Source organism: Camellia sinensis, chromosome 6, assembly GCF_055761805.1.
Source record: "Camellia sinensis isolate YWXY chromosome 6, ASM5576180v1, whole genome shotgun sequence".
Classification (NCBI taxonomy): domain Eukaryota; kingdom Viridiplantae; phylum Streptophyta; class Magnoliopsida; order Ericales; family Theaceae; genus Camellia; species Camellia sinensis.
In genome coordinates this window covers 199,779,831-199,851,919 of record NC_138966.1, presented here as the reverse complement: position 1 = coordinate 199,851,919, position 72,089 = coordinate 199,779,831, and the positions used below count along the sequence as shown (strand labels likewise).

Below are 72,089 nucleotides of genomic sequence, written 5' to 3'. Positions count from 1 at the left end.
ATTGAGACGTCAGGTCCTCAACTCTGAGCCTGGTCACGTGCCTGATCACCTACATACATAATATAAATAATGAGCGGGAGCCCAGTGAATAATAACAAAGTAAAGGGTTAAATGAATGATGTCTCATGACTAAACTTGTACATAGAATAGATTCATATTCGTATTCTTATTCAATTCATATGCAAAAATCAAAATTCATGCTTGATCATATATAGTTTATCCGTTAGCGCTAACAGATCATTTACAGAGCATTATAGATCATACTTGTCAGTTCCATGGAGGAACCTCCGGCCGAATACGGATAACTTGTCAATTCCATAAAGGAACCTTCGGACTGGGACCGAATAACTTGTCAGTTCCATAAAGGAACCTCCAGCTGGGTACAGATAGCTTGTCAGTTCCATAAGGAACCTCCGGTCCGAGTACAGATAACATACTTGAATCATAGCATAAAAACCATAAACATTTGTCAGAGTTGAACAATCATTCATAGTATAAAACATGACATTTCATAGTACAAATCTTATTCCATATACAGAAAATAATTTAACTTGAACATAGCTTTACTAAATTATTACTTACAGATAACAGATAGCTCCAAGTAAACGGACAGAGTAGGCAATTCAGATATCTTGTGGCACGTGACCTACACAAATACAGAACAAATACGTACTGGATTACACACCTGGAATCATTAACTTGGTTCTTTCTTGTTTGGGTGTGTTTCTACTTCTTTATCTTCATTATGATGTTTTAAACTTGGCCTAGGTATGCCTAGGATGGAATGAAGATAAAAAAATATACTTGAAAACACTTAACAAAAATTGCTGAAAACAGGGTTCTCGCTCGAGCGGACATGCAAAATGTGAGTGGTCGCTTGAGCATGAGATTTGTCGCTTGAGCGGTCTGCTAACTTTTGTAAAAGTGCTGGTTGCTTGCTTTTTCCGCTCGATACTCGCTCGAGCATAAGAGACATGCCCTCGCTCAAGCGCAACTTTTGTCGCTCGAGCGTTCTGTAAAACATAAGAACTTCTAGGAGTATGCATTTCACGCTCGAGCAGACTTCTGGTCGCTCAAGCGGAAGTGCACGCACTCAGAGTGGTCGCTCGAGCGTGGATTCCTTCACTTAAGCGTAGGAGCAGAATTATGGAATTTTCAGATTTGCTCCCAAGCTCAAAACTCAAATTCAAAGCCATAAAACTCAACCTTGGGGCCCCAAAACTTGAGAAAACATACCCAACCTTGGAAAACACAAAGAATTGAAGATCATTTCATGAAATCAAGGCCCAAAAGCATGTCAATTGTGTAAAATTACAACTTGAAATGTAAGAACATGATGTGAACATGTCATGCATGTGTTTATTTGAGTTCATAGCTTCCAAAACATGATCAATTAAGGTCAAATGGTAAGGAATGTGATGAATTCTCAAAACAAAGCCAAGATAGACACATACATGGGGAATTTGTTTGAAATTCAACTCAAAATGCTGTGATATATGCATGCATGTATGATTTAATACAAATTTCCTTCTTTTTTAGCTTTTAAGCTCAATTCCCAAGTTAAACACTTAAACCTCTTATATTCATAAACTCATCAACTCAAAAGCAAGACTAAAGGCTTCATTTCTTACCTTAAACCTTGAATTCACAAGTGTAGAGGCTTAAACTTCAAATTGTTCTTCAATTCTCTAACAATTCCTAGCAATCTCCTTGTTTTTCGTCTAGCTTTTTGTCCCAATTTCTCTCATCTTCTCTCTCTCACACGTTTTGGAGCTTGAATATGAGGAAACGAGGGTGCAAAAATGAACTAGTGGGGTCATATTAGCCTTATATAGGCTTAGTTAAGAGTTAGTTAATTAATAGACATTAATTATTCTAATTTAATCGTTCTTAATCAAATTTTAATTAAACCTACCATAAAATTCTAAAAATTTCAATTAACACATAAATCAAGTCAGTTTTTGAATCGGATGCCGATAAGGCCTTCAATTAGCAAACCAAAATGGAAACATGAACAGATCTTTCTACATTAAACGGATATAAACACATATAAGGCAACATATGATTCAACATTTCACTTTAATTATTTATTAGGCACAATTAAGCATGGATTAACGTTAATTATGGGTCGCGGTTGTTATATCGGCGGGTTTGTTGCAACTCTTGCCTATAGTTGAGTGGAAGTGAGAGCATGTTACGATGAATTTTGTTGTGGGCCTTTCGAGGACTCAATGGGGTAGTGATGCAATTTGGGTAGTAGTTGACAGGTTGACCAAGTCTGTGTATTTTATACCTATGCATGTGAGTGATTCGGTAGATTATCTTGTCGACCTGTATATTAGAGACATAGTAAGGTTGCACGGAGTCCTTATGACGATTGTTTCAGATAGAGATCTACGTTTCACAACTCGGTTGTGGCAGAGCTTGCAGTGTGCTTTGGGCACTAGATTGGCATTTAGCACAGCGTATCATCTCCAGACTGACGGCCAGTTCGAGCGTACTATTCAGATCCTTGAAGATATGCTTCGATGTTGTGTCCTTGATTTTGAGGGATCGCAGAAGAGGCACTTGCCCTTAGTGGAGTTTGCCTATAATAACAACTTCTAATCGAGTATTGGTATGGCACTGTTGTCACGACCCAAACCCGCCCCTATAGGTTTAGCATCGTAACCGGTCAATAATCCTTGGATTACCGAAGGCCTCTGAACAGATTAACAAAATTAAGGGACTAGCGGAAGCTAATACATAAATATAGTTGTCCAATGAGCTGTGCTGACTTATATGAAACGGAATATTTAAAAACTTTATATACATAATCAAAAGTCATTCATACATTATACCCACACACATTAAAGTATCTTAAGTACTGCCAACAGAACAATCGAGTCTTATATATACAGAAACAACAGAACTTAAACACTTGAAACACTCCAGGAACCTCCACGTGAGGCATAATGGTTGGCTGACAACAAAACACAGATCCAGACAAAAGCCTTCAGGCTCGATCTCCCGAATGCCCACCTATACATATATATACACACAGTGAGCTAAAACCCAGTGAATAACATCAATGTAAAGAGGTTAGTGAACGAAATTCGAACATATCATAAGTGTAAAACAGATCATAGCATAATCATTCTCGTATCAGAACACAATAATGATACATCCCATAGAACACATTACATAATGTTTTCCGACTAGAGTAATCGGTTCCGCATACCGATTAAACACATATCACCACAATAAAGTGGCTAACGAGATCTCGTAATCACATGAATGTCATGGACCCGCATTAACATGCCGTCCCCATGACTTGGGACTATCTATGGATGTCATAATAGATTTCAAACATGGAACATTCGTTCACGAAAACAGATATCATTTCAGAAATGGTAACTTATCATAGTTCAGTTGAAACATAATTCATATGAACGTATCTTTACAATAACGTTACTCACAGTGGTTCTCACAAACGGTCAATCAATCTCCAGACGTTGACCTATAGACACAAAAGCACATAACACAAACATATCTTATCATTACACATTCAGGTGGCCATTACGGCTTAGCTTTCATTACAATAGCTCATATTCTTTCTTATCACATTGCTTAAAACACACTCTTATAAACTCTTAACTTAGTACATTCTTTCTCTTAGTGTGTTTCTAATCCATAACCTCATTACCATGGCTTAATTAAGGCTTAGGAATGCCTAAGATGCAATGAGGATGCCAAAATAGTTTGGAAAACACTTAGTCAAATTTCTGAAAATGAGGTCCCCGCTCGAGCGTAGCTTTCCTCGCTCGAGCGGACATGCAAAATGTGGGTGGTCGCTCGAGCGCGGATTCCTTCGCTCGAGCGATCTGCAAAGATATGAAACTTCTGGGAGCTTACAATTCACGCTCGAGCGGACTTTAGGTCGCTCGAGCGGAAGTGTACGCACAAAGAGTGGTCGATCGAGCGTGAACTCCCACGCTCGAGCATGGATGCAGATTCTGGAATTTCTAGATTACACCTCCAAGCTCAAAATTCGAATCTCAATCTTCAAAACACATCTCTTAGGCCCCAAAGCTTGAGATAACATAGAAAACTTGTAAAACATGATGCATTAAGGATTATTTCATAAAATCATGGCCCAAGAGTTTGCCAAAAGCTCACAATTTCAACTTAAACTTTAAGAATGTTCATGAACACAACATGCATGGATTTTCTTGATCTTGAGCTTCTCAAAACATGATCAAATACCACAAAACAACTTGAAACTTGAAGATTTTCCTTAATTAAGATGAATATCAAACATATATGAGAAAATTCTCGGGAATCATGCTCAATTTGTAAAGAAATAGACATGCATGCAAAACTTTCAAACTCTTCTCTTCCATACTCATGAAACTAGCAAATTGAGTTCATAAGCTCCATGCATGAGGGAAATCCTTTTCAAAACATGAATTTAAGTGAAGGAACATGATATTTCAAACATGGATGATATGAATCATGTTCAAAATGATGAAATTAAACTAAACTAAGCATGCATGTATGAATTAACTCTAAATTCATCATCTTTGGTCCAATTCTTGTACACAATCACAAATTCTTCTTGAAATGATCTACTTGATGGTTAAAACTCATAATTAAGTCTTAAATCCTTACCTAGAGTCTTGAATTACTCTTGTTCTAGCACAATCTTGGTGAATTCAATACAAAACCTTCAATTCTTCTTCAATCTCTTCCTTTCTCTTTCTAGAATTGTGCTCCCTCTCTCTCTAAAATGTCTCACCAGATTTTTCCACTCAAGGGATAAAAGAAATGAGCTCAAAATGAGCTTATATCTCACATATATAGCTATGATGCTAAAATACATTAATTAGAATATAAGGCTAACCAAACACAACTTAATTAATCAAACTGAATCAGTTTTTAATAAAATTTGCCATATGGTTCTAAAAATTCCAAATAACATATTGACGTAATCAATTTCGATTTCGGATGCCGATAAGGCTTTCAATTTTCATATTAAAGTGGAATTCCAGACAGACATTTCTACAAGTAATCGATAGAAAGCCAAAATCATGCAAAACACAAAATAAACACATAATTTATTTTAATTCTCTCATTAGCATCATTAATCACGAATTAGCAACTAATTACGGATCGGGGTTGTTACAACTGTTTGAGGCCTTGTATGACCAACCATGTAGATCCCCGGTGTGTTGGACCGAGGTAGATGATGTACCTTTGTTGGGCCCAGAGTTGGTTCAGGAAACGACGGAAAAAGTTACACTTATCCGTAAGAGGTTAGTTATGGCCCAAAGTCGCCAAAAGAATTACGCCGACCGTAGGAGGAGACCCTTATCTTTTGAGGTGGGGGATCATGTGTTCTTGAAAATATCACCTATAAGGGGTTTGATAAGGTTTGGAAAGAGTGAGAAATTATCCCCTCGATTCGTTGGGCCCTTTAAGATCCTTGAGCGGGTCAGAAAGGTTGCTTGCCGTTTGGCGTTACCGCCACAGCTTTCTGGGGTTCATGACGTGTTTCACATTAGTATGCTCTGGAAGTGTGAGCTGGATCCATCTCACGTGTTGGATTGGACCGACTTAGAAGTGGATGAAGATGCCTCGTATGAGGAGAGACTGGTGAGAGTCTTGGATAGACGAGACCAAGTCTTACGAGGTAAGACAATTCCCTTAGTAAAGGTATTGTGGAAACATCACAGGGTTGAAGAAACAACTTGGAAACGTGAATTGGAAGTCCGAGAGAAATATTCGAACTTGTTTGTTGGTGCCTGAACATATATTGAGATTTTGATTATGTTAATGAAAAGTATAAACACTATATATGTTTTAAATTATGAGAACATTGTATATGTTATGGGTGTTTTGAAGTCATGGATTCAATATAAGCATTGTGTATGTTTTGAGGATATGAAATATTTTGTATGTTATATCATTTTTGGAGCATTGTATATGTCGTGTAAATTTCAGAAAAAGAACTTGGATTTTGAGTAAACATTGCATATGACTTGAGAAAATATGAATTGTATATTCAGTGTTGAGACATTATTTACCTTGTTGTTAGGAATGGATGACTGGTGAATGGGTTATGGTGATGGAATTGAATGGTTATCGTTGTCACAAATAGTTTTAAGTGTATTTTAAAACTTGATTTGAAATTTCGAGGACGAAATTCTTTAAGGGGGGAAGGTTATAGCGATCCCGGTTTTGACCCGACACTAGTGGTAGTCTAGACTCGGGTTTATGGCTTCTGAATGTTGGTCATTATTGTTTTTCCCTTAATTTCCTTAAATTTGGTTATTGGATTGTAGTTGTGCGTTTGGAACAGGTTGGTTGCTTGTTTTTCCAAACCTTTGTTGCCTAATGGTCATTCTTGTGCTCGAGCGGGTTTTGCAATTTTTGTTCCTCTGCTTGAGTGGCACTTCCTGCGCTTGAGCGACAATTCATGCGCTCGAACGGGATTTGCGAACGCTCAGTACTTTGCACATCTGCAAAAGTACTAGAGGAATGTTTTCTACGCTCGAGCAGCGTTTCCTACGCTCGAGCGAGTGGGTGTTCGAGCGTCTTTTCTTGAGCTCGAGCGGTTTGTCTGTTGTCTGGAAAAGTACTAGCTGTGTGTATTCTGCGCTTGAGCAGAACAATTTTTGTATCTGACACTCGAGCATCATCTCTTTCACTCGAGCGGACAGTGCGTATATCAGATCTCAAAAATGACTTTTTACATCACTTTTTCAGATCTATTCTTCTAAAAACCCTAAAGTGAGAAACACTCTCTCTAAAATACTCTCTTTCTCTCTCTCTCTCTCTTTACATTTTATCCTAGATCTGTTGATCTCTCCACCCTAGTGTCTTTGGGAAAATGGTAGAGTATCTTGAGAGCTCCGTTTTGATCCGATTGGAGTTTGGTTTCGGCATCGTTGAAGTTTTGCCTTTACTCCATTGATCTGCTAAACTTAAGGTAGTGACTCTCTACACCTTAATATGAGTTTTAACTTGGTTATAGGCTGTTGTATGAAAATGGTGAGATTTTGGGATGTTTTGAGCAAACCTAGGGTTTGGGTTCAAGTATGAAAAGAGGAGTGTCTATGTAGGTGTTACATAAATGATTATGGGGTTTGGATATGAAATCATGATAGTCATGGAGATTGTCATGATTGTTGTAGACATCTCATGTGGATTAGGTGAATTGAAACTAATCCCTTAACCATTATCATTGAATATGATTATGAATAATATACATTGCATATGTATGGTATTCGAGAGGAGAAAGGGGATGTACTCCATGTTTTGAGAAGAAGAAATGAGATGGACTCCATTGAACTAAGTTAGCCTCTGTGTTCAGGGTAAAAGTCCAGAAAACCATTTGTATACATGGGTGTCGATTCTCGCGGACAAAATTTTCGTAAAATGGCAAATAAAAGTGAATGTATTTGTATAATGATTTTATCTGTTAGAAACTTGTGAGGTGCAACCTCTGTTGATGGGTTAAATGCAGTGGATGTATCTATCGAACCAAAATGAATTAACTGAGATGCAAATTTGGCATAACATGGTTTTGTGAAAAGTCACACAATTTTGTCATGTGCACCATACTTATATCTTATTAATTCTTATATATTATGTTAGCATGTTTCTACTGGGCTTTAACTCACTCTTTTTGGGAACTGAGAGGGGGATTTTCGTAATCTTGGCTTGGGTCGCGGTTCTGGCTGGGCTGAATGTGGTCCAAGCGTATTTGGGCCGAGCTGGGTTGGGCCGAGCCGAGGTGAAGCTTGCTCGGCCGAAGTCCAGACCAGAGTTGGCCGAGAAGATCCTCTGCTTGCTTGTCTTCTCCTGTTCACTCTTTTTAGCTCGGTGATTGTGATCTGCCGTAGACCGGCCTAACTTGTCTGGAGCACAGTCGCATCGGAGTGCTGCTGAGCTCGGTTGTAATGGAGCTCGGCGAGTGGCACTGTTGAGCTCGATAAGTAGCTCGGTCGAAGGAGACCGGGTGATGCCGCCGGGCTGCCGAGTTCCCACTAATGCTGTCTAGCGGTTTGGTTAGGTGGTGTTTGCTGGATTTGTGCTGACGGATGGGAAAGTAGCACCACGTGTCAAGAGACTAATGGGAGCAGATTTGGAGTGCAGAGAGTATATAAGCTTGACTACACCCCCCATGCTAAGGATGGATCATTTTATAAGAAACACTTGAACGATCAACTCTCTCCTCTCTCTGTCTATATCCCTGAATGTGTGCTAACTTGACCATCGGAGGGGTTTTCCGGCCACACACCGTCGGGTAGCTCACCGCCGTTGTGTTCGCAGGTCGATCAGATAGACAAGGAGCTTGGTAGAAAGAAGTACAGGCACGCCAGAATATTTGCTCCCCGTATAATTGGCGCCATCTGTGGGAATCTTGATAGACAAAACCTTGTCTTCCAAGCTCATCTGATCGCCTTCCATGGTGAACAACAACGAGATACCGTTGTCGGCCATCGACGGAGTTACCCCGGAGTCAGCTAGACGAAGAGACGGACTCCCTGCCATTCCTCCCATGGCGGACCTGGAGACTTCCCCAGGAGGACATTCAAGAGACACGCGGGATAAGCCCGGAAGAAGTTTTGGTCATTCTCGGAGCCTAGACAGACACCGGCGGCAGAGAGAATCACACGCCAGATGTCTGGAGCACAAGTTGAGAGACCAAGACGCCGTCATCTGAAGAATGGCGACAAAGATGGAAGATCTCAAGCGGCATGTCAAAGGGAAGGGTGTTGCTGGAGTGGGAGACCACAGTGAGCGCACCCAACCACGCCGTTCAAGCAGTTAGAGCCAGAGGCACACTCCCTCCCTTTCGATCACCAGAAGTTATAGGGTTGGAGATTCCGACGCGCCTGTAGAGAAGTCAAGCGCGCAAGATAGTACCTACATTCCCTCACGTCCGGCGATGACGTCGAGGTATTCCTACTCCGCTTGTTCAGAGGACTTGCGGGTAGTCTTGAAGGAGCGGGCTCGCCGGCGAGAGAACCAAAGGGTGCCGGCGTTCCAGCGGCTATCTTATGGGGGTCACGCCAGTGAAGAAGTCCTAATGCCACCACCGCGCCCAGCTGAGCCCCTCATTCTAGACACAAATTTGGCGAGGCTGAGCACCACTCCCTTCTCCTTGGAGATAGAGATCGCACCGCTCCTAGCGGGCTTTCACCAGCCCAAATTTACGCTCTACAACGGAAAAACCGATCCATACATGCATGTAAGTCACTTCCGACAGGTCATGGCCGGACATAGGCGGAATGACGCTCTTATGTACCTTACCTTCCTGTTGAGCTTGGGTGAACTGGGCTTGAAATGGTTTGAGAGGCTGCCGGAGGGAAGCATCGAAAGGTGGCAGCAGTTGGCGGAAGCATTTGTGACTCGTTTCAAGACCAACACCAAAACGCCAAAGGAGGTGGACCACATTTTCAGTGTCAAAATGGAGTTGAGCGACACACTCAAGGCATATAACTCCGGATACTGGGAAACCTTTAACGAGATTTTAGATTGCCCGATCAACATGACAATCACCCAATACAGGCGCGGTCTCCCGATCGGACATAGGCTGCGGGACTCGCTTACCATGAACCAGCTGACATCCATGGGCCAACTAATGCAGCGTATCAATGAGCACATCCGAGTCGAAGACGATGCAGCCGCAGCTACCGTGACGGCAAGTCCGGTAGTAGAGAATAAGAGAGTAGTGCGAAAGGTTCACGCAGTCGGACAAGATGATGGCCATGGAAATCACCCTGGAAGAGATATAGGGAGTTCGGTTTTTGGAAGACGTCTAAAAGAAGGCCGAGGAAAAAGGACATAAAACTCGCAGAATGTGAATGGCCGATCCATTTTCAGAATATCGAACTATACCAATCTAAAGTTTTGTTCGTAGTTCTATTTTTGTAACCCTTTTTACCATTGGCGCAATGAAACAAGCAGACCATTTTCTTGAGAATTATTGTATTTTTGCCTCGCCAAGCGGATTTAGTGCGGTCCAAGGGGCAACTAACAATCATTTTGACGAAAAGATCAAAATTCCTTGTAGGGCAAATTTTGCTCGGCAAGAGATTTATTGATGGTTTTGATCAACTTTGGAATTACTTGCCGGTCAGATTTTGCTCGGCAAGAGGTTTGTTGATGGTTTTGATCAACTGTGGAATTCTTTGCCGGTCGGATTTTGCTCGGTAAGAGGTTTGTTGATGGTTTTGATCAACTTTGAAATTCCTTGCCGGTCGGATTTTGCTCGGCAAGAGGTTTGTTGATGGTTTTAATCAACTTTGGAATTCCTTGCCAATCGGATTTTGCTCGGCAAAAGGTTTGTTGATGGAATTCATTGCCGGTCGAATTTTGCTCAGCAAGAGGTTTGTTGATGATTTTATCAGCTCTGGAATTCTTTGTCGGATGAATTTTACTCGGCAAGAGGTTTGTTGATGGTTTTAATCAACTTTAGAATTCCTTACCGAGCTGATCTTACTCGCCAAGAAGGGAGTCGCGGAGCAGACCTTGCTCGCCGACCTTGGAGTTCCTTGCCGAGTTGATCTTGCTCGCCAAGAGACAAGTCACGGAGCAGACCTTGCTCGCCTACCTTGGAGTTCCTTGCCGAGCTAATCTTACTCGCCAAGAAGGAAGTTGTGGAGCGGACCTTGCTCACCGACCTTGGAGTTCCTTGCCGAGCTGATCTTGTTCGCCAAGAGACAAGTCGCGGAGCGGACCTTGCTCGTCTACCTTGGAGTTCCTTGCCGAGCTGATCTTACTCGCCAAGAAAGAAGTCGCGGAGCGGACCTTGCTCGCCTTCTTTGGAGTTCCTTGCCGAGTTGATCTTGCTCGCCAAGAAGCAAGTCGCCGAGGGGACCTTTCTCGCCGACCTTGGAGTTCCTTGCCGAGCTAATCTTGCTCTCCAAGAAGAAAGTTGCGGAGCGGACCTTGCTCTCCTTCTTTGGAGTTCCTTGCCGAGCTGATCTTGTTCGCCAAGAGACAAGTCGCAGAGCGGACCTTGCTCGCCGACCTTGGAGTTCCTTGCCGAGCTGATCTTGCTCGCCAAGAAGCAAGTTACAGAGCGGACCTAGCTCGCCTTAGAGTTCATTGCCGAGCTGATGTCGCTTGCCAAGAGACAAGTCACGGAGCGGACCTTGCTCGCCTACCTTGGAGTTCCTTGCCGAGCTGATCTTGCTCGCCTTCTTTGGAGTTCCTTGCCGAGCTGATCTTGCATGCCAAGAAGGAAGTTGCGGAGTGGACCTTGCTCGCCTTCTTTGGAGTTCCTTGCTGAGTTGATCTTGCTCGCCAAGAAGGAAGTTGCTGAGTGAACCTTGCTCGCCTTCTTTGGAGTTCCTTGCCGAGCTGATCTTGCTTGCCAAGAAGCAAGTCGCAGAGCGGACCTTGTTCTCCTTGGAGTTCCTAAACCGAGCAAAGTGGATCACCGAGCAAAAAGTATAGCCTGGCCTTGTAATGTAATCCTAGTCACGCTAGCGTAGACGGAATTAAGGGGCAATTGAGAGGGAGATTTTCGTAATCTCGGCTTGGGCCGCGGTTCTGGCCGGGCTGAATGTGGTTCAAGCGTATTTGGGGCGAGCTGGGTTGGGCCGAGCCGAGGTGAAGTTTGCTTGGCCGAAATCCAGACCAGAGTTAGCCGAGAAGATCCTCTGCCAGCTTGTCTTCTCTTGTTCGCTCTTTTTAGCTCGGTGATCGTGATCTGTCGTAGACTGGCCTAACTTGTCTAGAGCACAGTCGCACCGGAGTGCTGCTGAGCTCGGTTGTGATAGAGCTCGGCGAGTGGCACTGTTGAGCTCGATAAGTAGCTCGGTCGAAGGAGGCCGTGTGATGCCGCCAGGCTGCCGAGTTCCCGCTAATGTTGTCTGGCGGTTTGGTTAGGTGGTGTTCGCTGGATTTGTGCTGACAGATGGAAAAGCAGCACCACGTGTCAAGAGACTAATGGGAGCAGATTTGGAGTGCAGAGAGTATATAAGCTTGACTGCGCCCCCCATGCTGGGGATGGATCATTTTGTAAGAAACACTTGAACGATCAACTCTCTCTCTCTCTCTATATATATATATATATATATCCCTGAGTGTGTGCTAACTTGACCGTCGGAGGGGTTTTTCGGCCACACCGCTGGGTAGCTCACCGCCGTTATGTTCGCAAGTCGATCGGACAGACGAGGAGCTTGGTAGAAAGGAGTATGGGCATGCTAGAATATTTGCTCCCCGTACAGGAACCATTTTCAAGTGTTGGAGACATGCCTCCACCGAGATAGTAATTTGGGGAGACTTGGAGGAAGAGATTCTTTTTGTTTTATTTATTTTGTGCAGCCAATGGCTAAATTGTATTGAGTTAGACTCTTCTGTTTGCTGTAACCAAGTAATGTCTTGGAAAAGTGTAAGCCCTTAGGGCATTTATTTTTTGTAAGTTATTAACTGGTAGTACATGCTATAGATTCAAGATGAACATTAATGAATGTATACTGCATATGGTAATACGAACTCTGATGAATGAAAGCATATCATTTCTATTAACATTCTGTTATAAGGATCGGATTTATTGTTATATTTTAGGGGCGTTATATTGACAAATACCATTGGAAATGCTCTCATATAGGCAATTTGGCTTCATAACTAAGCAGTTAGTGACCAAATAAAAAGAGTAAATTACAAATACAGCCCTTGAAGTTTGCTTAAAATACAGATTGCTCTCTATGATTTGAAAAATTACAAATACCCTATTGTTAGAAATTTTTTGTTCAACATAATTAACTAAAAAAATGAAATTCATAATTGCTCTTCTATACAATAATAAAATTACTTAAATTATTAATTGAAACATATTTCTAACATCATTAAAAATAGTTAATTGACTTGATGATTTATTAATATAAGGGGCGATTTATTATGAAATTGAAAATTCAGGGAGAGAAATGTAATTTTCAAAACTATAACGAACAATTTATAATTTAATCAAACCTGTATTTATAATTTATCAAAAAAAAAATAATAATAAAATTAAGCAATTAGCGGGTAGATAGATAGGGCCTGTTTGGTAAGGCTTATAAGCTGCCTATTTCAGCTTTTAGCTTAATTTAAGCTATTTTGTTGTGTCTGGTGTAGCTTAAGAATACAGATTATAATTTTTTGTAAGTCAAAAATCAACTTTTTCTTGAAGTGGCTATGTGGGTACTTTTCTAAATCAGTTTAAATGGCAAGTTGGGAAGGAAGGGGTAAAATTACTTAAATGCCCCTCATCAACTTCAAGTATTACCAAAACACCAATATATAAACCCCCAATCTCAATCACTGTTCATTTCTTTGAGAGACAAAAACTTGAGAGGCGATTTCCGGCGGCATTTTCCAGTAAGCTCTCACTCGATTTGACGATAGGGGCTGCTAGCGAACAAACCAGAGCTCTCTTTCACGAACCACTATCTTTCCTCTCTCTCTTTCACGAACCTCCTGTCACCATTGCCATTGCGATTGTGACCTGAAACCTAACCACCGCCATCGCGATCTCGATCTGCTCTATGCTCTCTCTTCCTCTCTTTGCGATCGCGATTGCGATATGAAACCCTAACAACCGCCATTCCTCTCTCTCTCTCTCTCTCTCTCTCTCTCTCGATCTGCGTTGTTTGTCTCCGTCACCGTCACGATCGCGATTTGCGTTGAAACCCTAGCCACCGGCGACTGTTCGCTAGTGGCGTTGAAACACTAGAAAAAAAAAATTGAAAAAAATTTTAAAAACAGAATTAATTTTTAAAATGAAAAAATTAAAAAAAATTACTTTTCAAAATTAATATTTACTTTTCAAAATAAAATGAAAAACAATTTATTTCAAAAAGAAATAAAATAATTGTAATGAAAAAAATTTAATAAAAACAGAATTAATTTAAATTGATATTACAACATTACGCAGAATTAATACAAAATTAATTGAAATAAAATAATATGTAATGACATCACAACATTAATCGAAAGAAATTGATATTACAACATTACACATAATTAATTTAATATAAAGAAAAATAATATGTAAAGACATTACAACATTATTATAAATACATAGATATCAATTGATATTAATTGTAATGAATTAATAAATTCAATAAAAAAAAGTAATGATACTAATTAAGCCATTAATTGACACTAATTAATTTATAATGAAAAAATAAAATAATTTTATTCTAAAATTGATATTATTAATAATTTTAGTATTAATTCATACTAATCAAGCCATTAATTTTACACTAATCGATACTATTAATTAAATGATAATTTTTGTAATACTAATTATATTAACTTTATTAATGAGATAATTTTTTTAAATTACAACTGAAAAAAAGACAAAATAATCATTTTTATATCATATAAAGGCAAAAAGAACAATTATACAATAAAAAGTTATTTTATAATTTATTAACCAAACACTATTTAGCTGCTTAAGTCTATAATCCCATAGCTGTACCAAACAGGTTAATAGCTTATGTTCACAGTTATAAATCATAATCTGTTAAGTTATAATCTATAATTACTTTTCCACAGCTCTATCAAACGGGGCCATTAACGAGGAAGATGCGACCATAGAGAATCACACCTTATCTGTCCCAGACTTACACTATGTTTGAGAACCTAGGAGAGAAAAGAAAAGAAATGATTACTTAAGTAATAAGAGAAAAGAAAAGAAAAGAAATGATTGTGATTTCTCTCCTTTTTGTTTGGATAAGGAAGAAATAAAAGAAAAGAAATGATTGTAATTTCTCTCATTCTTGTTTGGTTAAGTTTCATTAAGAGAAAATAAAAGAAATTATTTTATATTCTATTACCAAAATAACTTTTTTATATTTTCAATCATTTTATTTCTTTTATTTTTATAGGGACAAAATTGATATTATGAAAATAGTGATTTCTTTTCTCTCTCACACTATGTTTGGGAACTTAGGAGAGAAAAGAAAAGAAATGATTATTTAAGTAATAAGATAAAAGAAAAGAAAAGAAATGATTGTGATTCCTCTCCTTTTTTTTTTGGATAAGGAATAAATAAAAGAAAAGAAATGATTGTAATTTCTCTCATTCTTGTTTAGTTAGGTTTCATTAAGAGAAAAAAAAAAAGAAATTATTTTATATTATATTATCAAAATAACCTTTCTATATTTTCAATCATTTTATTTCTTTTATTTTTATAGGGACAAAATTGGTATTATGAAAATAGTAGTTTTTTTTTTCTCCCAATCTCTCCACTTTTGAGAAGATTGAAAATGAAGTTTATAAGAGAAATGAGTTTCTCTCAATTTCTTTCAATTTCTCTCTACTTATGTTTTCTAAACAAATAAGAAAAATACATATTACTCAATTTTTTTTTTCTTTTCTCTCCAAATCACTCGATCCAAACATAGTGTCAATCTCTCAACTTTTAAAAAGATTGAAAATGAGACTTATAAGAGAAATAAATTTGTCTTAATTTCTCTCAATTTCTTTCAATTTCTCTTTATTTAAATTATCCAAATAAATAAATGAAATAAATCTCACTCCATTTCTTTTCTTTTCTACCCCCAAATCACTCGATCCAAACATAGCCTACATGTCGACATATGTAAACATGGAAAAGAAATTCCCATAGAAGCGAGCTTTCGTTTATCACCGACGAGTTCTTAACTTAGCGGCCAAGTTCCAGACAACTATCTCTCTCTCTCTCTCTCTCTCTCTCTCACTGCAGGTATCCGGTGAAGCCGCCGGAGTCGGAAAGATGAGGCCACCGCCTTCGGAGAAGCCAATCAACGTCAACTCGATGGCTCGGAAGATCGCCGTCGACAATCGACTTCCCCTCCGCAATTACTATCGGATCGCTGATAACCTCCTCAAACAGGTACGATTTCATAATTCTAGATTTGTTTTGGTATTGATTCTGCAATGACTTGATGTTTTCGAATTCAATGTTGAATTAGGGTTTTACTTTTTAATTCTGTTAGTTTAATTTATTGTAGCGAATTCGCGATTTTAGGGCCTTAATGGCTTCTGAATTGCAATCTGTACCCTAAAAAGTTGATCCTAGGTGTTATTGGGAGTAATGTATCCTTGACCTTGACAGAGTTCTCATTGGTGTTTTAGACTTGAGTGTGAAATTAAAGAGGTTTTTATCCTCGATCTTGACAGACTTCTCATTCGTGTTTTAGGGGGAACTGTGTAAGAGAGAAAAGATGCTACATGGATATAGTAGTTACTAGGGGTGTGCGCGGGGCGGTTTAAGGATAAAAAAAAGAAGAAGAATATGGACGGTATCAACTTGGCTAATTTGCCGTTTGCAACTGACTTGCCGCCATAAAAAAATCTGCAGGTCAGTTGAAAAATATGGACGGTATCAACTTAGCGGTTCAGGCGGGCAGTGGTTGACTTTCAACCTTGTGATGACCATTTGTAAATGGACCTCTTTTTATGAAAGAAAAATAAAATCTAATAAAATAAGATTCAGCTCTACAATCTTGTCTGAATCTTCTTGGTTGACAACTTGAGATTCATTCCTTTAAACTTGCTTTCACAAAGATCAAACGAAGTGTAGAAATATATTTCTGAATGTATGAAAAAAAATAGAACATTAAAATTGGATTTATAACATAGACAAGTTACAAAAGGGTTCGGAATAATGTATATCAGCCTGGATTGGTTGCTTGAATTTCTTAAATCCACACTCATTAATTTTGGGGAAATAAAGAAAACGAGATTTGGGGTTGTATATTTTAAAGCACACAAACCAACCCGCCTTAAAAAAACCTTCCACTCGCCCACCCAACCCATACCGCCAATTTGTCTAAACCGCACAGAGCGGAGCAGAATGGGGTGGATTTGGCTAGTTGGGTGGTATTATGCACAACCCTAGTATTTACTATAATAAGTAAAGCTACATTCGGTAGCAAATTTGTGGTAAAAAAGGAAGTTGCATCTAGCATTTGGGGATCTATTTTGAGATAGTTGATGCATTTTCTGTATTAATTTTGCTTTTTTTTTTGAGAAAAAAACTGTAATAGAGACAAGACGCTACTTCTGGAATTTTGGATATAGTGCTTATTGTAATAAGTAAAGCTGCATTTTGGTAGCGAACTAATGAAAGAAAAAGAAGTCTCATCCAGCATCTGGGGATCTATTTTGTGATTGTTGATGTGTTTCTGTAATTTTTTTTTTAATTATTTTTTTCTAGTGATGCAGATATTCATGCAGTCACTTTTTTTCTTTGGATGGTTATGTTCTGTTTGCTGTGGACCTGGACAATTGGGGAATATTCAAACGTAAATGGGTAATATAAAAAATGAAAGTATGTTCACTGGAGGGTAGCAGCATCAAATGACACTTCTGTTCATAAAAGGATGCATTAGCAAAGTGATATTGATTCTGAAGTGAATAATATATTTCTACTTTTTCAAGTACATTAAAAAATTCCATCTATTGTTTCACTGAAGATTGCTTCTGTAGCATAAACATTCTTGAATTTAGTGGTGTTATTATATAATTTCCTAAGCAAAATAAAGTTGTAATCATATTGTTGATTTTCCTCCCCTCTTATCTTTCTGATGTACTGTACTTTATCTGTTGGGAAATTTCTAATGTCCAGGCAAGTATTTATCGGGAGGAGAACAACGTTATAGACTTGTATATCATACTTCTTAGATATTCAAGGTATGTTAAGGAGAATGCTGCTTGCTTTCTTTCAAATTGCTGACTTTGCAGAAAAGTATGTATGTGTATGCTTAATTATTTATTTTGCCAGTTTGGTGTCTGAAACTATACCATTCCATCGAGATTACCAGGTTTTGCTTCCAAAAGAAAGAGCATTTTACAAGAAGGTGAGTAGAATTTACTGGTATTATACTTTAATCTAATTAATATAAACCATGTTCAGAAGTTTTTGTTACAAAAAATCATTTTTGGCTTGTCTCTGTTGTTTTCTCCAGAAATCATTAGCTGTGCTGGACGAGCTTGAATCTTTGCAGCCGAAATTCCGACGTCTACTGAATGAACTGAACAAAGCTCATGCAGGGACTCAAGAACATCAATTTGATGCCCAAGAAAGAACTTCATATGGTTCAGAGGCATCACTTTTGGAATGGCCACCTGTCAATAGGAAAGCTTCTTTGAGCCTCAATAATACGCCGGTATTAAGCCAGTACATTTATTTTTATTGCGTGAATGATGTGTTGTTTTCTTCCTGTCTGTTTGTATTTATTTCTGTTAAAGCGGATGGTTCTTAAAATATTTGATTTTTTAATTTATAGCAGTTAGTTGGTATTAATTCGATTGTTCAAGTTTGTTTTGTTCAATGAAGTTTAAAGGAAGCGCACTTCCAGATCTAGACATATATTTCATTTTCGCCTCTCTCTTGAGGAGAGCTTTGTTCGTTCATCTCATATGACTTGATGAGAGTTTTGTTTATTTATCTCATATGTCCGTTGCTAGTCCTCAAGGCATCCCAGCCATAACGTTATTTTCTAGTTATGCATATCTTTTTTATCTGCACAATGTTTGTATAAAGCCTCAGTTAAGTTCAGTTGTTACTTGTTATCTTGTTTTTCAGATTTTATTTCCATAATTTGGCATTTGTGGGTTCCTCTTCTTCTTACCCTTCTTTACATGTGGTTGCAGCCAGTCAGAAAAGCACCTTTGTCTTCACGGAAGCAGAACAATAATTATACTCAAATTTTACCGACAAATTCAATCGACTCACAATTCGGGAAGCTGTGAGTAGCTCATTAGTACAATCATATTTTTTAAAAATAAAGCCTGTAAATGGCTGTCTTTTATTTGTGTATTGCTTAGATTAGTTTCTGGACGGATTGTTATAGTTTTGAAGATTGTTCTTTGAGCAAGTTGCTAGTGGCAAACTGGCCAATGTTTTGAAGGGTGTCTCTTTTGTCCACATTGAAATGGGAAAGATATGCTTTAGGACGTCTTAACATAATATGCTGATCATGAAATAATGTGTTATATTTCTCAACCAAATGCCCTTGAGAAGGCATTGTTAAACCGAGTGTGAGACTAACAAATTTGATTTGCGAATTCTTTCTGCTAATGGTGGTGTCCAAGGTGGGTAATAACTATGATGATACATGTGTTTATGGCTGATGATGCTCAGCTTCCTTTCATCTCAATGTTTCCAACACATGTAAAGTGCCTAAATTGGACTTTTCTCCCAATGTAGAATCAAAGTGGCTTTTTAAATTTTGGGAGCAATATAGCTTAATATTTGTGGTACTGGTACAATGTGCAATGGATACTGACAGTTTATGATATTTCGGAATGTAGAGTAGTTGGGAAGCACTTTTGCCTGCCACTTTCAGGTTAACTAATTTTTTCCACAAAACATGGGGTTTTATTCATGAACCCGAAATAAAATTTTCTCCTTAATGGCTCTTTTAATTATATACACATTGGTAGGTTTCCTTGGTCTATTCATTTCCTTTCATCCATTGAATGGCATTTGGGGAACCCTTAATTTGATAGAGACCTTTGTTAGCAGTCCTCTAAATCTGAATGTGGAGGCCTCAAGAGAATAGCTTGGTTAACCTTTTCTTTTAGGACCAGTGAAGGATCAGCAATTTCAACACTATATTTGCCAAAAGTTTCTAATCTTGACTAGAGTTTTCTATTATGGATTTTTGAAACTCCTGCTTCTTCTATAGCCTCCCAAATTTGTTGACATCGCTACTGGGATTAATCTGGAAGTGTCTAGAAGTTGGTTTGTTTATAGGGTAGATATGGTGGAAGGATGACAACATTGGACTGAAAGGCCTTCATGTGCTAGTCTAGCTGGGCTTTGTGGTTCATATAATCACCTCAATATTATATTATCATCATCATCATTCCTGAGAGTTCTTTAAACAACATCATCATCATCATTTATAGGGTAGATATTAGTTACTTGTAGTGGGTGGCCAAAGATTTTGGTGGTTATTCATCATATGGAAGTTGAGGCATAGGCAGTTCTAATTTATGTGGATGGTGCCTTTGGTGCTGTCTTGCTTTTTTAGATGCCTTCTTGTCCTTTGATTCATTTCCTTGCAAACCATTTTTCGCTTAGACAGTCATTGCTTTTGTATAAATAGCATGTCTCAAAATTTATTTATTTATTTATTTTTCGTGGTTTATGGAGATTAGTGTATTTATTGCTAGAACTGATTATTGTTTGTGGCTATAAAATCATAAACCTGTTTATTTTTGGTATGCCAATTTTTATAAGGATAAATGTGCTGACAATTCCTTAAAAACATGCAGACCTCTTAATATACCTCTGCCAAATAAGGAAACTCTGTCTAGACACTCTTTTTTGGGCCCAAATGGTCTTCGGGGTCAGTGGTTGGGACCTAGCCCAGAGATAAAGGTAAAATTTGTCAGGTTGCATTTCATTTTGTGTTGATTTTTGAACTCTTTTAAGTTTAATCCCATTGTACAATGCAGGTTCACTATCCAAGCAATACTGACTTGACTCCAAATGAAAATTCAAGGTCAGGGCTATAGCAACCTTGTACTTCTGTTACTACCTCGTTTTATACTTTTAATTAGTTTTTCTTGAGGCATTCTTATGTACCAAAACTATCTAATTATCCCCTTGTTGCTTTATGTTATGTTTCTCCCCAAACTTAGCCCTTTTGTAACATTTTCTTCCTGGTGTTATCCTGGGTTATAGCCTGAATCAGGAGGTTGCACAATATGACCTTCAGGAAGTAAAAGATGGTGAGTCAGGAGTGGATAAATCTACCATGGAATCATTGCTGTCTTTGGATGATGGAAGATGGTCACTTCCTGCTGATGACTCTTGTCTGCCCTTAAATAATGAAGCAAGCAATGCTCCTCTTGTGTTGGGAAATATTAGGCAACCTTCTCCACCTCCTGTTCTTGCTCAAGTACATCCAGATTTTCTGCCAATTTCTCCATCAAGAGTTGCAGATCCGAGACCTGGACCAGCAAAACCTTTTCAGGATGGGATGATTGGCTCTAATTCCTATCAGCATTTACACATTGTAGGTTTTGTGTACTGAATTTTGATCATAACTCTGATAACACAATTCCCACAGTTCTTGGCAATTTCTGTTTTGATTACAATTTTATGCCTACATAACGTTTTATGTTGATTTTTTATTCTTGCTGACATGATACTAGTTTTGTTTAACCTTCATTGCAGCCAGTAAAAATGATGGATGATTTTTTGAGATTGGCACGAGAAAATACTGCAAAAAATTTAGAAACATGTGGTGTTCTTGCTGGTTCATTGGTAATTGGCACAAGATTTGTGAATACAAAAAGAAAATGATAACTATGTTTAGATATTTTATACTTGTGGTTACTTATGTACTCGATCACATTTTGTAGAAAAACAGGGTGTTCCATATCACTACACTGATAGTCCCAAAGCAAGAGTCAACTTCAGATTCGGTAAGATAATTTTTCTGTAGTGTGTCAATTAGTGTGGCGTTGTTAGTTCTCGCCTGATTTCTCCTCTTCTTTTTTTTTTTAATTTTAATTTTAAGTTTTGTATATTTCTGTCTTGATATTTCAGCTTTGTCAGTTTTTGATGTTGTCAACTTGAAACTAATAAATAGCTAATTGCAAATCGAGTACAACTTTGGTATTTGTTTGGTAGAACTAAGGTTCTAAGATTAAGTGATATGATATCTAAAAATGCCAGAATCGTCCCATTTTCCATTTTGATATATTTATCATGCTGTTGCCACTGATACAAATGAAGCAACATTCCTCACTAGTTAATGTATCCTAAAATGGAGATGGGGTGGTTATGAAAGAAAGCAATTTAAGTTAAGGGTTTGGATGAAAATATTTTTTCATAAGTTGCAATTTTAAAACATGGGCAAAATATCGTAGTTAGTCTCTTGATATTTGGAAAAAAAATAAAAAATAACAGTAGAATAAATTTTGTTGTCATTGTTGTTGTGAAAACACTTAAAGGTCTGAGGGAACTCAGTCATAGCCGTTCCACAGTAGTGGCATCAAATCTTATAGAAAGCGTCTGTGTGTGTCATTGATGTCGAGTCGTGCCCCATACCTGCAGCCATGTCATGTAGTGTCCATGTGGGTATGGTGGGCCATTTTGGCAATCTAGCGAGTCTGTGTAAACAGTCTAACAGAGTTCATTGGTTTCACGATGGCAGTTTTTTATTTGTAGCTATTGATAATTTTAATGATACTTATCAATACATTTTTTAATGTTCAGTGTCAAACCTTGAATGAAGAAGAAATTTTTGACGTCCAAGACAAATATTCACTTTTTCCTCTTGGGTGGATCCATGTAAGTGTTTCAGTACCTTGTTGACAACTTAGTGTTATTTGTTCTACTGAATTAGTTGTGTTCTACTTATTATCTTGCTTTGCATACTAAATAAAAACTTTTTTCTTTTTTCTTTTTTTTTAATAATTTGTGGCTTGACTGAAGTTAAAGTTGCTCAAATCCATGGAAGAGCCTTTTGTCTGCGCACTTAATAGAACTTATTGGGTAAATTACAAATACGCCCCCTGAGGTTTGATAAAGGGTTGTTTGGGATGACCTAAATAAGTGCACTTTTTGTCTTTTTACGAAAAGATGTGCAGAAAAGTAGAGAGGTGATGTGATGGAAAAAAGATAAAAAGATAAAAAGATGGATTATTTTCAACTTCCCAAACTTGGCCTAAAATATGAATTACTCTCCTGTGGTTTTGGAAATTACATTCTACGCCCTGAGGTTTCTAATTTCATAACAAATCGTCCATTTTATTAATAAATCATCAAGTCAATTAACAATTTTTAATAATCTTAGAAATATGTTTCAATTAATAATTAGGTAATTTTATTATTGTATAGGAGAGCAATTATGAATTTCATTTTTTTAATTAATTCTGTTAAATAAAAAATACTAACAATGAGGTATTTGTAATTTTCCGAACCACAGGGGGCAATCTATACTTTAAGCAAATCTCAGGACATGTATTTGTAATTTACCCAAACTTATATATAATTTAGGCCTTGATTGGCAACTAGGATTTTGGCTAAAATAGCCAATTAGACAAAGTCTCACATCCTATATATCAATCAATCACTTTTTCTCTCACAACCATCTATTCAACTACTAAAAAAATATACAAATCATTCCAAACACAATTTTTTTTCATCTCATAAAATAGCCAAAAAGCCAACTAAAATAGTCAAGTTCTCAAACAAGGCCTTAATGTGTGACAAGGTGGTGGTGACCATATAGATAGTTATGCTTAGTTGGGAGAATTTGTTTATGTCACTGTTAAAGTTGTTTTAAAGCCAGGTTTGGCATCCTCAAAAAAATTTAAAAAGTCAAAAAGTCACTATCTTATTTAAGTCACATCACCTCTCTATCACATCATTTCAAACCCAACCCATATCCAACCCATATTTCATAAAAAGTCAAAAAGTGCACTTATTTAGGACATCCCAAACAACCCCTAAATGCTTTGGTGCTGCATATATATCAGGCTTGTAGTGTAATATGAGTATATGTGGTCTCTTTAAGTAGATAACCTCTTGAGTGCTGATTTGGTTTCATTTAGGCAAAATTGTTTTATGGTAAATATGATTTTTGTGAGTAGATATCAATCTGTTTTAACTATCATTGTTTAATTGTCAGTTGCTATGGTTTGCTTATGTCTGCCTTCCAATTCATGCAGATTTATTTATGCACCATTTTGTTTACTTTCAACGTAGTCCTTTTGCTTTTGGTTGGTTTACCCTAAAAATAAAGTTTGTTGTTTCTGTCTTTCTACATTGGTGGCATTTTTACTTAGCATATATTTTTTTGCTTAGCAAGTTGAATTTCTTTGTGGTGTCACACTTGTACCATTGAACCTTACTTAGGATACTACAAATAAGAAACAAGAAACGATGGGCCCATTTGGCATTGCTTTCTAAAAATGTTTTTTGTTTATGAGAATAGAAGAAATGAAAAGATACAGAAAACATATTTGTAAAACTATTTTCAAAAAAATTCCTGACAACAAACCATTTTCAAGTAGCAGTTTAAACTGTTTTTCCAGTTGTCAAAAAGTCAAACCCATAAATTTATCTTTAAAAAAAAAATTTAAACCCATAAGAAAATGATAAGGATTTGAAAACAATTTACGTTTCCAAATGAGAACAACGGAAATGATGTAAGATTGGCCCGAAACTCTTTATCCCTTTTCTGGCTTTTGGTTTGTGGATAAAAAGTTCTCCAGTCAATTGAAGAGCTTTTGGTCCATAAGAACTCTTATTTTGCCTGGTCTAGAAGCAGCAAATTGGTCTATGTTTTTGATGGATGTAAATTTATTATGTTTGGTAGTTTTTTTATATAAAAAAAAATGAAAAAAAAAATCTATCTACTCAATTATTCACAAATTCGTACTTTGATTTTTCAGACACACCCATCACAGACTTGTTTTATGTCGTCGGTTGATCTGCACACCCATTACTCATATCAGGTAATTAACCTTATTCACACATATTATTTATTTCTTGAGTTCATTTATGCAGTTTTAAGTTACCTCAATTCATGTATTGGTTTGTGCTAAAGTGCTATGTCAACAGCCAATTATCAATATGAAAAAGAAAACATTATGTGCTTCTTAGAAGTGCATTCCTTAGTGTTTTTGCAGAAGATGATTGAATAAACAAACAACTAAACATAAAAGAGTAACTTGAGAATGTATTATTGTTTAAGCAGTCCAATAGACAATGGCACATTGGTCGGGGCTATAGGGACTTGCTCTTTTTCAGCCATGGCTAAACCATCCTTGTCTACTAGTGGTTCTCCACTTCTGTTTCCTTCACCATCCTACTTAACTGCATTTATAATCCATTTTAAGTATTTTGTTCTGTTACTTTTTCTTAGATCATGCTACCAGAAGCTGTCGCAATTGTTATGGCTCCCACAGACACATGCAGGTAGAGTTCTATTCTCCCAGTTCCCTTGCATTTCATGCTATTTATATAGAGAAATGTTATTTGTTACCCATTTTTTGTCACCATTTTATATTACCTCTTGCATGAATACTCATGATTTATTCATTTGTTTTGAGATAGTTATTAAGCAATTAATGAAAGCAAATAACATCTTGCCATGTGATTTGTTGATATAAACAGGGGAAAAAAAATAAGTGACGTATAGCCTTTTTCATTTATATGTTTTAAAAAATTGTTCATAATGAAGGTTTTGAATTTACTACTAGTGATTTTAAATTGTGAATTTCCTGGTATGTGTGGAAGGAGGGGATTGCATGTGCCTAGGAACCAGGTATTGGTTGGATTCTTTTATGTTGTGTTTGGATCATGGATTTGAGGTGGGATGTAAGGGGAGCGAAAGGAAAAAAAGCAAAAGAAAGGGAAAAGTGTCAAAAATCTATCTTTTATTTTTGTGATTTTCCCCTCCCTTTTTTACTTTCCCTTGATAAATCCTCACTCAAACCCAAGTTCCAAACAAAGCCTTCAAAAGCCAAGAGAAAAAATGTTGAAAAACTAAAATCTGTGTTTTTTTCATGTGCCTATTTCTTAATCTAGTTAATTTACTGGTCTTAGTATAGTTCAGATTTTACTGTGGGAAAGAAAGGAATAAGTTTGTCGTTCAAAGGGATGGAGTTGCCTTTTTCCAAACTTGTGCATTTTGTTGAGTTACCTGCTTTTCTAGACATCCTTTTTTTGGAAGACCGAAATACTGGATATATATTTACTCTTAAGGGTATGGGGGTGAACCTGCTACAAATGGTAGGTGATATGGATAAGAACTCATGAAGCTTACACACCCTAACCTTGACTTTGGCGAGGTTTGAACCCCCTACCCCTCATACGAGTGTTGGGGTGATGCCATTGGGCTACAAGCCGTTGGTGTTTTTTCTAGACATCCTGTGTACATCAAGCCAAGGGTTTTTCCTGGTGTTTGGAATTGTGAGATGCAAAAGCTCACTACCTTGAAAAACTGATTGAAAGATGGGCAATAATGGGAACCATGTTGGACAATATTGCACATGCAAAACATATGGGCCAAGGTTTTGTCCCTGTGTTTAGAATTTGAATGACTGTTGGAATTCCAAAGGGGCGGGTGAACTATAAGTTGTCGGTTGCTTACCAGTTTGACCGACAGGTTCGACTTCTTGGCTGGTCACGTGTTGATAATGCATATGTAGGGTTGATAATGCATATGTGTACTATTACTGGCTATTTATAATTCTGTAGATATGATTTCGGTTTTCTTTTTTTCCTTCAAATTTTGATTTTCGTTGTCTTTTATATTACTACAGTCCGCATGGAATCTTTCACCTGTCCGACCCAGGTGGTGTTTCTGTTATTCGAAATTGTCAACAGCGTGGCTTTCATCCTCATGAGGAGCCCGAGGATGGGACTCCAATCTATGAGCACTGTTCTCATGTTTATATGAACCCCAAATTGAAGTTTGATGTGGTAGATCTGCGGTGAGTTTGCATTCCTTAATTGTTATAACAAAAGGAAGAAAAAAAAAATAAAGTGTTTTTTGAAAACAGAATCATTTGTAAACACCTTTCAGCCGATGACGATATTGTAAATTCACCCGGATTTGTGAATAGAATTTGATGGAAAGAGAGCAAAGTACATTTCTTTCACACCGAGTGATGTGAAAATTGTATGGGTACCTGGGTACTCTACACAGTGTAACTCCTAGGGGGTGTTTGGGAAGAAGGGATTTTTGGCTTTTTGGGTTAAAATAGTCAATAAGACAAAATATCATATCAAATTTATAATCATTTTATTTTCTCTCTTACAAACATCGCATTCAATTACAAAATAATTTAACTCTCTTTTTAAACTCAACTATTTTAGCCTCTTAAGATGCTGTTTAGAATGATCTAAATAAGTTTATTTTTTTATGTAGAAAAGTTAAAAGACAATGTGACTTAAATAAGTACATTTATTTAATTTATATCAAATAATGTTTAAAATAATTAAAAATTAAAATAACCTACAATAGCTAACTTTCTAAACGAGATCACACTCTCGTATGAGAGGTTTGGTGTGGAAGGCTTAAAGGTTCATAATTATACCTTCTCTCAGTCATTGCGAGTTCACCTGCTTCTGTCGCATAACAATTTTGTCTTTTCCAAACTGTTAAAAATATATTTTAAAATTAGAATCTGTGAATTTTATTTATTTTGATTGTGATCCCTTGCGTGAAATTTACAACACGATATATTAATCAATATGAATCATACTCAAAGTTAACAGATCAGGACAACACAATAAGACGATAAATATATGAGTTTATACATTTTAATATTATTTTTACTAAAAAATTGTTATAACATGTTTAAATATCGTGTAACTATATTTTGGTTGAATAAATAAATAAATATATATAATAAAATTTTGGGATAATGTAGTCTTTTTGTTTTCAATTTGAAATAATTTGATATTTTCATTACTATTTTGGAGTTAATTTAACAAATAAATAATATGGTTTGATGTTTCAAAATTGGAGAAATTAAATTAAGAATAGAATACACAATATAAAATTCTAATAATTTAAAAAATATTAATTCAATCTAATTCAATTCGTACAAACAATACAAGAGATCTAAGTTTTTCATGGTAGCATTAATTCAAGGAGGGTAAATGGTGGGGAATATGTTTCAATTTTATATGGACCATTATATGCTTTGTTTGGGTACAAAAACATGTATGGTAGTATTAATTGAAGGAGGGTAAATGGTGGGGAATATGTTTCAATTTTATATGGATTTTTATATGCTTTGTTTGGGTACAAAAACATGTACCAAGGAAAATGTTTGTGACTCTAGTGAGTTCTCACTGTGGTCCCTTTTTAAACAGTACAACTTAACTCTACATCTAGTCTAGCAACTGAATATGAATCCGTCAGTGAGCTTTGAACGTGGCATTGGACCACATGTTTTATACTGTGACTTTCATCTTGCGGTGTAGAAATTCTCTAGAGGAACAAGATGGCCTACCATTCTTCTTCGGGTTGTGTTACAATATCGCTTTTTCTTTTTATTTTAATCTTTCTTAGTATCAATTATGTAAATTTGTTGTACAAGTTGTAATGAAGTCTAGAGGTTGTGATTGCACCTTGTGCTGTGGGAGTTCTGTAGGAACCGAAAGATATAGCTAGTGTTTGGTTTTATTTTAAAATCATCATTCCAATAAAATAAATAAATAATTTTTTTTTTAAAATCTCATAATCAAACATTCAACTCAAAATTCTTTTCAAAATTCTATTTTTAAAACCAAAAAGAAAAAAAAATTCAGAAAAAGTTTTTTATTTTATTTTTAAATTTTTTTTTTAAAAAAAATATTTTTTTATTTTTTTAAGTATTGGCCAAATAATTTGTTATGATTTATATATATATGGCGATTCAAAAATTTTTAAAATATAAAAAAATATTTAAAATAAAAAATAAGAAAATATTTAAAATAATTTTTTAAAAATCTTTAAATATTATATTTTAAAAAATACAGTGCACAAATGTAATAAATACATCGCACATTAAAATAAATAAATAAATAAATATTTACAATAAAAAATATTTACCCTAAAAAAATAAAATAAAGAATTTTTTTAAATATTTTAAAAAATAAATCCAAAACAATTCAAAATACAATTCAAAATTCATAACCAAACAAATTTTCTCTTTTTAAAACTTATCTTTTAAAATATAACTCCACACGTAAATTATGATTTTAAAATTAAACCAAACAATATATATATATATATATATATTTTATTTATAAAGATGATATATTTCTATTATTAAATTTGTGAGGAGCCTAGAAATTCTGGCTAGATCTAGTGGTGTTGAAATTCTGTGCAAGAAGATGCCACATAGTTGCTTCTTTAAGCTTTGGTTGGTATTCATAGGCTGTATGTCATGAATTTGCATAGAACATGACACCACCAACACATGCGTAGCACGTGTTTAGTAGTATTTTCATTTATTTGTTTTAAAAATTAAAAAAAAATTAATCACGAAAATTTATTTGACAAATTAATTCTGAAAATTGAAACATCGTTTTTAAGGAAGTACTTTTTAAGTTGTTCGTAAAATTTCTAAAATTTTATATTATGTTGGCTTTGTTTGGTGTTGATTTTTGGGAGGTAAGATTGTTAGTGTGAAGGATTTAGTAATCTTCTTCAGTAAGGGGATTAGCTTGACTGAATTTTGAATGATATTAGAAAAATAATGAACAAATTTAATCTATTTTATATAAAAAATTATTTTTTTAATTTTATTTTTTTACCAAGTACACCTGTTTATTTTAATATCTGTTTTAATTTTTTTTAACATAGAAATAATTTATTTATTTATTTTATATAAAAATAATTTAACAATCCCATCACTAATCATCTTCTACGTCATCAAAAAAATAAACATTTTTATTTAGGGTGAATTATACTAATAGTCCCTATAGTTTGGGGCTTGTGTCATTTTGGTTCCTAACATTTCAATTGCGACACATTTGACCATAAACTTTGAATCTTGTTCCAAATAAGGACAGTTGAAAATATCATTAGATTTTTCAAGGGTAAAATTGTCAATTTGATAAAATATAAACTAATTTGACAAAAATAAATATCAAACAAATATTTTTGAATTTTTAAAAATTATTTCTACCCACTAAAAACAAAATTATGTAAAATTAATAAATCTTTTAGACATTTATTTATTTATTTTATCAAATTAATTTTTATTATGTGTTTGAATGATAATCGTGTAAAATTAATTTTTAAAAATTAATCATGTAATTTTTATTAAGTTTTATCAATTTTTATCATTGGTAGATAAAAATAATTTTTAAGAAATTAAAAATATTTTTTTACATTTATTTTTATCAAATTAGTTTATATTTTATTAAATTGACGATTTTTCCCTTGAAATTAAACAATGGTATTTTCAGTTGTCTTTATTTAGAACAAAATTTAAAATTCAGAATCAAATATATTACAATTAAAAAGTTAAGAACCAAAGTGACACGTATAGAAACTATTAATATAATTTATCTTTTTATTTAATACCTTTACTAACCATCTTTACATTAGCAATTTTTTCAGTAACTATCCTTTGACAAACAATCACATCCAACATAATACACAAAACAAACGGCCTAAAAATCTTACAACGATAGAGCTAAGTAGTTGCATGCCATAAATGCATGAAAGAACAGTTAGTAGATATCGTCTTCCCAATGAATTTGTCGGCCCATACATTCGGAGATCGTTAGGTAAATTACACTTTATTCTTTTTATATTTAGTTATTTTTTCACTTTAATTTTTAAAATTTATTATTTAATTTATTTTTAAAATTAATTTTTGTTTAAAATTTAAGATTGTATTATAAATGTAAGTTATATATAATAAAATATTTTTATATCACGTGACGATTAATGTATTATTTTTTGTCTAGTTTTCAACAAAAATAAATTTTAAGAGTAAATTGACAAAAAATTAAAATATGAATGATCAAAATAAAAAAAAAATTTAAAAACCAAAATAGAAAAGTAACCAAATATAGAAAGGAAAAATGTAATTTATCCAAATCTTTATTATAGGAGCATCTTCCAAACAATTGTCTTTTCGTATAAACTATATATATATATATACATATATATTTGTTAACACATGCCTTTAGAATATATGTTAAGAAAGAATGTACAATTTTAAAAATTTACTTAATGCTGAAAGGATTTGAAAAATAATAAGTGTATAAACACATAACCAGACAAGGAAAATAAATAGATTGATAGAATTTTTAAGGAGTTGACCCCACAAATAAATCTAATAAAATTTTATCTATTTATGTGTATTTTTAGTATTGTTATTAAAGAAATAAAAAAAATTCATTGAATTTATTTTATTTTTTAATTTTTGAAACACATTATTAAACAATAGAAGAGAGACATTTGATAATATTTACCACTAAACAAAGGCCATGTTTGTTTGGATGGACATGAGCTTGGGATTGGACTAATAGTCCAATAAAATTATTAATCCAATGTTTGGTTAAACAATTGAAGTACGGATTAATTATTTTAAACTTGACTATTAGTTAAGATAGGATACGTAATCCAACAGATTGGTAGTCCTAAGACTATTAGTCATGGGAATACTAATCCAGTCCGCCCAAACAAACAAGTGTTCTAGAGGATAAGTTCATTTAGGATCGTTCCCATGAAATCTGACAAGTTTATAAATAAATAAAATTGAAATGCTTACAACCAAACGATAAGGGTTGGACGTTTTTCAAATTTAAATTTGAATTTCACTGTGTTGTTTAGATTTGTAAAACCTATAATAATCTGAATTATTCATATAATTTATAAAATAAAATAAAAATATTAAATCAGTCTGATAATAGTAATATTTCCATTTTATCACGTTTATCTATATTAAAAAAAAGATGATTTATTTTATTTTAATAAACAAACTAGTCTATTTTGTTGAAAAAATGTCACAAAATGAAAATGTTTATAATTATCGAATTGATCTAATTTTTTATAAATAATACATACGGAATATCTTACAATATAAACGATTTAGATCATAAAAATGACATCCATTGTACGAGTCCAAACATTACTGTTCAATTTAATTTTAAACTTAAAAAAGCCCGACCGAGATAATAGTAATGATGATTGAATAACTTGTCATGGCTAAGAGGGTTTTCATGTTGGGTTGATTTTGTGCTCAGATCAGTGGTTAAATTTAAATAGAAAACCACATTGCTATTCTAGTTTAGATGTTAAATTTAATTTTCAAATTCAATAATATGACAATTAATAAAAATATTTAAGATAATTCTCTCTTATATCTTTAATTGGTAAAAAGACAAAGAAAAGCTTGTGTAAAATTTGAGTTCGAGTTTTATACCAATGAGTTGTAATTTTTTTCCCTATATTCTCTTTCTAGCTATCATTTCTCAAAAAAGAAAAACAAAAAACAGAAAATTCAATTTTTATTCCTATATATGTTCCTCATTTACATAAAGTAGTCTTGCCACCTTTTTGTGTCTCACTCACACTAAATTCCATGCTTCCACAGACGATATATAAATCAATCATCAATCCATAGACACTACAATTACAATACTTCTCTCTCTCTCTCTCTCTCTCTCTCTCTTGTGGAGAGATGGGTAGAGCACCTTGTTGTGAAAAAGTGGGATTAAGGAAAGGAAGATGGACAGCAGAAGAAGATCAAACCTTGATAAAGTACATCCAAAGCAATGGAGAAGTCTCATGGAGGGCATTGCCCAAAAATGCAGGTATCATTAACAACGCTAGGTACTTAGAAAATTATTCAAAATTTAAATTGTGCAAACTAGATTCATTTTTAATATGACCTATATCACACCAAATTTAAATCTACGCGGTAGACTCAAATTTTGCATATTTTTTTGAGTTAATAGCACTTCTAATTTGTAAAGCATGCATTTTTGTGGTAAGAATGTAAGTGTGTTGATTTAGTTATTTGAAAAGCAACATCACGTTATTATGTTTTAAAAAATAGGGCTGTTGAGGTGTGGAAAGAGTTGCAGATTGAGATGGGTGAATTACCTAAGAGGGAACTTGAAGAGAGGGAACATCACTGCTGAAGAGGAAACCACCATTGTGAACTTGCATGCTTCCTTGGGAAATAGGTCTGCTTTTGAGTATATGTTCTCTTTCTCTGCATTAGCATGAATGAGAACTCACTTGAACCCCACTTGGTTTTTAGCTAAAAACCATGAAAAATTATAATTCTTCATCCTAAGTTAGAGCATCTCTAGCAATAGAGTAATATTTAGATGTCAGAGTATAATATAACAAAAATATTATTAAATTCAACTCTAATTTGGCACTAGAAGTAACACTCTGCTATATTAAATAGTTTTGTTCACTAAAATCATGAAAAATCACCATTTTGCAAGTTAGGCTTGGTAAAAATTTAAAGACTCTTGCTAGGAAGTGGTTTGGAAATAAGAAATGAAAAAAAAAAAAAAAAAACACGAAGGCAGGTTTCACTAATTTTAAAATATTTTTAATTCATTTCAAAGATCTTTTCACATTTTTGTTTAGTATTTATGAATCAATTTTTATTCTTATTGAATTGTTAACTATCAACTTATAAAAACAAACTTAAACCGTTAGATAATGGAGAAACTTTATTATTTGAATTTAGGGCAAATTAAATCAGTGGTCCTTATATTTTGTTCATTGTGCCATTTTGGTCCTTACACTTTCAATTGACATAATTTTGATCCTTAATTTTAAATTTTGTATCAATTTGATTCAATTGATAATATTGTTAGTGTTTTTGACTGAAAATAATCACTGAATTGGATGAGATTAACTCACCGAACTTAGTAAATTTATAATTTTACTCTCAAAAAATATGACACATGCCACTTATGTGCATATTTTTCATAAAAAAATGCTGAAGGTTGTAATTAATTTGATTAAATTGAAACAAAATCATAAATTAAGAGTCGAAATCAAGTTAATTGAAATTACAGGAACCAAAATAACACAAGATCAAAATACAGAAACTGCCGTTACAATTTTTCCTTGAATTTATAAATTTCCAACTACTCTCTCAGTTTAGAGGGCTAAATAATATCATGAATTTTTTTTAATTTTGAATTTTTTTTTTGTTGTAGGTGGTCTTTGATAGCTAGCCATCTACCAGGAAGGACAGATAATGAGATAAAGAACTATTGGAACTCTCATCTGAGCAGAAAAATTTACTACAAAATCCCCAATGATGGTGAATCTGTACCCACCTCCTCCATTCCCACTGCCAAAATGGCTGCCACATTCAAGCCAAGCCAAAGGGGCCGAGTCAGCCGATCCGACGCCAAAAAGTACAAGAAGAAAGTACCATCTGCTGCCAATGTAGGACTAGCAGAGGAGAGAGAAAGAATGAATTTGGATGAACAGACTGTAGAGAGAGGAGGACAGGTTGGTGGTGTACTACTGCATGGTTCTTGCATGGACAGTGAAGTTATGTGCCTTGGTGATCAAGTAACCAATTCTTCTGAGGAGAAAGAAAAGGTGGTGGTGTTGGGACCATATAAAGAGCTAGAAAATGACATGGTGCACAACAACATTATCATGGAAGCTAGAGTTGATGAGGAAAGAGAAAACAGGGTTTTGGGTGAAAATGTGAATGGATTTGAGGAGATTAAATGTGGGTTTTTATGCTCAAACTCAGAATTTGGAGAGTGGTATTCGTATCCGTTGCCGACCATGAATTCATGCTTTGATTCTGATCAGTGGGTTGGTTGTAACTGGGATAGTTGCGATGAAGGTCTCAAGTTAGGGGATGAAGAGGAAGATAGTTTTTGGTTATGGGACAGTAGCATGATAGCATCTGCCAAGTAGGAGAGTGTTTTATTTTTCAGTTCTGATATGAATACAAAAATCAAACATGAAATAAAAAACGAAATTCATATGAATGGATAAGATTTTATAGAATTTATTGATAGGATCCTTCTGAAAAATCTTATTAATTCATATACAATCTATGTCTAGCTATGTAATCAATTTATGTGTTTCTAAGCTCCAGTGTAACAATGATAAATGGCAATAAAAGTTCCCATTTTGGTCTGATCATACAGTGGCCGGCTAACCTTGATGGATAAGCTATGCAAATTGTATCTGTAGTTTATTTGTTGTCTCAATTTAGTCTTTTTTGTTATAACGGCATCAAATTTACTTTTGAATTTTCATAATTTCTTTCAATTGATAACTTTCTTGTAGAAATTGGGTTTTGCTCTTTGATTTTTTTTGTCCAATTTCTAAAATTTCATTGTTAATTGGGCTAAATTAACACAATGCAAAAAATAAAAAAGATAAAAATTGATACAATTAAAATTACATAGAAACAATTGACAAGAGGGACATTACAAGAACCAAATATAATTTAACTTATTTTGTACTAAACCCAAAGTGGTTTGACATCTTCTTATTTCATAAATGAAGGTTGTTTTAAACTATAAGATATGACATGCCTTTGTCCTTCTATCGTGTGATTCTTGTGGCTTTTTCTGTGCTATATCTTAAAATTTTCTTGAACATTATTGAGTTAATTTTGAAACCAAAATTTCTTTCACTGAAGATTTTCTTGTATGAAAATCATTAGAGTTTGACCTTTATGCAAGTCACAAGTCATGAAGAATTATAGCAAGAGTCCAATATCAACATTATCGTTGTTACCTTTTGGCCAATCTTATTAGGATAATTTTATCTCTGCAATGATTTTACATTCAACTGTCAAAGTTAAAAGTTGAAATACAATGATATTGTTTTAGTGTGTGTATTTTCTTTGAAATTTAAATTTGAGCCGACAAATTATATATTTGTTGACGTATATCACATTGCAAAATCATAGCACAAACAATAACAAAGAATACATTCATAACAGATAGGTTTTCACAACTTCACATGAAAAGACAACCCCCCTTTACTTGATTGTGCTGATTATGATTTCAAGGACTGTTCAAATAAATCACAACAAATAAACTGTATAAATATTGATTGTAAGAACAAAATAACAATCCAAAAAACGATGCAAAACCCTCCAAGAAAATGAATGTGGGGGACTAACTTACAATGGAGTTTATCAGCGAGATTAAAGCAGAAAAATATCAGCAACCAGTTCATTAACCAAAGAATTAAGAATTTGACCTTCGATCTCTACTCCGATTTCAAATGCTTCGACTTCAAAATCAAGCCATTTTCCATAATTGCTACTCATATCCTTGTCCACAAGATCATCAACCATACAGTCCCCCAAGTCTCTCCAACTTGAAATCTCCTTGTACACTTCTTGAGCTAACCGGTCTTTTCTTCTCAACGTTGACAACCCTTTTGCCCATGTTTTGGATCCCCCATTCGCGTAACGCCTGCATCTCAAGTCCATACATTCACTGACACAATCGAATAAAACCTTTCGCCTCAACTTAGGCTCTTTTCCTTCACTTTCTAGGACCTCTTTCCGATTTTCCAACTGATCAAACAGATGAGGGTTTACGATCTCACGTGCACGGCCTAACGTAAAGTCCTTATACATCAACTCCACATTAAACAGTATTTCTTTCACATATTCCAATTCCCAAATGGCTGATCCCTCAAAATTAGTCATGGTTAAGGTAGCTTGGTTCCTTCTAGCAACAGTTCTAGTAGATGTAGAAGAAGCTGAGTCTGATAATTCTGCATCGGCTTCCAGTAAATGGAACGTCTTCAAATTACTCATACCGAGCACTTCCTGAGCTTGAACTGATGAGGACTGCTTGATACCTGGAATTACATTCTAGATATTCAGTATTTTCTATGATCAAAGTGATCTCTTTGTGGAGGCAAAATACCTAAAACCTAAGGAGCACAGACAGAGATGAGTCAACACGATAATTTTCAAACAATGCAAGAAACGGCAAGTGGGGGGCACTTGCAAAATATACACTTTTACATATTAATTATATGTCATATATAAATATTTCATTCAAAGATAATTAAAAAATGCAACAAACCACTAATTCCTAAATTTTAAAGGATATTGGATTAATAGATTAAATTTACATTATTTTTCTTTTATTATTGTATATTAGTAATTTTGTTCAAGCTTAATGTATTTCATATGTTCAAGCAATGGACATGTACACCCCTAAGTGTCCGAAGTGTATCCGGGTCTAAGAAAATTTAAAAAATAATATCACATGTTTGGACGTGAGTCCTACATGTTGACATGGATATAGCAACTTAAAGTGTTCGTGCGTGTTAACTTAAAACTAAGGCTAGCAGATCCACAACACTTACCTTCTATACTGTTACTGTCTGCACTATCTGAAGAGTTGCAACTTTCTGTGAAAAAAGAATGTTCAAGAACGGAGATTGGACTTGGATGTCGACAGGGGAGCAACTTTCTGGCTTCTGTATCATAGCTGCTGCAGTCATCCATTTCTTCTGTTACCTGGAAATGTTGCAGCAATTCAGTCAATTACCATTCGAAACAATCCAGCATGCTAACTAGTACATTATGAAAGTAAAGAGTCACTTTCAAATAGCAATAAGCCACATTTTAAAATTGAAGTGTACACCGTTCACTAAAAAAGATCAAAATTGGCTGATTCTTAAGGAGCAGAAAAACTTGATTCTTATGAATTAAGGAAGTGTCATAAAAAACAAGCCAAATTGGCTGATAGATTGGCAAATTACTGAGCAAGATAAAAGCAATAAATAATGATGAGCAGCACAACTAAATCCCCCCTCCCCTGCTCCCCAACAGATTAGAGAGGGGGAAAACAAAAATAAATAAGGGATTTTACCATAAGAATATACAGTTATTTTAAGCTTTCTTAACAAAACCCATAAATAAGACATACCTGAAGCTTCAGTTTCGTCATGAATCCCAATGATGAATCAGTTGAAGAAAAAATGGAGCTATAATGCCCGCCCAGTTTGTCCATATCCATCCCTTGGCTCATTTTATCATGTGACTTTGGAATGGTGGATTCTGCATTAGGAATGGATACTAAATCTTGAAAAATCGAAGCAGAATAACTAGCTGTCCCGGCTTTGTAGCAGGAAGACTCGACTCCATGAGTTAATTCCCTTAGCTTTTGCTCCAACAGAATGCTTAACGCATCAGCTCCTGACACATTATGTCCCGGGGAAGATAGCTTTGTACTATTTGCACTATCTGAGTTGAGTGACAACTTTTTACCTCTGTAGTCTGAACAAAAACCATTATTTTTCTCTGGCACCTGTCTTGAGATCTCACAGGCAGACGCTGATCGTGTCAACGGAGATGTGAATGTAAAAGAAACAACATCAGTGCCTTTCCTTTTGCTATCCTCAGCCCAAATTAAGTGCCTATCTACAACTGATTTAGATTGAATTGGCTTCTCAGTTTTACCAACCAACATGCTATCAATGACTGGACTTTTATCCACAAGGAAATTCCCATCTATAGATCGTTTCTTGCGGGGAACATTTTTTGTGCTGGAATATGACACTTCTTTTTTATTAGCCGTTACCTCGGGCCCCAGCTTCCTCGAACCAACCTTGGAGTTCCCTCCAAATTTACTCAAGTTCTTATGTCTCCCTACAGAAGAATCTCCAGATAACACTTTTCTACCTTGTGAGTTAGAAAGTGAGGACTTTGAGGGTAACTTTTCTTTATCATTTAGGCAGTTCTGTTTCTGATTATTCTGTCTGAGCACACTTGAAGCATTATGTGCAGAAGGTTTCTTCTGTGAACTCTTTTGGCCATTCGTTTGACTTTTAAATGTCTGGCTTGAGATGGCCTCCCCCTGTTCTTTCTGGCCAAAAGAACTTCTGCTACTGCTTGCACTCAAGCCTTCTCTTCTCTGAACATTGACCTTTGCTTGGAGTGCGAGTGAAATAGATTTTCCCTTATTCTTCACACTTGAACAATCTTCTGAATCAGAAAAAATCCTGAACGATGTTGTATCTACTGATCCATTCAAGCTCTTATTCATAGATTGCCCCTTGAGAAACTTAGCAGCATTTGATTCAACTGGCCTCCTAGAACTAGAAGCTTCAACTGGCCTCGATGGTGATTGTTGAGAAGCTTCTGCTTTCTCTTTCAAGTCTCTAACTTTCAAAGGAACTGAGGGAGTACCAAGCAGAGGCATTTTGACCTTGGTAGTAGTAACCGGAGGTGTGGGTTCAATAATCTTAGCAGCTGCCTCCATTATGTGAGCTGCATTCTTATGTGGAATGAAACCTGGGCTTTTGATTGGAGACAAAAGCTTATGGTGGGTAATTGGAATTGATTTAGCTGATTTAGGAGGTAAAATCTCAGTTTGGAATTTCTCAATTGGCCTATTTACCATTTTCAGAGGCTTTGGCTCCTTTGGCTCCATTGCCTTTTGAATAGGGACCTCCGCCTTATTGTGCAAATTTCCAGAATGCATGCTTTGATGGTCGTGATGAAATTCAATTTTTCTTCGGTGACAATGAGCATCTCGAAGGGACTGAGAATCAAAAAATGGGGTAGAGAAGGGCTCTGTGGTATTCGATGTTGGCATGGAATCCAATCCCATTAGCCTGGCAACTACCCCGGGTGCCCTAGTTCCATATCCATCCTCATCAGTCACTGACGAAGCACAACTATAGTCACTACTTCCTTTGATACTCGAAACTGCTACAAATTCATCTTCATCCATCTGGAGGTAAAACAATAGTCGCAAAAAATAAAAAATAATAATAACAATAATACGCAGCCTTGACATTGAATGCACACATCAAATCAAGAAATGTATAAACAATGGTGCTGAATAACCATATGCCCACCAGATTAAACCGTGTCATCGGCAGATTCCCATCACTTCTCTTTTTCTGTTTTGATTGCTCTACAAGAAAAGACGAAAGAAGGTGCTCAAATAATTATAAAAAGAGATTGAGCACACACACATAAAAACATATGCTTTATGTATCAGTATCATATGAAATGATTATACATATGAAGTTCAATTATATACCTGATAAATCAGATTTGCTTGAGAACAACTTCTTCCGTGATTTTGCATTCCAGTCAAACAGCTGTAGGAAACCACCGACATAACCTCCTCCATGCTTGGAACCTTGTTTCTCAATCCCCATCTTCACATCCAAAAATCAAGCGCACTATTGTTTTTATGAATGAAAGAATCCAGAGAGAAGAGAAACACAATTCGGATTACCAAAATCCATCTGCAACTTAATCAAATGCCACAAGTTATTTAATTCTTAGACTATTGATATTCTCAAATACAAACTTCTGGAACTAAAACTCAAACAATTATGAATCATAATTCGTTAAGAATTACACATTGCTGTCTTACGTAAACATCAAGAACTACTAGTAAGAAATATTTAAACAAAATAGAACTTGTCCTACTCCCAAACATTTGCATATAATGGGTTCTTAAACACTCAACCATTGGTCATTTCCCAAATGAGGAATCTTTTGAATTTCTACTGGCTGCATTTTCTCTCACAAGGACCCACCAAGTTCTATGATTTGTACAGTAGTCCCAAAGTTCTCCTATGATAAGTTGGAGAAACTTGATACACCTTGTTTGTTACCAAGAATAGAGAAAGTCAATGTCCAGCAGAGATCAGCTTATTAAAAAAAGAAAAAGAAAAAAAGAGGAACTATAATTTATTAAGGTTTACACATTTGCTATCTTACAGAAATAATTGGGAATTATCAATAAATTTTTCTTAAACAAAATTGAAATTTTCTAGAACTATCAAACTTTCTACTCAGTTGGTGCTTAAAGATTAAGAACCAAAATGCAGGGCTGAACTTCCTTAAGCAAACCCCACTGCCCACGCGGCCACGCACCCCCCCCCCCCCCCCCCTAAAAAAAAAAAAGCCATTGTAAATTTCTTCAAGCAACCTTTTTTTTCGCGTCCTTTACAGTCCAATATTGTCCTCTGATTTCTATGGTAGTTACCAAGATTTTGAGTGCTACATTGTCCGACTACACCTCTCTAGGATACACTTCACAAACTTTGTCAAAATTTATTTTGAACTCAATAGGAATCAAGATCAGAGTCTATCTATAAAGTTCAGAGTATTCCATTTATATTTAATCTTTCTACAAACTTGAATCCACACCAAAGGGTGTTTCTCTGTGTCCATTTTATTTGGCTAATGATCATCATCTGAAAATTGGAATTATGCCAAACTGTACATTTGAAGAAACTCAAATTACTATCGTCTTGCAGATGAAATGAAATATATTACATTACATGGAAAGTTTCAAACTTTAACATAATATTCTGTTTTCTTGGTAGTGTTTTCCTACATTTTCTCAGGAAACAAACAGAACAATAGAAACCAAACTATTCCAAATCTCTCCATTCACAGAAATCGAGTACAAAAAGTTAAATACTATTCTCGTTTGACTAACTCCAAAAACAACAAAACATCAAAACCCATAATCAATTCACTCCATCTAATCACAGAAACCCAAATAAAAAAAACCCCAGTTCAATCATCAAATCAAATATGAATATAATGAAACAAAACCCATTTACAAAAAGAAACTTACACGAACACCTTCCAAAGATTCGTCTCTGATCTACTCTCTCCTCGCAAGTCTTGGGTTATAGAGAGAAAGAGTGATGAATTGCAGAGAGAGAGAGAGAGAAGAGAAAGCTCCAATTTTTCTTGAATATATCGCGTAGTTCAAGCATTAAATGGAAACAGAACAGACTGTAAAATGCAAATTAAATTAATTTTTTTTTTTTTAAAAGAAAGACAATAAATAGTGTTTTTCAAAAATGTTGCAAAAAAAAAAGTAGTAATTATTTTATTTGTACATAAAAGTTAAAAGTCTATAACGTCTCTTTAGAGAGGGGAGTGATTTCAAATTCCAAATGGGGGACGTGGGTCTCAATATGGTATTGATACTATGAATCGCCGTGTGGTCAAAACTATTGTACTTATCATGGCAAAGACACGTGTAAGAGATCAGGCGCCCAAGGCCCCGTTTGTGGACTTTGATTTTTAGTCAAAGGAAAATGCTAGAGAGCTCTAAATCTAGAGCTCTAATTTGAACTCTAGTGATGTGTCAAAGAAAAAAAAAAAACAAAACAAAACAAAATAAGGCACAAACATCACATCAGAGTAGGTCCCACCTTCCCATTAGAGCTATTAGAACTCTTATATTAGAACTCTAAAGCATTTTTGTTTAGTCAAAACATCATTCCAAATTGTTATATCATTCTGTCAATTTTTATGCATATTTTTTTATAAAAATTTAAAAAATTAATTAAAATAATTGATTTTAACTGGACCTAACGAACGAGAAGCATCTGCAACTGGTCAGAAACTTTTAAGGCAATACATGTTAGGGTTCGTTTGAGAAGTGAGTTAATTTTTTAATTTTTAAATTTTTTGGTAATTTTAGTCTGGGTTTGAGAAGGATTTTTTTATTTTTTTTTACTTTTTATGAGAAAAAAAATGTAATGATTATAGATTAGGTGTGATGCTTTGTCTTATTAGACTAAAAAAGTCTATTTTATCATTTTATAACTAAAATAGCCCCAATCCTGCTTCTCAAACGAAGCCTTAGTTGATCAATGAGGGTGTATACTTTTTGAAAAAATTTAAAAAATTAATTAAAATAGCTAATTGGTAAACGAGAAGCCCCTGCAACTAGTCAAAAACTTGTAAGGCAATACATGTTAGTTGATCAATGAGGGTGTATACTTTTTGAAATGAGAAAATAAATAATATTAGAGACCTATGTATTTATATTTACAAATTCACTCACAATAATATAACATGAGGGTTGAGTCTACAATCATTAAATGGGTAACAAATCAAAAGTTAACATATATCATGCCCCATCATTGTGTGTACTTTTTGAGAGTCTCAATAATTTTCTTTACTATTCGGTGGTAATTTTATAAATTATTACACATTAATAAAAAAAATCATAATTATAATTATTAATATTTATAATGTTTATCATATGTTTTTAATTACTTTTTATTTCCTCCTTTGAAATTGGGTTTGTGTTTGCAAAACCATAACAAACAAATGCAAATAAAATATCGCATCCAACCCCATAATCATTTCATTTTTTCTCTCACAAATATCACATTCAACCATAAAAAAAAGGGAAAATTGGTCTAGGGTCCCTCTCCCACTTTTTGTAACGGAAGAGATCCACAAAATTATTTTTTGATGTCTAAGGTCCTCCCATCTATCACAGAGAAATTCAGCCCCCTTCCTTTTGTCTACTCTCACTCGTCACCACGATCAAACATGCACAGAGAGAGAGAGCCATGTAGCCAGAAGATGTGTCGGTGGAGAGGCTTAGGGAGGTTCTCGCGGAGCTTGATCGACGGAGAGAAGCTCCACGGCACAATCACAGTCACCGACGGACAAAGTTCTCAATCCATCTACAACCGAGATTGGGAAAATTTGCAAGGAATTGAATGTTCAGCTACACACAGATGCTACGCAGGTTTTGGGGAAGATTGCAATCTCTCTCTCTCTCTTTCTATATATATATATATATCTTCATCCTCAATCTCCATCTTCCTCTATTAACTGGTTCATTCCATATCTTGTATAGTTCTTCATCAAGCTCAATTACTATATTTCCCATTTTGAAGAACTTTACCAGCAAATGCTTGCAAAGGCTTTATATTCATGATGTTTATCTGAAATATATATTTATGAATTAAAAAGGTTGACTGAAATATATATTCATGATTAGGAAATTTCAGATAAAAAGCAACGAAAAGTGCAGTGTATTGAATCAACTCCTACATCTACTCAATCTATTACATAGAACTTGGCCTGAACAATCTCTCATTAAATCATGAGAGAGAGAGAGAGAGAGAGAGAGAGAGCCAACCCATTTTCTTTGTAGAGAATTTCTGTCCAGAGAAATTCTCTGAGATTTTGGCCACAGTGTAAATTTTCTCTGAGAAATTCTCTGGGAGGTTTCTCTGGACAGAAAATTCTCTGGTCATATTTGCCACTTACCAAAGTTCTCTGGTGGTATGAAGCTTTTAAAAAATTACATAATTTAAAACACTTTTTGTCTATTGAATTGGTGGCTTGGTGTTGTTTTTTCTAGTTTTCTATGTACTAATGTCATGTATATTTGCTATAGGCAAGGGTGAGTGCTAGTGTTGTGGTCTATGCTCAACTTTCAAAGCTTGATGGGGTTCTGGGAAGGTTCCATGCCTTACATTGCTTGGAAATGTTTAGGGTGGCAAAATGGTTTTTCCACTGGTGTGTATTAATGTGTTTCATGAAATTTCATATTGAATGTTCTGAGCTATGATATTGTTGCAGAAAATGTGTCGGTGGAAGCATATGGAAGGGAGAGAAATTTGAAATTTCTCTGGAGAGTCCATGAAAGGCCAAGGAGGCCAGAGAAATTTTAAATTTCTCTGGAGAGGTAATTTTGTGGGAAGGCCAGTGAAGTCAGAGAAATTTTCAAATTTCTCTGGAGTGTTGAGTCCAGGAGGGCAGAGAAATTTACAGTGGGAGGTTTAGGGAAGGTCAGCTGAGGCTTGAAAACGTTTCTGGAAAGTACTTGGCAGACTGCAACGAAGCTTCACCATCCAAATTGGGATCCAACTGTACCGAAGCTGCAAGGTTGTGGTCTGTCTTGGAGCTCATGCCCCAAGAATTGCTCAAATTTCTCTGGATTCAACCCAGAGAAATTTGAATTTTCTTTGGATTCAACCCAGAGAAAATTCAAATTTCTCTGGGTTCATTTTGACCGGTTTCTTTTGAGGCGAGCAAGGGGGTCCAACTCTAAATTGCCTCTTGTTGATCCAACTCTACCGAAGCTGCAAGGTTGTTGTCTATTATGCATATAAAAATTAGGCTAGAGTGGCAATTTTTCTGATTACTCTCTCTCTTATGCTGTTGCTTGGTATATCTAACATGAAATTTTTGGTTTTTCAGGTGATGTTGAAGCTTCTTTGAGTTGGTGTCCCAGTGTTTTTTGAATTCATTGATCTTCTTTTCAATTGTTTGGGCTTGATTTTCTTGGTTGGTTTTGTTTTTTAATTTCTTCTTCATTCATCCGTGAATTAATAGTTGTAAATGCTACCGACACCGCCAATCTATAAATATAACTATCCTTTCTTGTTGCAGTACACAAAACATAAAGGTCAGAACGTTGAGTTCACAGGTTTCATTGAGTTTTCACAGGTTTGATGGTGTCTAAGATGAAAATATTGCACTGAAGAGAGGAAGAGAATTTCTCTGGATTGAATTTTCTCTAGTTGAATTTTCTCTGAATTGAATTTTCTCTGGATCGAATTTTCTCTGGACTGAAATTTCTCTGGATTGATGTTGAGGGACCTTAGACATCATGAAAATAGTTGATGTCCTTTATACTATAAAATCATAATATCAAGGACCTTAAAAAAAATACCCCTAAAAAAAACCCAACTATCTTTCCAACACACCAAAATTTTTTTATCTAATAATATCCTACAACTAAAAAAACTTACATAAAAATCAACTTCCCACACCTACTATGAATGGCTAAATTTTAAGGTGTGGTTCGATATTTTAATAATCAAAAAAATTAAAAAGTTATCATAGAAAATTTAAATTTTTTTTACTTTTATATATATTTTTTCATAAAATCTCAAGAAAATAACTAAGCCTCCGTTTGGGAAGTGGGTTGGCTTTTTGGCTTTTTTGACTATTTTAGCCTAGGCTAAAAAACTTGGTTTGGGAATGACTTTTTGGCTTTTTTCACTTTTTTTGTGAGAGAAGAGTGTAATGATTATGGGTTGGATGTGATGTTTTATTTTTTGTAGCTAAAATAGCCTATTTTGTCTTTTGTGGCTAAAATAGCCAAAAAAACCCACTTTAATTCTTCCCAAACGGACCCTAAAATAGTCACTTGGGAAATAACCTAGAGATTCGTCAACATAAAGTTATGAAAAATTCTATGAAATTGAGGGTTTGTTTGAGTTGATATTTTTTTTAAATATATATTTTTAATTTTTTATGACAAAATATGTAAATAAAAAAAGTATAATTTTTGCATTATTATTATTATTATTATAGTTGATTACCTAACATGGCCCAAATGAATAATCACAATTTGACTCAAATTTTAAATTTATGATGTAGATTTTATCTTCCTATTATGAGTCATTTCATAAATAAATTTCGGCATTCAATTTAAAATTCTAGATAATATTTTGATATTTTTTTATGGATCTATATAAATTATTTATAAAAATAATTAAAATGATCTCATTTCAAAATCTCATTTCTTTTCCAAATTTTTTAAAACAAATGTACTATAATTATATTATTCTTTATATTCGATTAATTTATTTTTATATAAATAATTATAAAATCTATAATGAAATAAATAATTTAAATTATTTATAAATAATTTAATTATACTTTTTTATAAATAATTTAATAATCTATAAAATCAATGTTTTAATTATTTCTTTTCCAAATGAGATTTTAAATTTATGATGTAGATTTTATCTTCCTATTATGAGTCATTTCATAAATAAATTTCGGCATTCAATTTAAAATTCTAGATAATATTTTGATATTTTTTTATGGATCTATATAAATTATTTATAAAAATAATTAAAATGATCTCATTTCAAAATCTCATTTCTTTTCCAAATTTTTTAAAACAAATGTACTATTATTATATTATTGTTTATATTCGATTAATTTATTTTTATATAAATAATTTAACTAACCTACCTCATAAAATAAACCATTCAAATCTCAAAATGGATCCACTATAAAAGTAGCTGGAAGGATTTAGGTTAGGTTTGGCATCTCTTAAAAAAATTAAAAAATTAAAAAGTTATTATCCTATTTAAGTTACATCATTTTATTTAAGTCACATCACTTCTCTACTACATCACTTCAAACTCAACTCATATTTATAAAAATTCAAAAAGTACACTTATTTAGAACATTCTAAACAACCCCTAAATTTGAACATTAAAAAGCCAAAGGGGTCTAGGGGTGATCCTGCACAAATCATGGGCGTCCACATGATTGGTCCCGTTTGGTGTAACTATTAAAACAGATAATAAATTATAGATTAATAGATTATAGATTATAACTTTAATCAGAAAAGTTGTTAATCTGTTTGGTGTAACTGTTGGATTATAGATTTAAATTATTGAATAGTGTTTGTTAAATAAGTTGTAAAGTAACTTTTTCAATTAACTTTTATTTTTTGTTATTCATTACTTGTCTACATTTCTCATAAAAAAAAAAATAATAATCTATAGTCCATTTCGGTATTTTTCTATTTTTAAAAAAATAAAAAATAAAAAAAATCTAAGAGTATTATCATAAATTAACATGTCCACAGCAGAAACTGATAATCAAAAACAAGGAATGAGTAGCTTTTCAGAATCAGCTTTTTTGAATTAAAATAAGTTGTTAAAATTAGAAACTGTTTGAAATAAGTTTAACCAAACCGTCTATAATAACTTTTTCAAAATTAAAAGCTATACGTTAGCTCAAAAAAACCCAAACAAACACCCCCATTGTACCTTGTGTGGTTGTATGAGAAATTCTAAGCCTTTATTTGGGATGTGGGTTAGTTTTGTGAACTTTTATTTTTTATCTGTTTAGTTTTTTAGCTATTTTAGCCTGGAGCTCAAAAGACTCGTTTAGAATAGGTTTTTTGATTTTTTTGACTTTTGTGAGAAAAAATGAAATGATTATGGCTTGGATGTGATATTTTATCTTATTAATTTTTTAATTTATTTTGTCTTTTTATGACTATTTTAGCTCAAACTTTTTATGCCAAACAAAGCCTAAGGCTGCGTTTGGTAGAATTTTCTAAATATGATTTGAGAATAGAGTTGTATTTTAAGTTATGTGAGTTTTAAAATTATGATTTGAGTGTGAAAAATTTGTTCGGTGAATGAGTTTTGAAAACGCGATTGAAAAGAGTTTTAAATTAAGTGAGAAATTTTTGATGTGTCATATGATATTTAATACAAAAACTTATAACTCATAACCAAACACACAACTCAAAATTCTATTCAAAACTCATAAAAAAATTTGAATTTTTTTTATTTCAAATATAAAAAATAAGAGGTGCCAATTGTAAAAAAAAAATAAAAATAAATGCATTGTTCCGGTCAATCGGTCGGATGTTCGGAAGGACGACCGGTCGAACGTTCGGGGGGCGACCGATTAGTCCAAATTTTTCCACATTAGACAGTTTTCAAAAGTGAGTGTGAAATTAATTTTTAAAAACTCTAAACAAACAATACACTCAAAACATAGAGTAGAAATATATTTTGAGAATACAACCAAACACAGTGTAAGTTTTCCCTTATTTAGTTGAATAAGGAATTCCTATGATCTTCCATGTTTTTTGAGAGGGAGAATTATGAGCCGGTTATGGGCCGAGTTAGAGGCCGAGCAAATTGGAGGCCCAATGGTGCGTTGGGCCACGATAACTTTGGATTTGCCTAGAGTTGGGGCTGATCAGAGATGGACCGAGCCACTTGGATCTGCGCAGGTGATAACCGCGTAAATGGCTTGCTCGGTCGATGGCGCACACCGTTAGCCCGGTCGAGAAGCTTGTGCCAGAAGCCCGGCTGGATGGCCTTTTGTTGACCTGCACGACCAGTCTGAAGGTCGGCTTCGCCGGAATGCTGCCGAGCTTGGCTGGAAAGGATCTCAGTTCTTGGAGCAATCGGGCATGGAACACAGCATGGCCGTCGACAGCCAAGAAGATGCAGCCCGGCTGCTGAGTTCCCAGTAGAGTGGGCTGGCAGTCGGGTTAGGTGATGTTTAGCAAGATTTGTGCTGACAGATGGGATAGCAGAACCACGTGTCGAGAGATCACTGGGAGTAGATTTGGGGCACAGAAGGTATATAAGCAAGTCTGTGCCCCCCATGCTGTGCAGACGAACATTTGGTAAGAGAAACACTTACACTCCATTCACTCCTTTCTCTCTATCTATCCTCAGGTGTGTGCTAACTTGATCGTCGGAGGGGTTTTTCGGCCACACATCGCCGGGTAACTCACCGCTGTTGTGCACGCAGGTGATCGGATGGAAACGGAGCTCGAAAGCAAGGAGTGCGGGCTCGCCTGGATATTTGCCCCCCACACATTTTTGTTCCAAGGTTCTCTCCATCATCACACAATTAAATTAGAGAAATTCTTCATTTATTAGAGAGTTAAATAAGGATGGGGTATATAAAAATTTCATAACAGAAGATTCAAAACTTCATTGTTTTTATAATGCATTTTATACATAGCATTAGAATACGTTTTAAAATATTCAAACTCATTATTATACACCTAAAAAAATTATGTCGCATTTAACAGAAGCTTAAAAGTTAATTTAGGTCTTGTTTGGCAATTTTCTGTTTTAGTCAAAAAGTTAAAAAGTTATTATAAGTTATCACATCACTCTCTCTATTTTTCTGTACATCTTTTCGTAAAAAGTTAAAAAATTATTAAAATAACATGTTCCCAAATGAGGTCTTATTAGCTAAAAAATCTTATTTTGTTAACGGTCGTGCTAGAGGCCTCGACTTTTTTTTTTTTTTGTGTTGGTATTTTTTTTTGGAAGGGTGGTTATGTGTAGGGCTGTAAATGAACAGAGTCGTTCGTGAACAGGCTCGAGCTCGGCTCGGTAAGAGCTTGTTCGAACTCGGTTCGTTAATTTTTTTTGCGTTCGAGTTCAAGCTCGAGCTCGTTAAATTTTTAATAAACAAGCCCAAACATTCTAAAGCTCAGCTCGTTAGCTGGCTCGTTTAATATTTATTATTTATATATTAAACAATATAAAAGTATGTATAAAAATAAGAGAAATATGCCATTTATATATTTAAAAAATATAAATTTAAATAATAGTTAACTATAAATAGTACATTTATATAATAGTGGTAGTAGATACTATTATTTTAGTAAAATATGGACTTTTTTTTAGTATGTTTATATATATTGTATATATAATTGCATAATCAAAGTTTTAATTGTAACTTTAGTCTTACATGCAAGTATGAATTTATAAATTTTTTGACTCGTTAAGACTCGTGAACAGGCTCGAGCTCGAGTCGAGCCTAAGCCAACTCGGCTCGAGCTCGGTTCGTTAAATTTTTATTCAGTTTGAGCTCGTTAAAATCTTAATAAACAAGTCCAAACGTACTAAAGCTCAGCTTGGCTCGTTTGCAACCCTAGTTATGTGTAGAAGTGTGCTAAAGGCCCCATTTGATTAGGGGTGCAACTCGGGCGGGTTCGGTCGGGTTGGGGGTCTGCCCAAGCCCGACCCGAATTGTATTTGGCACTGCCCAAGCCCGACCATGAACCCGAACATTGTTGCCCAAGCCCGGCCCAAGCTTTGTATTTTGAACTCGGGTTGTCCGAATTGCCCGAATTGCCCGAGTTCAGAAACCTGTAGGTAGATCTAAGGGTAGACATAAAAGATGCTAATCTAATGGTAGAAAACTAACCAAAAAAAAATAAAAAATAAAAATTAAGACTAACTCTTTTACTTAATAGAAGACTAACCAAAAAAAAAAAATAAAAAATAAAAATTAAGACTAACTCTTTTACTTAATTTATATATATTACATAATTTATTAAATTATATATATATTATATATTATATATTATATAATTTATATAATATATTAAATTGAATTCGGGTTCGGGTTGCTCGGGTTGGCCATTGGTTCTGCCCAAGCCCGGCCCGAATTGCAATTCGGGCATCAAAAATCTGCCCAAGCCCGTTCAGATTACAAGATATAGTTGCCCAAGCCCTAAAAAAACTCAGGTTGGGCTCGGGTTGCTTGGGTTGAGCCTGCCCGAGTTGCACCCCTACATTTGATAGAGCTATGAAAAAGTGATTATAGATTATAACTTAACAGATTATGACTTATAGCTGTGAACATAAGCTGTTAACCTGTTTGGTACAGCTGTGAGATTATGGATTTAAGCAGCAGAGTAGTGTTTGGTTAATAAGCTGTAAAATAGCTTTTTACTGTATAATTGTCCTTTCTGTCCTTATATGATATAAAAATAATTATTGTCATTTTTTTCAGTTTTAATTTTTAAAAAAAATATTTCATTAATAAAAGTTAATATAATTAGTGTTAATTAGTATCAATTAATATAAAAATTGATACATTTGCAAAAAATGTAATGGAAGTATTATTGTCACAATTATTTTCCATTATAAATTAATTAGTATCAATTTAAAATTATTAACTAGTATCAATTGATGGCTTAATTAGTCTCAATTAATACTAAAATTATTAATTAGACTAGGTTTGGCATAACCTATATAATCCATCTTTTTATCTTTTTTTCATCACATCACCTCTCTACTTTTCTGCACATCTTTTCGTAAAAAGACAAAAAGTGCACTTTTTTAGGACATCCCAAACCAACCCTTAGTGTCAATTAATATTAATATTCAATTTTTATTAGTATCAATTAATATTAATAATCAAAAATTGTTATTAATTAGTATCAATTAATAATTAATTCATTACAAAAGTATACAATATTAATTTATTAATAATTAATACCAATTAATATTGATTTTTTAATTAATATTGATTTTTTTTATTTTTCTTCAGAAATATACAATTTTTTAATTAATATAAAAATATACAATATGAATTTATTAAAAATTAATACCAATTAATATTTATTTTTCAATTAATATTGATTTTTTTTTTCTTCAGAAATATACAATTTTTTATTTTTTAATTAATATTAATATTTGGGTAGTAGCGAGGGCATTTAAGTAATTTTAGCCATCCACACCAGCTGCGCGCCTAAGTAAAAAATTTAAGCACCTCCTGACCAGCTTTTGAGATAAGCTGAGAAATAGCTTACATTAAGCTAAAAGCTGAAATAAGCAGCTTATAAGCTCTACCAAACAGGCCTAAAGAACTAGACATCCCACACTAACTCAGCTTATGTAGTTTGATAAGATGAGTGAGTTGGGTTGGACTGGTTTGGTGATGAAATTGACTGATCAATTAGACTGGTGGTTAAAATTTGTTAATTTCATATAATTTTGTACGAGTCCCTACTATATTTTTTTTTCAAATCAGGAAATTTTCTCAAAGTCTTCCTGATTTGAAATAAAAATATAGTAGGGACTCGTACAAAACGGTATGAAATTAACAAATTTTAATCAACAGCCTAACTGATCAGTCAATTTTATCACCAAACAAATCCAATCCAACTTACTCACCTTATCAAACCACACAGGCTGAGTTAATGCGAGATGTCTAATTTTTTAGCACACCCCTACACATAACCACCCTTGCCCAAAATAATAATAATAATAATAATTTTGAGACATTTGAGTCTCGAAATTTTGAGGCCTCATTCCTCAAAGCATGAATGAGGATCCTCTCCTTGACCTCTCTCCTTGACTCCTTACTTGCTATGTTATTGGGCCTACTTTTGGGCCCATTTTGATGATCCGAACTGTTTACATTTTAAGATTTGTTGAGTGTATTATATCTGTAAAAAATTAAATTAATCGAATATCAGCAACTACATATTCGGATCATCAAACTAAAAATCATTTTAAAAAAAAATTATTTTTAAAAAAAAATTAATAAACAATTTTTCGAACACATGATTTGTTAAAAAGTGTTATCTCATTTGACAAACTCATTTACTAAAAAAAAAAAAAGCTCACTTTAATCATAAAAATAAAAATAATTTTTTTTTTATAAAAAAAATCATTAAAATAGTCAAAAAATAGAAAAATAAAATGCAATAGAAGTCCTCCCATCTGTTTATGAATTTCAACTTATCAATCTCCTTAGTTTCACAAAAGATAAAATCAAGGGAGAAAGAAAATCTAGAATGTCACAAGAAATGCAAAAATTAAATAATGAACCATTGACGATGAACTTTGAATATATTCAGAGAAAGGAATATAACAATGAATAACAGAAAAAAATGGATCGTATTATATTGTGAAAAATCATAGGACATATCAACGGAAAACTTTAGCATCAATGAAATCTAGTCTAGAAAACCTCCTCACTGTTTTCATCTTTTGTGTATTATATTTGTATTTTATATTCTACTAATTAACAACCATGCACTATCGCAGAGTACTTGTTCTTCACCCAACGAAAGCTATTACGTAAAGAAGCCTTTATTTTGCCTTCCATAGCATAAGCTTTGTATGTAGCAACTCGCTTCTTTCTTTTAACCTCTCGATCATTTGTATGTGATGATAACGCATATGATGATGAGGATGCTGATGTTGTGATAGGCCTAATTGAATGTGGTTGGTTTGAAACACGATGAACTAGGTTAGGATTACATGTCTTGGTAGGTTCAACCGACTCAAACCTCTGGTTAGCGGCGTATGACCAGTAGGGTGGTCGGTTGTCCTCCATTTTTTTCCGTCTCAATTCCCCGTGCAACCGGGGAAAAAAGAGAGACAAATAAACTCAAAAGTAATTTATACAAGGAAAACGGAAAGTGTTAGAAAGCGATTCAAAGAGAAATGGGAGATGATTCTTGTTGGGATTAGGATTTTCTTAAGTTAAGAACAAAGAATAAGAAGAAAAGTAAATGTTGTATAGAATCGAAAAAATAGACCCTTTTTGTGAACTATTATTCTTTGAGGGTAGCTGGGTTGTGTGGACAACCTAAAATGTCTCATGTCTTCCAATTTTTTAGGGTGCAATTTGCTTATTTTAGTATATATTGAGGATATGCATTGGTCAGTAATCAACAACCACCTGATTTTGCTTTTGAATTTTCTTTTAGGAGTCAACCATAATAATTGAAGCGAAGATCCGGGGCCGTGCAAGTGTCTACACATACATAAAATAGAAAAAAAAATTGTTCTTTCAAAAATTTATGTAGAATACTGGCATTTTTTAAATACAGATCCTTTCAAATTTTTTAATTAAAATCTGTATCTGTCACATCATTTTTTATAATTTTTTTATTTATTTATCAATACCTATAATGTTATTGTTGCTGTTTTTGTAGTTGTTTATAATAGCTGCCCAAGTGAAGTAGGAAGAAATAGACGATTATAGATTATCAAGATTAGTTAAAACAAAAGTCTCATTTATTTGTGCAATCACAAATAAATAAATAAAATTAAGAACATCATACTTATTGTGATTTTAAATATTTTATATTATTACATTGAACCAAACACTATCTTAATATTAATGTCACGCATGAACTTGAAATTGAATGGCTAAGATTCATTTGAAACATATCCCATGCAATATTAAATAAATTTTTTTTTTTTTTAAATGTAAAAGTCAAGATTCAGAAGTTATTTTTGTTCATGATCATTCATGATTAGCCACTAAAAAAAATTTAAAAGAAGAAAAAGACAAAAAAGAAATTTAAAATTACTCAATAATTACTCTACGCGGTGGCTCGTCTTAAGATTGATGAGACGCAGATCAAAGATGAAGATCAACGTCCACCTTATCATCATCCATCAGAGACTTTGAGGGAACCACGTCATCATCCGAGCCCACCAATGCCACCTGACGTGGCTCTCCAGCGTGGAACCAATGAGGTGGTGATCGGGGAGGAAACTCTGCCATCACCTGCGGTGGATATACGCAACACTCACACGCTGACCGGAACGACGAAGAGCAGCAGCAGGCAACATTGGTGTTACTACTTAGGGATGGGGACCCACTTGAATGAATCAACGGTCCTGATCGAGCTGCATGGTGATTGTGTACAGGGACAGCCATTCTGAACCGTGGATATTGATGATGATCGCTTTCAAACTGGGCCCTCTTCGCTCTCTGCCGTTCTTTCTTGTGTGCATTCTGATGACCACCCAATGCCTGAGAATTAGGGAATCCACGGTCACAATATTGACACTCGAATCTTTTGTTGTCACCATCTTGTGGTACTGTGACGGGGACTTCGTCACAGTCGGTCACCGGAACACCAAATAACTTCATTGCTTTTTGAAGAGCGCGCACACACGCACAGTCTCTCTCTCTGTCTCTCTCTCTTTCTCTCTCTGTATCACTCTTATAGATGTATTGTATATATGAGCAATGTCTAATACAAGACTTGAAGCAAAGTACATATATATAGACAATACATATAAACATAGGAACATGAATTTTTTATTAATAGACACATATGCCCTCATTGTCGGCACAAAAAAGTAAGCTAAAATTGCAATGTTTTAAAGAAGGAAAACAAAATTATTAAAGAATTTTTATATGATAATTTTTTGAAAATATATGTTACTTTCATTGGTCTTTTTCTTTAACCTGATAAAATTAAAATTTCCCATTAGAATATATATAGGAGTTTCTTAAAAACTGAAAGTTTATAATAAAAAGTAAAAATTTTATAACTAACTTTTTCTTAATTTATTTAAATTATATATGTCTCAAAATCTATAACGAGAAACTACATAAAATATTTTAACATAAATATATTTTTAAAAAAAATTAAAATTTATAAACAAACTCATAAACCGCACCAATTGCCAGTGTCATAGTCATGCTTTACTCTGTTGGTTATTTCGTACCACTCCTGATAGTGGCTGATGCAATAAAGCCAAAAACTAAACATGTATGCCTGTAAAAGATGGTTTAGGCCCAGTTTGTTTGGGGTTATAAAAGGGGGATTGAAATTAATAGTGAAGTGAGACTACTATATATGGTGTTTGTTTTGAGAGATAGGGAGGGACTCTTAATACCTTGGTATTAGTAAAGACCTTGGAATGGGGATTGGTAAGGAGGAGGTAGAGATGGTATTAGAAAAATAGTGAGGGGATTAGAAATTTTTTTATTTGTTTTTATTTTTTATATATTGGGAATTTTTTTAAAAATATTAATGTTTAATTTTTTATATTTTTTTATTTGTTTTATTATTTTATATAAAAATAATTTAACAATTCTTACACTAACAACTATCATCAAAACAAACACAATTTCACTTAATCCCCTCACTATCAATCCCCTCACTAACAATCCTTTCACTATTAATCTCTTCACTATCAATCCCCTTCATTTTATCTCTGAAAATAGACGGGGCCTAGAGTTAGGTATTTCAATCTTCATTAGGATTTTCTTTGATTTTTCAAGGGGGGTTTTTTTTTTTTTATGTCCTTTTTTTGGTTCATTTTGATTTTGACAGTTGTTATATATTATCAGATGAATGTCACGTTGTTTTTTTTCTTCCTCTTATATGATTCACACAAAAAATATGAAGAAAAAAAAAATGGTAAATATGATGAATTGCATATTCAAATATTGTGAATATTCATAATATTTGAAAATATAGAAGCACGTAAAATGTGAAAAAAATTGGGGGGAGGGGAGGAGGGAATTCATTATATGAAAAATATTATTTTCCTTTTTTACTCTGTAATATGATACAAAATCTAAAAATAAAATACATATATATATGCAACTCATTTAAATTATAACAAACAAAACATATAATTATCGATTAATGTTGTGGAAGTCCTTATGTGAGCTTGAGGTGCAAATCTACATACAGATTTGTAAATGAAATAATGCAAATTTATCTTCATGTCTCCAGTGATGATGACCAAATCTAGTACTACAAATCCAAGCTAAATTAACTTATTCTCTAGCTGATATATCAACAACCATCGAAAGTGTTCAATGAGGCACCTATGAAGATCCTCCTACCTAATTCCTATAGCTTCCATTACTATCTATCTTATCCATTTCCAATCCAATCCAATCCTTCTACTGTGCCAACTCACGCCATAGAAAAGTATACTTAGTTTTTTGGGTTATGGACTTTGATTTGCTAAAAATTCATTTGAGATTGACTCGTAATATAAACAAATTAAATTTGAACACATTTAAAATTTGGTCAATTTTTAATTTAAACTTGAATAACCTATTACTCAACTCATTTATAGCAATAATTTTTACCAAAGATAAAGATCTAGTTTTACCCCATTATCGGGCTCTTTGTCGACGTTAGTTTGTTGGGTTTCTAAATAAGTATTGGTATTCTATAATTTAAAATAATTCTTTTCATATATTTGTAAATAATATTTTATTGATTAACCCAACAAGGAAAATAAAAAATTACGTGGCCACTTTATCTTGTGTGTTTTTGTCTGGCTTTCAAGACTCTCTAAACAAAAAAAACTTGATGGAGTATTTGTATAAATGGAAGATTCTTAGGATCCATTAAGCACAAGTGTGCATAGCAATGGGGGGTGGGGTGGGATTCACTGTTACTATTTTAAGGTCTCATTGTCATTTTCGATCGTGCAAAAAATTAGAAGTAGTTTGCAGTGCATCGCACAAAAGACAAGATCCACAACATATGCACATATGGGTCACCCCTTTGCTTTGCAGGCATGCACATACACTATTACAATTGTCCCTATCTCATACTAAGAGACTATATGTGGAGGGCAGAATTTATGGGCCACTTTCATTGATCAAAAGTACATCAATTAAGATGCACTGTGTTTGTTCCCTTTCTATTAATTTCAAGTACTACTTTGCTACAGAAGTAGGGGTACTATATGTTGGGATCAAATTATTATTTATTTTTTGGGGTATTAGATCCTCTGCGATGAATTTATTTTATTGTGATAATTTAACAGTTAGATTATTGAAGGTGAAAAAAGACATAATGTTTCTGATTGTAATGTTATTTTACTGTAGTTTTAACTTGAATAGATGAATTATGTAGATTTTACTCAAGTGTTTTGTCAGCAAGATCATTGTTAGAAAATCATGGCAGCAGACTCGAGGTATTGGACATGAAGTTGTGGTATTTTGTGTGATAGAGACATTACGATGGCATACTCCTTTTTCCACAAATTTTTGGATTTGAAATTAGACTTACACTTATATTTTAAAACACATCCAAAAATAAATTAGAAAATCCAAGACCATTCATATCTCTCAGATATTGTTTAATAATAATTAAAGCATATTTATCACATTAAAAGATTATTTTAATTGTTTAGTAGCCTCTTTTTTATTTTATTTAAGTACACTTAGGCCAAGTTTGGGAACACCCCAAAAAGTCAAAAAGCCAAAAAGTTATTCAAAAAGTTAAAAAGTTATCACTATTCACCAAAAGTCAACAATTACGGCTGCACAACTCCCAATTCTAATTTTCTCCTACAAATCAATTTTTACAATTTTTTATTACACATTTTTCCATAAAAAGTCAAAAAATTAACCCAAACATTCATATTTTCAACCTCAACTTTTTAGTTTAAAAAGACAAAAAGTGCACTTATTTAGTCTTCCCAAACTTGGCCTTATTCTTTCAAGTAAAATTGCTTCTAAAGGCATTTGATGAAATCAAGGTATTATACATTGGTCCTCTAAACTTGTCTACAGGGCATGTCCTTTTTTTCATCCTCTACTCCCTCAAGGGCATAATGAACGGTGTATTAGTCTTTCCCTATATAAATATCTAACAAGACTGTGGAGAACAGTGTTTAAGGGCCACATGCATTGTGCAAAAGTACTTCAATTAAAATGTGTGGTGCCCCTTCTGTTTAAAGTACATCTTTGCCTACACAAGTAGGGATGTACATGATGAGAGGGGTATTTTTTGCATAATCGTTTAAGGAAATTTTATTGTACACATTTTTTAAAAAGAATGTATTATATGCATTTTTAGTTTTGTAATTTTTTTAATTATAATTAATTTTTTTTTTAATTATGACTTTATTTTAGTTATGATGATTTTTAGTTATACCTTATATAGTATTTGATTATGACTTTTTTTAAAAAAAAATTATGATTCAAAAAGCATAAAATTATATATTATTTCTTCTTCAATTATAAAATGTATCGTCTTTCCCAATGGTTTATCATATATAGAGAGCTCTCCAATGTATGTGTGAGAAAATGAGGTACACCATTGTAATGCATATCTATCATACAAAGAAATGATATATCATTAAAATTTTATATAGAGTAAGTTTTAGCAATAATATGACAAGTGATATACTTGTAAATTACGTTGATAATAATGATATTTTGATTTTAATGAAAGGAGTTTTTTTTTTTTTTGATATAAAACTCATATAAAATACAAAGTTAGACATGAAATAGATGAGACACAATAGAATGAGTTCAAATCAAATAATTTATGAAGTAGCTTTCAATTTTGGCAAACTCATTCAAAAATATAATAAAAAATCTCATATTTTATTACATTTTAAAATAAAAGATTATCATTTTTATAGTTTGAGTACATCTTTAACCTATTCAAGGTTAAGAATTCAAATTTTCTAATTCTGTTAAAAGGCAAGTAATTTATAATTTATATTTATAAAAATATAAAATTAATCTAATATAAAATATAGTATTACATAAGTATTACAAATTTGTTGCTAATTTTGTGGCAATAAAATTGTTACAAGTCTTGATATCTAATCCTAATAATTATGAGTAGAATTCATTATGTCCATACTTATTATAGACACAAGGAAAAAAATTAAAAATTAAAAATCACAAAATAGGTTCGAGGGATGTGGGCATTATTCTTATGTTTTTCAATATTTTTTTTTAATTTTGTTTTTGGATGACATATATTGGTCCACTAAGCTTTGATTAAGAATTATCCATTAGGGCGTCCTTTTTTATCGTTTGGTTCTCCAAGGCATGATGAATGGTGTAACACATTTTGGTTTGGCATAACTTACAAAAATTAAAAAATTATTAAAAAAGTCAAAAAATTCATATTATTTAGGAAAAAATTGTGGGAGAAGTTTAGAGAGCAAAATTATTATTTTGTCCTTTGAATTTAACTATTCAATAGTAAAAAAAAAAAGTCAAAAAGTCGACAAGGGCAGAATAGTCATTTGATTTTATTACAATATTTTATTATACATCTTTTTATAAAAAATTTAAAAATTTATCTAACATATACATCTTTCTTTTTTCCTATTTTTTTAACTAAAAAATCAAAAAGTATACCAGCTTCGACATTTGAGAACATGATAAAATGAGACATAGGCTGGTGGTGGTGTCGTCATCTCCAAGGATTAGCACAAGCAGACATGTTGAGTACTAGTGATACGTACATTTGGTTGACCAATTATTATTTTTGTATCCCCATTTCAAAATTATATTTCTGGAATATTAAATAAAATTGTCTATGTAATCTTCTTAATGTAATGTTTTTAGTAAATAGAAAATTACAAAAAATGAGTCGTTTATTATCTCTTAATTACTTAACAACTGTGAATTTTGTCTATTTATAAATAAAATCAATAATACTCCGAACCTATTTAATTAAAATTACATCCCAAATCATGTCACCATTGTGTTTCAAATGGTATCCTTTGTATGATCTCACTATTCTGATCAATTACACCTTTGAAAACCAAAATCCCACAAATGAGAGCGATTGGAGAACACACACACACCAAAAAAAATAAAAATATAAAATAAAATAAAAGAGCTGAAAGACAAAACTTGAAATCTCAAAGTTTCCATGAGAAAATGGAGGAAAAATTCTCAATGAAACTAAAGAATTTCCGCCATAAGAATCCAAGTGACCTACTCTTCTCAAGCAGTATTTCTCTCTGGTTCATAATTTGGTCAATGTAATCTTACTTCGAAACTCACCACTTGTTTTACTTTCACTATTTGAACTGTTTATTTTATAAGAATTTATATACAGATTATGCTTAAAAAATTTACATTGATTTGATAATCGTAAACACATCATTTAATCACATCTGTATGCAAAAAAAAACAAACACGTATAAATATATATTTTTTCAATTTTAGAAGCATGGCAGAAACTCTCCAACTCTTCACTCAAAATTGAGACAATATTCTAATGAAAAGTATTGCAGAGAGTAACATCACAAGATTGCAGAATCAAAGGGATGGTCCATCGATCCCTCTTTGTCTGTCATATTGGATCATTCTAGCATATATATATATATATATATAAATAATGCAACATCATAACATAACCAAATTAAAGCATGTGATGATGTAATAAAGTCAACCAAACAAACCCAATTGGACATGCCACTTTGTTTGGATCTGGCTTATTATGTATCCCCACTTGAAACCCCTCTTTTAATGTTATCAGATTAAATGTAGCTTCATATATGTGTAATATGTGTAGTCCTAATTTTAGGATATAAATTACTTTGAAATGATCAACCCTCTAAATGAGCCAATTACATTTGAGTTGAGTGTGACAATGTCCCAGAAAATATTCAATAACTTCTTTTTTATGATCAAGAGATCTCTATTATGAATCTCTTTGAGATAATTTGTTGTGATAATTGAATAATAATATTAAAGTAAAATCGTGTCATTTTAAGGTCTATGATTTAAAAGAGTATATGATATTTTGATGCCTTGTTATTTTAATTTTATGTCATTTCACGTACGGAAAATGTTTGAGGGGCACAATTTTTGTGGCCATAATGGCTCAAAACTGTCAAAACGAGCCATTATGGCCACAAAAATTGTGGCCCTCAAACATTGTTGTTCACATATTTATATGTTTTTGTACATATGTGAATTAAAAACGTGAGCTTTTAAACATGGACAAAATAAGGAATGAGTCAATATAAAATGTCAATTTTTATAAATCAATTTATGCACCACTAGTAATAGGTGGGAAGCCTCAAAGGGTTTTTGTTATCAAAGCTCTCCTTGTACTCATCTACCTATCTGCTTTTATTAGTATTATTATTTTGGGACAAATTTTCAAGTGCTTGTAGGCTAGGAGCTACAAAATCACCAAATCACTCAAAGGATTTTAAAACATGTATCAAATTTGAGAGGAAAAAATCAATTGAAAACTGATGTTTGTTCAAAAAAGACAAGAAAATCGGTTTTTTTTTTTTCAGCTTGGTCATAGATATCTATGCCAACAGCCCAAATTTTGGACAAACGTTGTCAACTAACGACAAATTCCAATATAATGATAAGGGTCTAATTTTTTTTTAGTTAGGAGAGAAGATTGGACCGTGTTGTTCAATCCTTTTGAGCCTACTACAAGACTTATTTTAATGATCGGATTTATTCACATTTTAGGTTTTTATGTTTGGGTCATCCATGAAAATAATTAAACTGATTTAGATTATCAAAGTGTCACGATATGTCTAAAAAAGTCTAACAGTATAGTCCAATCTTCTTTCTAACTGGAGAAAAACTTGGAGCATCTCCACCCAAATTTCAAAATGTGGTGTATTAAATTTTTTTGAAGACTTGGATGACAAATTGGCATATGTTAATTTGGCATAGAAACTCTCTACTCAATATGTCAAATTTATTATTCCATTATTTTTAAAAATGAAATTATTTTGTTGGGTGGACTTCAAATTTGGCTACAACCTAAAACATGTCAATTTTGATATATTGGATAGATTTCATTCTTCATGTCAAAATTGAGTTATTATTTTGCCACATAGAATTTAGCGCTTCGATTGAAGTTGCTCTTAGACCTTAATAATAAAAGGATGCTTGGACTTCACAGATTCAAACTTTGATTATCATGATGACATGAAAAATTGTAATTATTAGAGTAAATGAAAAAAAGTAAAATAAAATAAAATGGTTGTCCAATGTAGCCATCTTACCCAATGTGGCGTGCCATCGGGCCATGTGAGAGAATCAGAGGATTGTGCTGCCCTGTAAAGCCAACGCAATAACTATCTAAGAGGATTGCGGTCTAAGACAACAACCATCCGGGAGGATTGTGGTCTATTATGTGAAGACTACAACCCCTACGCTGGAGCTCCCCTTATTAGAGGCTATCAAGAGCTGCCAATCAGAGGATTGTGTTTGTCTGTTGTAACAACCCTCATACTGTTTACTGATTAATGACTGATTGATTACCGATAATCACCGATTACTATCAAACGGAACTGATAATGACTGATAACTGACTGAGAATTGAACTGATTAAGGTACTGAACTGACTGCCCGAAATTGAAACTAAATTGAGTGAATATATCTGTTTGAATTGCATTTTATCTGTTGACTGTTTGTTTGATCTGTTCGTGTTTTATGTTTAAACTATTAATTGACGGCCTTATCGGCGGCCGAACCGGAAATTGGTTAGTGTTTTATGATCCTCATAATTAATGTACTTTTATGGTACATTCATTGAAAAAGTGATTAGGTATGATTAAATTAGATTAAATAAGCTAATTAAAGAGTTAGGCTTATTTACCAAATTGCCACCCTTAGTGGCCCACTCAATACACACACTTGAGCCTTATGTACACACTTGAAGAACATTTCATCAGCCATTTCTTCTTGTTCTAGCCGACCTTAGAGAGAGAGAGACTTGAGGAGTTGATTTCATCTCAATTTTGCTTGTGAATTGTTTGGAAATTGAAGAAATTGTTGAGGAGATTGCATATTTGAGCTCCCTCACTTCTAATTCTACACCTAAGGTAGATCATTCATCACCTTAATGGTGTCTTTGAGTTGTTCTTGCATGATTCATGCATCATTGTAGAACTAAGTCATGAATTGGTTCATTGTTGTTGAATTGAAGCTTAAGTGTTGCATGCATGTACATATATTGAAGTTTTGAGATGGTAGTTCATCATACCTCACATGCATGTCCATCTTTTGATCATACTCCATGAGTTCATCTTGTTTTTGAAGGCTTGAGCTCTGTTGAAACAGCATTAAAGCTTTGAAAATGATTTAAGATCATGCATGCCATGTTTGAAGATTGTTCTTGAAAATGATTTGAAATTGGTTTGAAATTGGGTTTGAATTAAACACCCTTGGGCTTTGATTTCTCAAATTGAGCTTTGAACCACGTTATTCTATGTGTTTATAAATGTTTTCCAGAAAATGAGCCCAAGAGGATCGGTTTTGATGCATTTAAACTTGAGTTTGAGCTTGGAGGTGCAATCTGGGTTTTCCAGATTTCGCACTTCCGCTCGAGCGGGGAAAGTTACGCTCGAGCGTAGAATCCGAGCAACCAGCATCTCTCTGCACTGTTTTGCAGTCCGCTCGAACGGAGGATTGGGCGCTCGAGCGAAGTCATGTCTCAAGCTCGAGCGGGCGTCGAGCGGAGATTTCACCCATCCAGTACTTTTACTGTACGCTCGAGCGGAAAAGTTTACGCTCGAGCGTGTACCTTTGTTGCATGTCCGCTCGAGCGGGGAAACATGCGCTCGAGCGGGACTCTGTTTTTCTGAAAATGCTTTTAAATGTGCATCTTTGCATCCCCACTCCATTCTAGGCATTCTTAGACCTAGTTTAAGGCATCTTATTGAGGATATAGATGTAGAACACACCGAGGCAAATTAGGGTTTAAGTTGTTACTTTCCCAACTGCGTAGCTTAGTGTGTTCAATCTGTTAACTGTGTAGGGTTGGCGACTGGGGAGACACGCTCTAGCTTACTGTAGCCCGAACTCTGTGAGTAACAATTGTGTAAAGATATGTTCAACTGATATCTTTTGAATACTGAACTGAACTGTTTACTGAACTGGTATTACTGAATGAATGTATGTCCTTTATTTCTGAACTGTACTGTGGCATCCTTAGTACCTACTGTTTACTGTTACTGTTACTGTTACTGTTACAGAGATCTCTGTCGGTTCCCTCGTGGAACCACTACTGTTTACTGACTGATGGCCATCATTACTGTTCGGTCTTTTAAGACCTACTGTTACTGTTGTGCTAATGGATGTACCACATATGACTGTTTACTATACTGAACAACTGAAATACTGATTGAATTGAACTGTTTTCATTACTGTAAGGACATTCATTCTAAACCCCTTTACGCTTTATGTTATTCACTGGGCTTTAGCTCACTGCTCATATATATATGTAGGTGTACAGGCACCAGATCGGAGTTAGGAGCGTCAGGGTAACTCCAGTTTTGTCAAGCCAGCCTTTGTGCCTCACTACGAGGTTCCGAGTTGCCATGCTATGGCTTGGGGGTGTTTTGTTTGTTTCCCCCGTCTGTCTCCATACTGTTTGGATTACTGTATAGACCGTCAGTTGCTAACTGTACTGTTATCAAGGGATTAGGTCCCTGTACTGTGTGACTGTAAATTTTGTATAGACTGTACTGTTTGTATATGTATGAATGCATGAAAAATCTTTTTGGCATACAGACTGTCACAGCTCATTGGACATTGTTTAATTACTGTATTGGCTTCCGCCAGGCCCTGTACTCTGTTTTACTGTATTACTGTTAAGCAGGCCTTCGGTAATCTCGGATTACTGGCCGGTTACGGTGCTAAACCCATAGAGCCGGGTTTGGGTCGTGACAGAGTGGTATCAGAGCGATACTTACCACGAGTTATACCGCACACACGTGTCCAAATGAGCTATAGGGTGTCCTAGAAAAGTGATTAGGGCATCTCATGAGCATGATAAGTGTGTGGTTATGTTATGACTGAATACATACTAATGTGGTAAACTGTTAAACAAATGACTGCTTATGTTTAAAACTGTTATAACTGCTTATAGTGAAATGGACAATGCAAATGAACCTGAGTCCTCATCTACTGAGGAAAGAATGGAAAGAATGATGGAATTGATAACTGCTAGACTTGAACAACAACAGAACCAACCGCCCCCACCTCCTCCTCCTCCGGTACAGCCAGAACCTAATGTGGATGTGAATGATGGGGATATAATTGCTCTTACCCAGAAGTTCAGCAAAATGAAACCGCCATCCTTTCAGGGAGGCCTTGAACCGTTAAAAGCTGAAGCTTGGGTTCTGGAAACAGAAAAACTATTTGAAGTGTTCCCGTGCTTAGAAGCGAATAAAGTACTGTTAGCTACCTTCACCTTACAAGAAGAAGCTAGAAGGTGGTGGATGTTGATCCGTGATACAAATACTGTTATGACTTGGGCTCAGTTCAAGGAGTCCTTCTTTGAAAAGTATTTCCCTCAATGTGTTAGGGATAGAAAAGTGACTGAATTTGAACAGCTGAAGCAGGGCACAATGACTGTTGCGGAATATGAGACGAAATTTACTGAACTTGCCCGTTATGCACCGCATATGGTGGATACTGAGTATAAGAAGGCCAGGAAATTCGAAGGTGGCCTTAATGTTGCAATCCTTGATTGAATAAATGTCTTGAAACTACCGACTTTTGTGGGTGTTCTCGACCCGGCATTGATGGCCGAGTCGAACATTGCAGCGGTGAAACAATCTGAAACACCAACAACCGAATGGCATGGTAAAAGGCAAGGTTTCAAATTCAAGAAAGGCAAGCACAACCCAGCCAACAAGAAACAGAATACAGGGTCGACAACTAACCCCAGCCAAGGGAGTGGGTTCATACCACCCTGTCCTGAGTGTGGCAAGAAGCACAAGGGGGTCTGCTACAGAATATCTGGAGCCTGTTACAGGTGTGGCAAGGTGGGCCACATGGTTAAAGACTGCCCCTCTGCTCCACAAGCCAGTAGTAAAGCTGCACCAAGCGCAGCAGCATCAACTGTAGCACCAAAGCCTAACCCCAGGGCTACCAGGAAAGAGCCCATGAGACAGGGCCGAGTGTTCGCCCTAGTACCGGGAGACGTGCAAAATACTGAGACCGTTGTGTCAGGTATTCTCTCTATTTGTACACAAAATGCATATGTATTGATTGATTCGGGGTCTACACATTCTTATGTATCGCATGCTTTCTCACGAAAATTGAATAGACCCTTAGAACCTATGAACTATCTGCTAGCCGTATCATCACCCGTAGGAGGGTCCATGACATGTGCTTATATGTACCCCGCATGTGAAATCCTTGTTGGGGATATGCATCTGTTTATTGATTTACTGCCATTGAACATTGATCATTTTGACGTAATATTGGGGATGGATTGGTTACAAAAATATCATGCCACTATTGACTGTGTGACCAAGCAAGTTGTTTTCCGTCCACCTGGTTTGACTGAATTTGTGTTTAATGGGAGTGGAGTAGTACCTCCTCCGTATTTGATTTCGTCAGTGAAAGCTGTTAAATTAATTAGGAAGGGGTGTAAAGGGTATCTGTGTTCTGTGCTGACTGCGTCTACTGATGATAGTGTTAAAATTGATGTGAATTGTGTTCCTATAGTCAGGGAATTTCCAGATGTTTTTCCAGATAATCTTCCAGGAGACTTGACGGACAGGGAGATTGAATTTACCGTTGATGTGATTCCCGGAACACAACCAGTTTCTAAAGCTCCTTATCGAATGGCTCCAACTGAACTGAAAGAACTGAAAGTGCAATTGCAAGAACTGTTAGACAAAAAGTTCATCAGACCTAGCACTTCGCCATGGGGTGCTCCTGTTTTGTTTGTCAAGGAGAAAGATGGCTCACTGAGACTGTGCATTGACTACCGTGAACTGAATAAGGTAACTGTAAAGAATAAATACCCATTACCGCGCATTGATGATTTATTTGATCAGTTACAGGGTGCACAAGTGTTTTCCAAAATCGATCTCAGATCGGGGTATCATCAACTGAAGGTTAAACCAGAAGACATTGATAAAACTGCTTTTAGAACAAGGTATGGCCATTATGAATTTTTAGTTATGCCATTCGGAGTCACGAATGCCCCTGCTGCTTTTATGGACCTCATGAACAGAATTTTTAAACCATACCTTGATGACTTTATTGTTGTATTTATCGATGACATATTGATTTACTCCAAAAGTATAGAACAGCATGAACATCATCTGAGACTTGCCCTACAAACCTTAAGAGAACAGAAACTGTATGCTAAACTGTCTAAATGTGAATTTTGGCTTGACCATGTTATGTTTCTGGGACATGTTGTTAGCAAAAATGGAATTTCTGTTGATCCGCAGAAAATTGAAGCTGTAGTGAACTGGCCTAGACCGACTAATGTGACTGAAGTCCGAAGCTTTTTGGGACTGGCTGGATATTACAGAAGATTTGTCAAAGATTTCTCCAAAATTGCCCTACCATTGACTCAGTTAACTCAAAAGGGGACATCATTTGACTGGACTGACCAAAGAGAATCTGCTTTCCAGGAGCTGAAAACTCGATTAGTGGCTGCACCAGTTCTTACCTTACCTTCAGGTACGGATGGCTATACTGTATTTAGTGATGCTTCTCATAAGGGTTTAGGGTGTGTTTTAATGCAGAATGAGAGAATTATTGCTTATGCTTCCCGACAGTTGAGACCACATGAAAAGAACTACCCGACCCATGACCTGGAACTTGCTGCAGTGGTGTTTGCACTGAAAATTTGGCGTCACTATCTGTATGGGGTGACATGTGAAGTATACACCGACCACAAGAGCTTAAAGTATTTCTTCACACAGAAAGAACTGAACATGAGACAGCGGAGATGGCTGGAACTAATTAAAGACTATGACCTACAGATATTGTACCATCCGGGAAAAGCCAATACCGTTGCCGATGCATTGAGCCGGAAATCGATTGGAAACTTAGCCTGTTTGCTTACAGGACAGAAAGAGTTGCTTTGTGACCTTGAAAAATCTGAAATCGAAATCGTTTTACGAGAACAAGGTGGAATCTTAGCTGCTATTTCTGCTCAACCGGCGCTGATTGAGGAGATTAAAGAGAAACAGCAACTGGATGACTTCTTGAAAAAGATCATTGAAGAAAGAGAATCTAAACCGAGACCGGGATTCAAATTTGAGAATAATGTACTGAAATTTCAAGAAAGACTGTGTGTACCAAATGATACTGAACTAAAAAGAAGAGTTCTGCAAGAAGGCCACAATTCGAAATTGTCTATCCATCCGGGGAATACGAAAATGTACCAAGATCTGAAACAGAATTTCTGGTGGCCGGGAATGAAGAAAGAAATTACTGATTTTGTATCCAAATGTCTTCATTGCCAACAGGTCAAAGCTGAATATCAACGACCTGCCGGACTATTGCAACCCCTACCCATACCAGAGTGGAAATGGGAGCATATCACGATGGATTTTATCGTTGGATTGCCTCGCTCCAGAAAAGGTATGGATTCAATTTGGGTTATTGTTGATAGATTAACCAAATCTGCTCACTTCTTACCTGTCAAGACAATCTTTAATGCGGACAAATTGGCTGTTATCTATATTGATGAGATTGTAAGACTGCATGGAGTGCCTGTGTCTATTGTTTCTGACAGGGATTCGAAGTTTACATCGAGGTTTTGGCAAAGCCTACAAATTGCACTGGGTACTGAACTGAGACTGAGTAGTGCCTATCATCCTCAGACAGATGGCCAATCAGAAAGGACCATCCAAACTCTGGAGGATTTACTGAGAATGTGTGTCCTTGATTTTCAGGGAGACTGGGAAAGTCATCTGCCATTAGTTGAATTCGCCTACAATAACAGCTACCATTCGAGTATTGGTATGGCGCCCTTCGAGGCATTGTATGGCAGAAAATGTAGATCTCCGATTTGCTGGGCAGAAGTTGGAGATAGGCCTTTGCTTGGGCCCGAGATTGTGTATGAAACAACTGAAAAAGTGAAACTGATACAGCAGAGACTGAAAACTGCACAGAGTAGACAGAAAAGTTATGCAGATGTCAGAAGACGGGACAGAGAGTATGAAGTGGGTGATCACGTTTTTGTGAAAGTGACACCAATGAAAGGCCAGACTCGTTTTGGAGTCAAAGGCAAGTTAGCGCCGAGATATGTCGGACCGTATGAGATTATTGAGAAAATCAATCCGGTGGCGTATCAAGTTGCGCTTCCTCCTGAAATGGAACACATGCATAATGTTTTCCACATTTCTATGTTAAGAGATTATCTCCGGGATCCCTTCCACATAATAGAGCCTACCCACGTAGTGTTGAGTGATGACTACACTTACGAGGAACGGCCTATACAGATTGTAAACAGACGAATCAAGAAACTGAGAAACAAGGAAATCCCATTGGTGAAAGTCGACTGGCAGAACCATGGTGGTATGTATGCCACTTGGGAAAGGGAAGATGACATGGCTAAAAGATATCCTGAACTGTTTCCACTGAACCCTGTTTTCTTCCAGAATGAAGGTAACTCGAGTTTAGAGGACTAAACTCTTTATAAGGAGGGGAGACTGTAACAACCCTCATACTGTTTATTGATTAATGACTGATTGATTACCGACAATCACCGATTACTATCAAACGGAACTGATAATGACTGATAACTGACTGAGAATTGAACTGATTAAGGTACTGAACTGACTGCCCGAAATTGAAACTGAATTGAGTGAATATATCTGTTTGAATTGCATTTTATCTGTTGACTGTTTGTTTGAACTGTTCGTGTTTTATGTTTAAACTATTAATTGAAGGCCTTATCGGCGGCCGAACCGGAAATTGGTTAGTGTTTTATGATCCTCATAATTAATGTACTTTTATGGTACATTCATTGAAAAAGTGATTAGGTATGATTAAATTAGATTAAATAAGCTAATTAAAGAGTTAGGCTTATTTACCAAATTGCCACCCTTAGTGGCCCACTCAATACACACACTTGAGCCTTATGTACACACTTGAAGAACATTTCATCAGCCATTTCTTCTTGTTCTAGCCGACCTTAGAGAGAGAGAGACTTGAGGAGTTGATTTCATCTCAATTTTGCTTGTGAATTGTTTGGAAATTGAAGAAATTGTTGAGGAGATTGCATATTTGAGCTCCCTCACTTCTAATTCTACACCTAAGGTAGATCATTCATCACCTTAATGGTGTCTTTGAGTTGTTCTTGCATGATTCATGCATCATTGTAGAACTAAGTCATGAATTGGTTCATTGTTGTTGAATTGAAGCTTAAGTGTTGCATGCATGTACATATATTGAAGTTTTGAGGTGGTAGTTCATCATACCTCACATGCATGTCCATCTTTTGATCATACTCCATGAGTTCATCTTGTTTTTGAAGGCTTGAGCTCTGTTGAAACAGCATTAAAGCTTTGAAAATGATTTAAGATCATGCATGCCATGTTTGAAGATTGTTCTTGAAAATGATTTGAAATTGGTTTGAAATTGGGTTTGAATTAAACACCCTTGGGCTTTGATTTCTCAAATTGAGCTTTGAACCACGTTATTCTATGTGTTTATAAATGTTTTCCAGAAAATGAGCCCAAGAGGATCGGTTTTGATGCATTTAAACTTGAGTTTGAGCTTGGAAGTGCAATCTGGGTTTTCCAGATTTCGCACTTCCGCTCGAGCGGGGAAAGTTACGCTCGAGCGTGGAATCCGAGCAACCAGCATCTCTCTGCACTGTTTTGCAGTCCGCTCGAGCGGAGGATTGGGCGCTCGAGCGAAGTCATGTCTCAAGCTCGAGCGGGCGTCGAGCGGAGATTTCACCCATCCAGTACTTTTACTGTACGTTCGAGCGGAAAAGTTTACGCTCGAGCGTGTACCTTTGTTGCATGTCCGCTCGAGCGGGGAAACATGCGCTCGAGCGGGACTCTGTTTTTCTGAAAATGCTTTTAAATGTGCATCTTTGCATCCCCACTCCATTCTAGGCATTCTTAGACCTAGTTTAAGGCATCTTATTGAGGATATAGATGTAGAACACACCGAGGCAAATTAGGGTTTAAGTTGTTACTTTCCCAACTGCGTAGCTTAGTGTGTTCAATCTGTTAACTGTGTAGGGTTGGCGACTGGGGAGACACGCTCTAGCTTACTGTAGCCCGAACTCTGTGAGTAACAATTGTGTAAAGATATGTTCAACTGATATCTTTTGAATACTGAACTGAACTGTTTACTGAACTGGTATTACTGAATGAATGTATGTCCTTTATTTCTGAACTGTACTGTGGCATCCTTAGTACCTACTGTTTACTGTTACTGTTACTGTTACAGAGATCTCTGTCCGTTCCCTCGTGGAACCACTACTGTTTACTGACTGATGGCCATCATTACTGTTCGGTCTTTTAAGACCTACTGTTACTGTTATGCTAATGGATGTACCACATATGACTGTTTACTATACTGAACAACTGAAATACTGATTGAATTGAACTGTTTTCATTACTGTAAGGACATTCATTCTAAACCCCTTTACGCTTTATGTTATTCACTGGGCTTTAGCTCACTGCTCATATATATATGTAGGTGTACAGGCACCAGATCGGAGCTAGGAGCGTCAGGGTAACTCCAGTTTTGTCAAGCCAGCCTTTGTGCCTCACTACGAGGTTCCGAGTTGCCATGCTATGGCTTGGGGGTGTTTTGTTTGTTTCCCCCGTCTGTCTCCATACTGTTTGGATTACTGTATAGACTGTCAGTTGCTAACTGTACTGTTATCAAGGGATTAGGTCCCTGTACTGTGTGACTGTAAATTTTGTATAGACTGTACTGTTTGTATATGTATGAATGCATGAAAAATCTTTTTGGCATACAGACTGTCACAGCTCATTGGACATTGTTTAATTACTGTATTGGCTTCCGCCAGGCCCTGTACTCTGTTTTACTGTATTACTGTTAAGCAGGCCTTCGGTAATCTCGGATTACTGGCCGGTTACGGTGCTAAACCCATAGGGCCGGGTTTGGGTCGTGACATCTGTAAAACCAGCACTCACGAAAATTGTGATTTATTATGTGAAGACTGCAACCCCTGAACTGGGGCTCCCCTTTATTGGAAGTTATAAGAGCCGTCAAGATCTATCTACACTTCCCATGTTATAATTGAACCA

General features: G+C 34.7%; 3 protein-coding genes and 1 long non-coding RNA gene across 7 annotated transcripts; 3 read left to right on the top strand and 1 right to left on the bottom strand.

Annotated features, from left to right (window-relative positions):
- Positions 1–15,516: 15,516 nt before the first annotated feature.
- Positions 15,517–26,607, top strand: AMSH3 (associated molecule with the SH3 domain of STAM 3). The gene is made up of 14 exons (XM_028210704.2): positions 15,517–15,862; positions 17,600–17,664; positions 17,756–17,831; positions 17,940–18,140; positions 18,628–18,722; positions 20,257–20,362; positions 20,440–20,486; positions 20,669–21,002; positions 21,164–21,253; positions 21,352–21,414; positions 22,211–22,285; positions 24,394–24,456; positions 24,867–24,919; positions 26,269–26,607. Exons 1-14 carry the CDS (start codon positions 15,743–15,745, stop codon positions 26,441–26,443), a joined length of 1,563 nt encoding a protein of 520 aa, XP_028066505.2. The 5' UTR covers positions 15,517–15,742; the 3' UTR covers positions 26,444–26,607.
- A 5,418-nt stretch (positions 26,608–32,025) lies between these two features.
- Positions 32,026–34,689, top strand: LOC114269418 (transcription factor MYB111). 2 transcript variants are annotated; one of them, XM_028210725.2, is made up of 3 exons: positions 32,026–32,275; positions 32,521–32,650; positions 33,650–34,689. In XM_028210725.2, the coding sequence occupies exons 1-3, from the start codon at positions 32,143–32,145 to the stop codon at positions 34,371–34,373; spliced, it is 987 nt and encodes a 328-aa protein (XP_028066526.2). In that variant the 5' UTR covers positions 32,026–32,142; the 3' UTR covers positions 34,374–34,689. The 2 variants fall into 2 exon arrangements, with proteins under 2 accessions (XP_028066526.2, XP_082731961.1); XM_082875835.1 differs by lacking the exon at positions 32,521–32,650 and having other exon boundaries at positions 32,056–32,275.
- A 747-nt stretch (positions 34,690–35,436) lies between these two features.
- LOC114269402 (uncharacterized) lies at positions 35,437–41,305 on the bottom strand. Of its 3 annotated transcripts, none has more exons than XM_028210705.2 (6): positions 41,057–41,305; positions 39,497–39,707; positions 39,309–39,367; positions 37,373–39,181; positions 36,807–36,960; positions 35,437–36,290 (listed from the first exon to the last, which is right to left on the bottom strand). In XM_028210705.2, exons 2-6 carry the CDS (start codon positions 39,615–39,617, stop codon positions 35,623–35,625), a joined length of 2,811 nt encoding a protein of 936 aa, XP_028066506.2. In that variant the 5' UTR covers positions 39,618–39,707; positions 41,057–41,305; the 3' UTR covers positions 35,437–35,622. The 3 variants fall into 3 exon arrangements, with proteins under 3 accessions (XP_028066506.2, XP_028066509.2, XP_028066510.2); XM_028210708.2 differs by having other exon boundaries at positions 39,497–39,713; positions 41,057–41,290; XM_028210709.2 differs by having other exon boundaries at positions 39,497–39,617; positions 41,057–41,224.
- A 1,505-nt stretch (positions 41,306–42,810) lies between these two features.
- Positions 42,811–44,646, top strand: LOC114276092 (uncharacterized). The gene is made up of 2 exons (XR_003634076.2): positions 42,811–44,334; positions 44,446–44,646. It is a non-coding gene; the product is annotated as an uncharacterized LOC114276092 (long non-coding RNA).
- Positions 44,647–72,089: the final 27,443 nt, after the last annotated feature.

Coding starts and splice junctions, on each gene's coding strand:
- LOC114269418 (XM_028210725.2), top strand. CDS start 32,143: ATGGGTAGAGCACCTTGTTGTGAAAAAGTGGGATTAAGGAAAGGAAGA. Junction 32,276..32,520: donor GGCATTGCCCAAAAATGCAG/GTATCATTAACA, acceptor TTTAAAAAATAG/GGCTGTTGAGGTGTGGAAAG. Junction 32,651..33,649: donor CATGCTTCCTTGGGAAATAG/GTCTGCTTTTGA, acceptor TTTTTGTTGTAG/GTGGTCTTTGATAGCTAGCC.
- LOC114269402 (XM_028210705.2), bottom strand. CDS start 39,617: ATGGGGATTGAGAAACAAGGTTCCAAGCATGGAGGAGGTTATGTCGGT. Junction 39,368..39,496: donor AAGCAAATCTGATTTATCAG/GTATATAATTGA, acceptor CTTTTCTTGTAG/AGCAATCAAAACAGAAAAAG. Junction 39,182..39,308: donor CGATGACACGGTTTAATCTG/GTGGGCATATGG, acceptor TTTTACCTCCAG/ATGGATGAAGATGAATTTGT.
- AMSH3 (XM_028210704.2), top strand. CDS start 15,743: ATGAGGCCACCGCCTTCGGAGAAGCCAATCAACGTCAACTCGATGGCT. Junction 20,487..20,668: donor ACTCCAAATGAAAATTCAAG/GTCAGGGCTATA, acceptor CCTGGGTTATAG/CCTGAATCAGGAGGTTGCAC. Junction 21,415..22,210: donor AAGAGTCAACTTCAGATTCG/GTAAGATAATTT, acceptor TTTAATGTTCAG/TGTCAAACCTTGAATGAAGA.